This window comes from Mytilus californianus, unplaced genomic scaffold, assembly GCF_021869535.1.
Source record: "Mytilus californianus isolate M0D057914Y unplaced genomic scaffold, xbMytCali1.0.p SCAF_4, whole genome shotgun sequence".
Classification (NCBI taxonomy): Eukaryota; Metazoa; Mollusca; class Bivalvia; order Mytilida; family Mytilidae; genus Mytilus; species Mytilus californianus.
This window is the reverse complement of record NW_026262690.1, coordinates 52,209,193-52,281,281: the sequence shown is the minus strand read 5'-3', so window position 1 is coordinate 52,281,281 and position 72,089 is coordinate 52,209,193. Positions and strand designations below refer to the sequence as shown.

Here is a 72,089-nt window from a genome sequence, read left to right as displayed (position 1 = left end):
AAAAATCAGGGTACGAAAATTCTATAAAAATCACCCCTAGAAAAAAGATGTGTAGGCCTTATCTGCTTATTTTAAAATATTTTTGTTTACAGTTTCTCTGTAACGATTATTATTTGTTTTCAAGGAATATCCAATATGATTAATTAAAACTTTTTATGTATTATTGACTGTACTATAAGCCCTACTGTAATCAATCCGACAAAAATAAGTTGGACTGTTTATAGTTGTTCTGCTTAGACTCTTTTGGTTTTGATGCCCCGAAACTTATCTCACACGCTATTTACTGTTCTGTGTATGTCCGTTTCATTTGATACTCCTACATATTATTGAGTATCTAAAACATAAAATGCCAAACAGTCTTAGGTCGGAAATAATTAGAGGACACCATACTAAAAAAATGTTGGAAAAGTGAATCACAATTAAATTTTTTTTTCAACAATACACAAAAGATATAAATCAATAAAACCAAATTTTTGGGCAATATGAACGCCCATCAAAACTTGTAGAGATACGAATAAGGATATCCTTGCTTAGTACAAGTAATTGGTCACAGCTGGTTACTGCGTCGATGTTCTCTTGGAAGCTTGGAACAATTGTTATAAAGAATGCTACAATATTTGTTCCTCTAGGAACCAAGACTGTAGTTTTTCTTCCAGTGTAATACTATTCTGCTTGAAACAAAACGCATGAAGGAATTTTCATTGATACTTTATTCCAGAAACAGTTGAGTGCACTGAAATCGATAACATAATTACGTTTATTTTCTATGTCTGCAAGAGAATCACGCCTTCAAACTTCGAACGGATCAAGATTTTTGTATGTTTTGCGATTCTAAAAAAAAAAAGCTTCTTCTCATTTTCCAAACATGGTGCGATTAGAGCATTCGGATTAAATCAGATTTCGATTTTTTTCAAGGAATTAGTTTCAATTTGTTGTTGCTTTTTAACTACAGTTATCTGTGTTTTTAGTTTTAAAGATCGGATGTACAACAAGTATTCAATGAGTTTGTTAAGGTAAACTCGAGATTTGGTATACACCAAGTATACAGGGAGTTTGTTCAGGTAAACTCGATTCTAAACGATCGGATGTACACCTTTGTTCAGGTAAACTCGAGGCTTAAAGATCGGATGTATATCAAGTATACAGTGAATTTGTTATACGCGAGTCTAAAAGATTTTAGAGTTAAAATTATCTATCGCACAAACTCGATTCTTCGGTTCGTGATAACTCCAGTATTTGAAAAATTATCATATCCTTGTAAACTTTTATCGTACATTTCAGTTTACATACTTCCTTCATGTTCTATTCATTTGAGGTTCCGGGTTTTGTCCTCTACCATTATTTAAAGTGTTATCTTTATACTTGAGGCCGTGTCTACCTTTTTAAACCTTTTTTGGGTGGATTCAATTTGTTAGATCCTACCACTGAACCAGCACAGAAAAAATGCATATAAACATAAAATCACATCTAAACTGGAGATACAGAAACTAATTAATGTTCATCAAGTTAATTTTCAAAAGACATACGTACAGAACAAATTGTGTGTTCCCATATGAAACTGTATGAATAAAAGGTGAAGTAACATATAAGCAAATTATACAGCAACCCGACGACGCACATTACCAACAAAAATATAGAGGTCAGCATCAACAGTCTTTAGGAATATACAGGTGTAGTGTCTATATACTACGACACGCAATAGAACCCCGCCACCCGATTTTTCAAAAGTGTGATAAATCAAACAAAAACCATCCAAGATCTGCCATAAATAACTTATTCTCCAAAACAACTAAAACATATGCATATATTCAAAGGCGACAATAATATACTCAGTGGTGACGCAAATGCAGATATACAAAACTATTCTTAAAAAGGATATACATTATGTTGTTTTTCTAGAAATATTTCCTACTTTGTTTGAGTAGGCCACCTACGTGATTATTCTTAATCATATAAGCTTTATCAATACAGAATTGGTATTTGACATTGTATACAGATAACGTCGGTCATTTCTATATGAGGTGTCATTCTTTGTCGATGGTATTACATGAAAAGACAATCAATCATCTCAAGAGACCTGGTTATTGTAACAACACGCAAGCATTGTAAAGATCAACTTCAATTAATTGAAATTAATAACATTAGTGCCCAAGTTAACTGCAGGCAGGTGTAATTTATACCATTGAATTACCTTAGATGCAACAGTTAAGTATATAATGTAAAACAGATGGTCAAAGCATTCACAGACTTTTCTCGCTTTTATTTATCTATAACAATTAATGAAAGAAACAATGTTGAAAAAATTACATGTAGGGAATACGTCAATGATACAATATCCCAATGACAAAAATAAAAATAAGACAACTATAGGGCAACATACAGAAGCCAGTAAGGGACATCATTTGCGCCCTAACCGGATTCAAAAGCAACATGCAATCTGTTTTAAATGAACGAAATGATGCAACTATCAACAAGACTCTGTATCCAATGTTATCATCTCATATTATACGTTGCTCGATCTTTGAAGGGTTGAATAAAAAATAAGGAGATTTGGTTTGATTGCCAATGATGCAACTATCCACCATAAACCAACATGATGTAGATGTTAGATATGTTCACGTAGACGTGAAGTTACCGTGTTTTTTTTATAACATATATTAAAGTGAATGTTAGCAAATGATATGAATTAAGCATCAGTTGTAAACATATTGAATAAAGTATGACAAAATTGGTCGATTATTGTTTGCTTTAAGCGGCCTCCGCAGATATGGTAGGAAAATATAAAGTGTTTTGTAGTGACTACAATCATACAACAAGCATTATTATAGATTAAGTGTTCGATTTTATAAACAAATCAACAGTCTGGTTTTGGTAAACGTCTGTAAGACTACTCTAGAAATGTGTCATACCTGCACACATGTAAGTTAGTTCAGAGAGGGCATACTTCATGAACGCGTGATAATTGGCTCTAACTTTTGTACCCTTCCTGTTTCTTGTTAGCAATATTTAGTAATGTAGCATTCCGACACAAGACTTAGTGTAAACAGCATCAGTGATAGAATTGTGCGTGTACGCGTGTTAACCAGAAAATAGTAAGTGTAAACCAGCACAGTGATAGTAAATTTCATGTCCACGTGTTACCAACACTAGTTAAGATATTGTTCCGTCGCACGTGTTAACAAGCACCAGTTATGGCATTGTTAATGCATGCGTGCTATTAAGCTCTAGTAATGGTTTTGTTCCTGTACGCGGGTAAACCAGCACCAGTAATGATATTGTTTATACATGCGTGTTAATCAGCACCAATAACAGTATTCTTCCCGCACGGGTGTTAACCAGTGATCATGATATTGTTCATGCACGCGTGTTAACCAGCACAAATAACCGTATTCTTCCCGCACGAGTGTTAACCAGTTACAATGATATTACTCCTGCACGCGTGTAAATCAGTAATCATGATATTGTTCCTGTACGCGTGTTAACCAGATATCTTGATATTGTTCCTGCACGCGTGTTAACCTGCACAAATAATCGTATCCTTCCTGCACGCATGTTAACCAGTAAACAAACAAATAAATCTAACAGAGACGCCAACAAAAAAGTATGTAGTACATACAGCAAACCAGTGCTAGTAATAATATTGTTCCTGTTCGAGTGTTAAGCAACATCAGTAAGGGTATTGTTCGTACCCGCGTGTTACCCAGCTTTAGTGATGTAACATTCCTGCACACAGGCTAGCAAGCTTTAGTAATTGTATTGCTTCTGTATGTGTGGTAACCATCACCAGCAATAGTATTGTTCCTGTTCGCGTGTTAACCAGCACCAGTAATGGTATTGGTCATGTTCGCATGTTAAGCAGCATCAATAATGGTATTGTTCGTGGACGCGTGTTAGCCAGCTCTAATAATGTATCATGCCTGCACGCAGGCTAGCAAGGTCTTGTAATGATATTTTTACTGCATGCGTGTTAACCAGCATCAGTTATGGTATTGTTTGTGAACGCGTGTAAGCCAGTTCTAGTAATACTATTGTTGCTGCTAACACTAGTAAATGTATTTCCCTATTCGCACCAGTAATTGTATTGTTCGTGCACGCGTGTTAGCCATCTCTATTTCTGTATCTTTCTTGACCGCTAATTAGCCAGCTCTAGTAATAATCTATTTCCTGCACACTTGTTATCCAGTTTTAGCAATGGTATATATCCATCGCCGTGATCTATTGTTATTTGTGCACACTCCCTTAGCCAGAGGCACGTATTTGCAAATTTCATATTCTGCGACTGTATTCATGTTGATGAAAGAAATGGTGAGATATACGTGCTGTAGTATAAATCGGTTTTGTACTTGAAGTATTCGTGTCGTGAATAGATAAATATTCTTTTCAGTCACAATAGCTTTCATTTTACGTTAAGTTTATTGAACATGTCTACATTATTTGCACATATTCTGGTTATGGCTCTGATTTTATTCTGCCTGTGTTTGCAATAACGAGGAAAACAAAAAGAAAGTATAGTAGTGATAATGATAAATATGCGACTATGAAAATTTCCTTAATTTTATTATACTAAATTCGTCAATTCACGAAGGTTTTGCGGTAATCGTCGCACTTAATCAATGGCCTGTCAATGTGACGTTTCATTTGTCTGTTGGGGTACTATATTGAAAGCCCAACCAACTATTAATTATTGAAAAACATGATATATTATAAACCACACATTTTTCATGGCAGTGAGAAAAGTAGCTACAAAGTGTTTTAACATCTTGAAATCGGTGTTTTTGTGAATAAATTTAACTTTTTTTTTACTTGTTAATTATTATACTGGGTATTGAATTTGTGCGTATCACATACCAAGTTTTTGAAAATGTTTTAAATTAAGAAATATATCTCCCTCATGCAAATGCCCGGCTTTGGCTATACATTTGTTCTTTTTGGTTTATAAGCTCCTAATGTTTTTGGATAAAATTTGGATTTTCGAATATTTTGGCCTCGACCAACACTGAAGAGACATTTATCGTTGAAATGCGCTTTGGTACAGAAAAATTGGTACCGTTGATGTTATTAATAGCACTGGGTCGATCCATTTACTGGTGAATTTTTAGTCCCCGAAGGTATCACCAGCGCATTATTCAGTACTTCGGTACTGGCATGAAAATACGGATATTGTGTTATTAAGATTTGATGTTTCAAAATTTGGAAATTATTTTAAATCAAGGAATAGATTTTCCTCATGCAAAGCTCTGATTCCTTGCCCAGCTTTAGCTTTACTTTTGTGTCATTTTTGGTTTTTAAGCTCCTCATTTTTTAAATAAGTTTTCTGAAGAGACATTTAATTTCGAAATACACATCTGGTGCAGAAAAATTGGAACCGTTAATATTATTGCAAAGTTCATTTTTTGGGCCGTATTAAGCCCTTCATGATCCTACTCCTTTTATATAGGTTTAGTTTAGTGTGGGCATGTGAAATGACAGGCGCATATTTATGGAACATATTGATAATATTGATTGCAAAGCCTAGTTTGCAAAATTGACTTGAAAATTAAATTACGTTTTATATTTATATTGACATTGGAAATACTATTACGGTTTTGAGAACTCTTAGTTTAGCAATATTCATAATGTTGGCTTTCGGTTTAAACTATGTACCATTGTGATTTGAAACAGGAGAATATTTTGCCTAAATCAAATAGTGTACTGTTTAGTCTTGATATTGCACGTGTCGACAAATGACTAGAAAAATATATTAGAGTTGGACTTCAACATATAATTAGATTAAATCTAATAGTAAATTAAATATCATTTGACCTGAACCAACGTGGAATTAACAAAGAATTGTTCCAGGTAATGCACCAAGTAATAAATTTAGATTGAAGCTGGCGTGCAGTCTTGGCTCTTGTATACACAATTAAAAGTTTTACCGGAAAAGGAGCATATTGAAAGAAAACTTAATGGTTTAATCAGTGTTACTTGGTTTGACATGAATTGACCTATCGAAATTTCAATAATTAATAAAAGTTTCATAATATTCTATTATCTATTGCGTTAAAATGTTGTAGTCACTTGTATAAATTATATATACTTTTACCGAATGTATTTTACTTTAACCGTTCTTAAGAGACAGAATAAAAGGTCTGGTTTTGACGGATTTTAAATATTGAAATATCATGTCTAATGCTGATTTTTTTTAAACCAGTTTTATGTTGTTTTTTTTCAAGTTAAAACCGATCCTATTCAGATTTATAGGTTAGTCGTAGAAGTTCTATCGTATCGTTCATTTTAGCGAAGACCATGATACTTCTTTGACTTCTATCAAATGCTTTCTATGCAGCGACATTGTGTCAGTTTGTGTGTATTTCTCAAAATCAACGCATCAAACTTCATATAAAACAAGATTACAGAAACTAACAAAAATTGGTTATATTCTGATGCGAATAACATAGATAGAAACAAGTTCGGTCGTAAAACTTTAAAAAATAATAGCAACACACGTTTAAAAAATGACGGGATCAGTAGCCGAGATAGGATAACGAAACTTGTGGTTGGTAAGTCAAGCAGGCCAAAAATCACTTTATTTAATTGTTTTACTCTGAAGGAACTACTAACCACTTTCTCGTAAACAGTATTATATAATACAAATATAACACGCTAATGTTTCAACCATTATGCAATCATCAACTATTTTATTCGAGTTTTGTGGCTCCTAATGTACTGGTTAACGTTAATACAAATAAGAAAACAGAATATCTATGGGTTTTTCAAGTTTTTTTTACTAAATAGTAATCATTTACGCGTAGCAGATCTGTAATAAGTTTTATTAATCAAATGACGAAAGTTATTTATTACAGAGTTGGCATTACTAAAATCCATGGAGGACAAACATTTTGTTTTGAAAATAATGAATAACAATTTAATTGGTAAAACGTTTATTATTTTCTGAATTTAATGAATACAAATAGGATCTCTAAATATCAAATGTTAGGATTAAACATACACAGGGTAATCAATCATATTCTTTGAATCGAGAGGACAAAAATGCAAGCCTGCAGAACTATTTTTAATGAGCTGTGAGGTACAGATTGCATTAAAAGAATTAATTATTGTACAAAAGGCGGAGCAAATACCATGGGGCAACTAAACATCATAAATTAAAGAAAAACAGACAACACAATGACAAAGAATATATGAACCATTTCCCATTACTGGTTTCACGAAAGTGATTGATTAAATGATTGATTGTACATATACAATATGTTGGTTCTGCATGGTGGTACCTAAGGGATGAAAGGATTGAAATTTAGACTTGTCACTGGAAGAAAGTGGCATGTTGGAAAGAGGCAGACATTTGCCTTGTAACAGGCCACTACATAACCCTCAAAAAGTTGTTGCAATGGGTTTTTAACGTACAGAGAGCGTGACACGAGGAAGCAAATTCAACGTCCCCGTCTGACCGGACGTGGCTGCGAAATTACACTTTCTGTACAGCTAAGCGAGGGTTTTACTGGTGGAAGGAAGAAGACAAAAGTGACCATGTTTCTATATCGAAGTCCCCCTTTCGGTGTAACGATAATGGAAATTATTTCCTATTACAAAGAGGATGTGTAATAAGAGCAACTATTTTATTACCATTGAAATTGTCAAAAGTAAAACGTTGTAATTCTTTTAAGACCATTTACCTCACTGATAATACTGATACGATGTCCTTTTATCGCTTTGTGTTATGTTTTATGAAGAATACTAAATAATCAAAATCGAAAGAACATGACAACACCACGTGACGTTTTGTGCACTATGTAGAATGTTAATTTACGAGGTTGTTCGATGCAACACGAATTCAGGTTTTGTTTTCTAAATATTTTTTATTAGATTTGAAGGAATTCATGCATCGCTTAATTTATTTTTTTGATTTGAACATGTTGGAACCCTATATTTTCGAAAGTTTTGTCTTCATATGATAACATCTCAAGTAAACAAAGGCTGTCATGTTGACTGTTGTTTGTACTTTTGTCTTTTTTACCTTCGACCATGATGTCCGTCTTTGTCATTCAGCAGTTTCAATGATATTCAAAATGAGTATAGATAATTATTAGTTCTTTATCTAAATTATTGTTTCATTGGAGAAAATAAGATTTATAATCTATATTTTTATGAAAATACAAAGGGGGCATTCGAAAACCATAAGTCAAAGAAAGACGGAAACATGGCCAAAGAAAAAAAAAGCAAACAAAAGAACGGACACAATTTCAACAAAACAATACACAGACGATTGAGTAATAGGAAACCATCTTAACAACCAGAGAGACATAATGACACCCACCAACAGAGACGCCAACAAAATAGTTTTTTTAGTTGAAAGTTCATACAGTAAACCAGTACCAGCAATATTATTGTTCCTGTTCGCGTGTTAAGCAGCATCAGTAATGGTATTATCCGTGCACGCGTGTTATCCATTTCTGTGTCTTTCTTGAGCCCTTATTTGCCAGCTCTAGTTATTATATATTTTCTGCACACTTGTTATCCAGTTTTAGCAATGGTATCAATCGCCGTGATCTATTGTTATTTGTGCACACTCTCTTGGTTAGAAGCACGTATTTGCAAATTTCTTATTCTGCGACTGTATTCATGTTGATGAAAGAAATGGCGAGATATACGTGCTGTATTATAAATCATTTTTGTACTGTAAGAATTCGTGACGTGAATAGATAAACATTGTTACCAGTCACAATAGCATTCACTTTACGTAAAGTTTATCGTACATGTCTACATTATTTGCACATAGTTTGGTTATGGCTCTGATATTATTCTGTCTGTATTTGCAATAATGGGACAAAAAAAGAAAGTATATTATTGATAATAATAAATATGCGACTATAAAAGTTTCCTCGATTCTTTAATATTAAATTCAGTACTCTAACGATGGGTCGTGGTAATAGAAAATTGTTATTATGAACAACGATGCGTAAGATTTGAACAGCGTGTTAAAAAGGCTTGGCTCTTGACAGAAATCACCGCACATACTCAAAGACTATGTTGTTTACTAAAAATCTTGTCACTCATACTAAACAAAACTTTACGACAAAAGAGATGATTTCAGTTTCCCAATTGCGAACTTTTCCATTTCTACGTAGCAACATTCTAGCAGCGCCTGCATACGGAATACATATCTACCAATTGATACGATATTCCTGGGCTTGTGTTTCCTATCATGATTTCCTTGATAGAGGGTTGCTGCTCACAAAGAAGCTATTAAACCAAGAGTTCCAAGTGGTGAAGTTGAAATCGACCCTTCATAAATTTTACGGACGCCATCACGAGTTGGTTGATCGTTATAGATTATCTGTTTCACAGATGACGACGGATATGTTCCAATTGTCGTATCAACAATTTCGCCCCCTTTCCCCAGAATGTGACCTACCGAATTAGACATATCATCGGGTTTGTATTAACATGAGCAACACAACGGGTTCCACACGTGGAGCAGTTTGTGCTTACCCTTTCGGAGCACCTGAGATCATCCCCAGTTTTTGGTGGGTCTTGTGTTGCTCAGTCTTTGGTTTTCAATGTTGTTTTGTGTACTGTTGTTTGTCTGTTTGTCTTTTTCTTTTTCAGCCCTGGCGTTGTCAGTTTGTTTTCGACTTATGAGTTTAAATATCCCTTTAGTATCCTTCGCCTCTCTTTTCTCATACTTGCTATGATATCAGGCTTGTAATTTAGTATGACAGACGAGCGTTTCGATAGCACAGAACGCATCAGTGGCACTCGGAAAACAGTTGTATAGCAAAACCAAATAGGAAGCTAAAAAAAAAACAATAAAACCTATATAAGAATCGATCGTGCAAAATCTTGCTAGACTGCCTATGTCTAAGAGTAATAAAAACCTTAGTGTTTCGAATAAAATGACATTTTATCAACAATAATTTCACATAAAATGGCCGAATCAATGATATCCCTTGTTACATCGACCCAGTGGTTGTAAACCCTCAGCATGAAAGATATCTCGTTAAAAATTCTAGTGTTGACGAGATTATTAACAAATGTAACAGATTTAATTTATAAATGTTAAACGTTATTTGACGTTAGTTGGCGTTTGTGTAATCCATTGCAGGCTTTCAATTTTGTACGCCGAGCGAGTTAAGTCGACATAAGACTCATATGTGGCGCTCGAATCACTACAATTGGAAAGCCAAATCAATTGTGGGTTAGGAAATGATATTTTACATGCAGACCATTGTATAGGTTTAGTCTAGTGTTTGCATAAGAAATGACAGGCGTATATTTATGGAACATATTGCTAATATTAATTGATAAAATATTGTTCGCAAAGTTGAATTTGAAAAAAAATAATTACGTTTTAAATCGCCATCGGAAGAAATATAACGGTTTTGATTACACTTTGTTCAGCAATATTCATAATGTGGGCTTCAGGTTTAGACTAGGCACAGTTGGGATTTGAAACAGAAAAAATCATTTGCCTAAATTTAAAGTGTATTATTTCGTTTTGGTAATGGTATGATCGACAGAAATTTAGAACAAATAATTCAGAATTGAACTTCAATGCATGATTGGATTAAATCTAGCAGTTAAAATATTTGAAAAGAAATAAAATGTCATTTGACTTGAACAAATAAGGAATTAAAAAGATTTTTTTTCTAGTTTCTGGTTTTGATGATTACTTTTAGATTCAAGATGGAGAGCATGCTTGACTCTTGCATATTCAGTTAATAGTATAACCGCTGAAGGAGCATGTTGGCAGAAAACTCAGTGGCTTGAAGAGTTTCACTTTGTTTGCAAGAATTAACGTATCGAAATTTCAATTTATTGATAACAGATTTTATAATATTCATTATGTATTGAGTTAAAATGGTGTAGTCACTTGTAAAAATTATTGATATTTTAACCAAATGTATTTTACTGTTTCCTTTTCTTTTACAGACAGACTGAAAGGTTTGGTTTAAACGGATTTCAAATTTTGAAATATCATGCCTAATGATGATTTGTTTTATTATTACAGATTGATGTTTTTGTTGAGCTTAGAAACAGATCCTATTTAGATTATATAAGATAGTCGTAGATATGGCAACGAAATTCTATTAAAATATTTTATTTTAGAAATACATGTATGAATACAAAATACTATTCACTACAGGGATTGGAAAACAAGTGGATAACCACTCATACAAATTTCTTTCCCATTTCAAAGTAATGTTTTGCAAATAGAGTAATTTACCAAAGAGTTTAAAAGTCTTGGTGGAAACCAGACGATATGAGCATAGCGTCTGAGTAATACAGTATCTACTAAAATTACAAAACAACACAATACTATGCACAACAAACGAGCATACTGGTTTCTTAAAACTTAGTTTACAAATATTTTCGACTTCAAAATAAAGTCTTGTAAAAACAAAAAGTTACAATTTTCAGTATACGACATATTATGATTCAGTTACCAAATAGCAAGCTATTTATATGCTGGTTTCTAACAAGGTTAGCAAATAGTTAATTACGCAGATTTGTGTATAATGAACATGTAAGCAAGAAAAGATTCGAATTTTATGCAACGACAAAAAAGATCTTGTATCTAGATTCTGTTTGAATAAATGGTCTTTCTGATAAATACTTTCAGTGGGAAGTCGCGAATGTAAAATTTGACAAATCCTACTACCTTTTTAATAATATGATGAAACCAAAAAATTGTTTTCGTAAATGTTTTTATATGACTGAAAAACTTGTTGTATTTGATATTTTACGGGAGATCATTCCAGAGTTTTATGGTAGATGGGCTAAAGCTATGCAAGTGAAAATCGTTCGTGTTGGGACAGGTTCAATTACTATAGAAGTGCATATCTTGAAATCTATCGGGAATTGATCTGAAAGATAGGCAGGAGTCTCATGATAAATCATTATGTGAAACAATTAAAGTTTATGTTGTTTTTTAAAATTGAATTATAATGTATTGGTAATTTTAAAATTTGGTAGTTGGAGACAGAAAGTACAGGTATCTTATCCCAGCCTAGTTAAACATTAGTATTTTATATAGGTTTATGATGTTTTAACGACGTGTCTATAATGTCCACATTCTCTTTGAATTAAAATTATACTAGTTAGCTTTTGTCTAAATCAAAATTCAACTGAACTAGAAAACAATCGGTTTTTCTGCAACCGCATAAATAGTATCGTAGGCAAACATTTTAATGTTTCAGTGAAATGTTACAAACTGTGACACATTGTATCTTGACAGAATAATATCATGTTTTAGTTCTTGAATCCTGCTCTTTGGTCCTCATTGAAATAGCTTAGAATTACAATAGAATCAGCGATTTCTGTACCTGCCGCCTGATCAAAATAATGTTCAAATAAATCAAACATACGTACAGGAGAATCAGACGGACAATTAACTTTGTTCAGGGCATTGTGTTTTTTGTTTTTGTTTTTACTTCTATCCAAACGCTTTCTACGGAGCAAATCACATGGAAAACATGTCGACGAGTAGCATGGGTGTATTTTTTTAAGCCTAAACGGCCACTATCCCTTCTTGTCTACCTATACGATCACATGTGAACGGGGTTTGGACATTATCCAGTGTAATCAATCTACTTTTGTATTTTAGATATCTTGGTGTTTGTTTCTATTATGTTGCATTTCATGATAGCCTTTAACTCTTTGTGTTTATTTTTGAAAAAAAAAATCATAGTTCAATGTTTATTCATAGCACATTTGATATTTGCAAAACACTGTATCGTTCATTTTTTGCCAAGAACATAAAATTGTACATTTTTTTCAAAATCAATACATCACAAAATGAAAACAGCACTTTATCAATTATATGCGTTCGAAGCGCATTTCTGTATAAAAACTTTATTAAAACAAGATCGCGAAATTACTGAATCTAACAAAAGTCTAACAAGGTCGGTCGTAAAAGTTTAAAACAAATAGCATGTAGAAATTTTCGAACACACGTTTAAAAAAACGAGATCAGGAGCCGAGATAAGATAACGAAATTTGTGGTTGGTAAGTCAAGCAGGCCAACAATAATTTTATTTAATTGTTGTACTCTGAAAGAACTATTAATCACTTTCTTGTAAACAGTATTATATAATACAAATATAACACGCAGATGTTTAACTCATTATGCAATCATCAAATATTTTAGAACAATAGTCTTAGAACTAATGTACTGGTTTAACGCTAATACAATTAAGAAAACAGAATATCTATGGGTTCTTTAGTTCTATGGTCGGGTTGTTGTCTCTTTGACACATTCCCCATTTCCATTCTCAATTTTATTGTTTTTCAAGGTTTTTTTTTTAAATAATTATTCACGCGTAGCAGATCTAAAAATCAGTTTTATCAATCAAATGACAAAAGTAATTTAACACAAAACTGCCATTACTTAAAAATCCTCGGAGGACAAACATTTTGTTTTGCAAATAATGAATATCAATTTAATTGGTAAAACGTTTATTATTGTAAGAATTTTATGAATACAAATAGGAAACATACACAGGGTAATCAATCATATTCTTTGTATCGAGATGACAAATATTCAAGCCTGCAGAACTATTTTCAATGAATTGTGAGGTACAGATTGCATGAAAGAAATTAATTAGGATACAAAAGGGGAGCAAATACAAAGGGCAATTAAACATCACAAGTTAAAGAAAAACAGATAACACAGTGACCAAAGAAAAGAAGGACAGGAAAAAAAACAAGTCCACAAAACACAAAATAGAAAACTCAAATTGAGCAATACTTACCACATCAAAAAGCATGGGTGAATTTAGGTGCTCCGTAAGGGTAAGCTGTCCCTGAACATCTAGTGACAGCCGTCCTGTTATCCTGTTAAAATGTGTTAATGGGTCATTATGATAAACATGAAAATTCTTCATTAATAAATGCTTATTTTTATAATTTAGCTGGCGTTCGTATATCATTGAAGGCCTTCGAATATAAAAGTATTTCTTAGATAGTTGTGTATGCATGGTGGCACTTCGTTCCCTATTACTGGTTTCACGATAGTGAATGATTTATTGATTTTATATATACAATATGTAGGATTTGCAGTGTGGTACCTCAAAGATGAAAGGATGGAAATTTAGACTGCCACTGGAAGAAAATGGTATGTTGGATAAGGGGTAGAAATTTTGCCTTATGACATGCCACTACATTACCCTCAAAGAGTTATTGCAATATGTTTTTAACGTACAGAGAGCGTGACACGAGGAAGCGGATTAAACGTCACCATCTGACCAAAGCTGGCTGCGAATTTCCACTTCCTGTACATCAAAGCGAGGGTTTTACTGGTGGAAGGAAGAAGACAAAGGTGACCATATTTCTATATCAAAGTCCCCCTTTCGGTGTAAAGATAATGAAAATTGTTTCATATAACAAGGAAGATGTGCAATAAGAGCAACTATTTTATTACCATTGAAATTGTCAAAAGTAAAACGCCGAATTCTTTTAGAACTATCTACCTCACTGATACTCTTATAAGATGCACTGTTTTGCTTTATGTTGTGTTTCATATAGAAATACTAAATAATCAAATTCGAAAAAACATGACAAAACCACGTGACGTTTTATGCGCTATGTAGAAAATTAATTTACGAGGTTGTTCGATGCAACACGAATTCAGGTTTTTTTTAATTTTTTTTTTTTAGATTTGATGTAATTTATGCATCGCGTAATTTATTTTTGATTTTACCATGTTGGAACCCTATATTTTCGAAAGTTTTGTCTACATATGATAAAATATCAAATAAACAAAGGCTGTCATGTTTTGACTGTTGTTTGTACTTTTGTCTTTCTTACCTTCGACCATGATGTCCGTCTTTGTCATTCAATAGGTTCAATGATATTCAAATGAGTATAGGTTAGTTATTTATTTAAATTATTGTTTCATTGGAGAAAATAAGATAAATACTCTATATTTTTATCAAAATAACAAGGGGCCATTCAAAAACCATAAGTCCAAGAAAGACAGAAACATGACCAAAAAAAAAAACAAATAAAAGGACGGATCACAATTTCAACAAAATAATACACAGATGATTGAGCAATAGGAAACCAATCTAAAAACCGGAGAGATAAAATGACACCCGCCAGAACTATAATTGAAAATGGAAGTAAAGTTTGTCATGCTTATTTATTCTCAAACGAATTATTTAATTTTAAGCCAACTATCCACCAGAAGTTCTGTGGAAATCATCAGTACTTGTCGTAAAGAGTCAATCATGCTTACTTTTGTTTCATATTAGTTTGTCTTTTTGTTAATTTTTATTATTTGTAAAACCTAAGCTTTCTCAAATTTAACCGACATCAGCTTTGCCCATTGCCTAAAGTGAGAAAAGGAAAAATAACAGCAACATTAAGGGAAAAGAGTGAGAAAAAAACCATTACAGAGCAGCGGAAACAGGCTATGTTAAATTTTAACCGATTAAGTTAGAAACTCTCTGTTCCAACAAAAGTATACAACTTGTAAAATGTAGTAACAAAAGAATGAAAACAAATAGGAAATGAACGCTATATTCATACATATATGTCTTTACAATCCTTATTAAATGACAAAACAAATAAGTTCTAAAAGTACAAAGTGATCATTAAAACATATAATATTTCTTACTAAATCACACAACCGCATACTAGCTCCATTTGGTATCATTGTCGTATTTCGGAGTAACAAATAATTATCTCAGAAATCTTTATTCGAAAACTTTATGGTCGCCGAGAGAAACATAGATGTTCCATTTCAGTTTGGCCTTACGAAAATGACGCAATTGTTTTCATCTATTGACAAGTTCATTATAGGTTAGCCTCGACAAATTTATGCTTAGCATACCAATAACAGAAACGGAGAGTCTTTCATGCTTACAGATATTGGCTTTATTGAAAAACTAGCTTTAAGTGCTTGTATTGTAGCGACGATGCTCTGTTATTAGTGAGAATTCCAATACAAAGATGTAATGAAGGAACATTATTGGATTTATATTGTAAGTACATGACGGATTAATAGTGAAATGGACATTAGTAAGTTGAACCTTTTATTTTCCTGATATGGATAATTTAATCATATATTGATAATGACATATTTAACAAATTTTGAGTTACCTCAAAATCTTACGTCGTGTATATCTTTACGTAAATTTTGATATATATCATAAGTAAATGGTGGATGCTAGGAAAATAAACATTAGTAAGTTGAACTTTTTTATAAATTTCCTTAATAAAGATAACCTGCCTGATTTTTTTTATCAATATTAAACATATTTCAAATCTATTTTAAATTCTTGCGTCTTTGATTTTGAGATGAAAATTAATTCTATTATTTACATTTTATTATAAACTGGACTGAAATATTGCCTTAAATTTTTCTCTACTGAATCGCCATATTTCACAATTTTACTTCGGTTTTGCGTATTTCTTAATAACGTTACTGTATGTTTTTATTTATATGTACAGCAGCCGATATTAAAGTGTAAGAGTGTATAATTTCTATATCGTGCGATTTTTTTTTTGAAATAAGCAATTTCGAGCAGGTTCAAGTTCAAAGTTTTATTTGAAGTTAAACAGACAAACATAAGGATTTTTTATATGATAGTTCAATATTGTTTTTATTAATTGTGTTTGCTATGAATGATACGAGACGTGAAGATACCTTATGTTTTACGTGAAGATTGAATTAAACATTTATTCAAAAGGTACATAAAACAAGATGTCATGGAAATCGGTGCACGAAAAACATTTAAGTTTGTGATAGCAGTTGTATATCAAGTTACAAAAGCACATACATCCAAAAGCACATATTGAGGCGAATGAGGGAATGATAAGATGTCTTGGTGTAAACAGACAACTGAGACGTCGTTGTCGACGATTGCGATTGTTGTTGATATACGTTTCAATCAGTAACTTCACATGCAAACGTCAATTTTTTACATTTCATCTGTTAGATTTGGTCTTCCTTTACATTCAAAATTGACAAACTTCAATCTTGTATCAACATTGAGTCACGGGATTTTTGTCAATGTTATTTCTATTTATTTCAATTCTATCATTTTGATTGTTCATTATTCATCAATGCAGTAAATATTTTTACAAATAAAATCCGGTGAATATAAAAAACACTTATCGAGTAAGAAGGGGGAAATCATTATTATACATCATATGTTATAACTTCTTTGTTTCGACGAACAACGCTCTTGATTTTTTGATTAGACAATAAAGTCGATTTTTCATAATATTCTGTCTTTTTCGTTCTAAGGGATATTTTACCGTACACTTCAAATAAATTTCAATATTTCAATAATGTTTTCATAAATAAGTCGTTTGTTGTCAATGAGGTCATGAATTTGAAGTTTGCTTCGAAAATTCAATATTTTCTCATTTAAATTTGTTTTTGTTAACAAGATATAGCGCAATCTGTTCCGTAGAACACAACTTATTTTTTTGTTTATTTTGGATGTGTAAGGTGTTGAACTTTGTCTAAGAGACTTACACTGATAGAAACTTTTAAAGACTTAATCAAGCGATGCGCTAGTCGGCACCGTGGAAAGATCGTCCATTAGGTGAGGAATTATGTCAGTAATTTTATTATTGTTCATCAACCCAGATGTATTTTTTCTATCAATTTTCCTCAGTAACTGTGAGCTTATGTTTTTATATACTACTTTGAAGTTTAGAAGACATTAGAGGTTATTTACTGTTTTTGTATTATGTTTAATGTAAGACAATTTCTATGTATCTTTAAATTGTGAATTGCTTATGTATCTGACGCTTTCATGCTACGAAAACACAAATTATACCTGTAATTACTACAGTAACTGTAACAGTGTGCCATGTCATCGTCTTCACACATTTTTGATTTGTATTAAATCTTTTTCAATGATATTAGAAATGTGAATCAAAATGCTTACAGTATATGGATGATATATAGCCATGTCACATTGTGTATTGTATAATTTCACCATTTTTTGCATTAAGAAAAATGACATATTTGATACTTATATTTGAATTTTAACGAAATGTAAAACCGGTTTTTGCCAGGAATCGTGAACTCGGTTTGTACAAGTAAAGAAACAATCAAATACAATAGTTTGTAATAATTTTCTAATTTTTTAATTTGTCAAGTTTTTTTTAATACCGTATCTTGAATGTATGCTTAGCTATTTAAATGAAAATAAAACAAAGAACCTTTTTACAAAATAAGCTGTATTCCTAAGTGACAAGACCAAATACAACTAAGTATTTCATACTTATATAGACATAAAATACAAACATATTGTGAGAATAAAAAATAAATTGTGGTCTTAATTTATATATAGAGACTCTAAAAACAGTCAAAGTCAATGGAAATATTACAATGTATATTCCGATCGAATAAATCAAATACAACATGCACTTTCCAACAGAAAAGTTACCTAGGACTTATTGAATCAAAGCTCCCACTAGTACATAAATTACACAATCTACATTGGTACTTGTTACGATCAATTTGAGCCTACATATTCGTCAAAAATGCAAATAGAAAATAGTCGTATAATTGGGAGATTTGCTTTTTTTTATCCATTTCAATCCTTATGTGTTTCCTTGTTTTGTGTTTGTTTCTGTAAATAGATAAGTTGGTATGATTATAATTTCATCGACTTGTTATTTTTCATCAAAGAGGAAAGATTCAGATGCAAAACTTATTAAAAGGTTATTAGTTCTAAATAACCCTAGTGCTAAACAATGTCACATCCCTCATCTCTTCCAAGTGTTGTAATTTAACTTATGGTACACATGTTTCTAAATAGTCAGTTAATATAATATCCTTACTGTTATTGCCAACCTAAAAATGAATTCAAATTTCCTAAGTTCAGCAATTGTCAACAGTCTCCAAATTTGGTTTTAACGAGAAAAAAGCAGCTGTAGCGTATATGACGGATCCGTCTGTAGTATTGCATAATTTTCAACAATGAAATCGGTATCAAGAAAAGTACTGTTAAAATTGACAATTCCTCAACAGCCCTATAAAGAAGTGACTGACATTCCAATTATACACGATTAACATTTTTTTCAACAAGAACACAAACCTTTTCGTTTGAGTTTAGTTTTAAATAGCAACTACTGTCACAGATATAATACAATTACCGGACAGCTGTTTCTAACAAATCCAAATAAATAGTAAATTCGGATATTCATTGCAAATTAAGAAAGATATTATGAGAGCATTTACATATGATTTAATATGCTATTTTTTTCACTTGAATACTATAACGTAAACTCGTTAACAACCGTATCAAAAGAAAAGAAAAAAGGCTACTGGCAAAAGTAATTGAATATTCTTTGCACTAGAAATATACAAAGCTGTTACATAATATATTTAAACGAATTTATTTTTAAAAGGCTTTCTGTTAATTTTATGAAAAAAAAGCTTCTTTTGGAAAATGAAATTGTAGTTTTTTTTAAACAAAAATTCGAAGAATAGAAATCTCATAATACACAGTCGTTTTAATAAGTTAGTTGGTTTACAGTTTTGTTTGTTCCTATAATTACATTTTATGTATGTTTCATTAGAACCCGTAATTTTGGTTTGGTGACAACACTCCAATATCATATTTTATTTCGTTATAGAATACAACATCTGTGACTGCACGTGCTATATATAGACAACAGTAGTGTACCGCTGTTCAAAAGTCATAAATCGATTAGGAGAAAACAAATCCGGGTAACAAACTAAAACCCAGGGAAACACTGAACTGCAACCAAAACAAACGCCAACATACATAGAAACGTGCGAATGTTAAAATAATGCACTGAAAAACAAACGAAAAACTTGATTCAGCTCTTAATTCACGGTTGTAGCATAAAATGTAATTAGAAAAAATTGAATGCTTCTTTTTATAATTTTATAGGACTGTAAAAGAGTTGATCGTGCGCACATTTTTAATATGAAGTATCTCCGCGCTTCATACAAAATGTGCTTCGGTCAACGCTTTTACACCCCAATAAAATTATTAAAATAAGCACATTCAATTCTTAAATACATACATACATACATAATCGTTGTTCTAACAAACCATAAGTTACAATGGTACAGAAATATGCATACAAACAGATATGAAAACAAACCTATATGTATTAACACCAGACACATACACATACACACATGCATACAAAACTTATCAGTTAGCACCCACACTCGCATAAAAGAGAGGCGAAAGATACCAAAGTGATATTCAAGTCGAAAACAAGACACACATAAATGTACGATATAAACGAGAATAGATAGTTATCTAAATGACAAGTGAACAAACATTTATTTATTTTTCGTGTCAATATACATTGTTTTTCTAATTTTAAGTGACCTGTACATCTTATAATTTCTTTGAATTACTCAATATTTGGTCTTTGTCTCGTATTTACAACCATTAATCAAAGTCAGTCTTAAACCATAAATAAATAAATTTTGGTGACCTTTTTTAAGAGACTTATGAAACAGACGGAATGAATATAATTTCTTGATCTTTTCTGGCTAAGAGAAAACCTTCGTATTTAAAGGGATATCGTAAAATATTTGAGTAATTGGTTTCCGTGATATTGATTGAAACCGATGAGTTGATTATGTGACATGCAGTGACACACTATAGATTGTTATAAACTAATACATAACACAAATAGTCATAATAGGCAAATTCTTTATTTGTACAAACCGAGTTTACGATTCCTTGCAATCTTTTGGCTTATTCATATAGTTATTAATCTATTATAAGTTTATGCAAATAAATCATAAACATTTCTCTCTTTCATGTCACATAATAATCATTTATAATTCTTTGTAAGCATTGCCTTCAAAGGCATAATATGAAGCGGTTCGCAATAACGTACAATGTATACCTTCTTATTTATTAGAAATTGACGCAAAAAATACTTGAGGAGAAGTAATAATAACAAAATCGATGCATTCTTAAACAGGAAATGACTGCCCAGCAGATCTGAAAATCAACATTTTAACTTCCAGTTCTGCAAAGCGAAAAAAAAAAGGCAAGAAATTCTTTCTTTTTTTTTGTCTTTGGCATCATTAATATGTTTCTTGACAATATATAGTGCAAACTTTTTAATTTGAACGCCATAAGAGTTGGTTAGCCTTGTAAAAGATAAAAGGCGCTGACCAATAGTGTTATCTTCTAGAAAAGATGACCGAGAATGATCAGCTTATGAGTGTTCAGAAAATAGGAACACGTAGACCATGAACATAATTCCAAATATGGAATAGGTATTTTTAACGTAATTACAAGTCTAATAACATGCAAAAGTTTATAAAAATGTGAATCACACTATCGTTCTAAAATTTCGGTTATTGGGGACTCCTGCACATTCCATAATTACTTTCCTTTAAGCGATTGTCCAACTCTTTAACACATTCCCCATTTCCATTCTCACTTTTATCACATACCCTGTCAAGCAACCATTTCACTCCAGTCAAACATGATTTGCTCTTTTTGCGTAAAGAAAACGTGAAGTTATGTTGGCGTTGCAGTTTCTTTTCAAGTTTGAACTAACACAAAACTAAAGAGCTTTTTACAATACCAGCTGTATTCCTTAAAGATAAATACATTTCATACTTAGATCCAAATAAAACACATTTTTTATGAGAATAAAAAATAAGATGTGCTCTTAATTCCAAAACATTTGCAAAACATAGGGACAATAAAATCATTTAAAGTGAATGGTAATTTTCTAATATATTTTCCGATAGAATAAATCAAATACTGTACATGCACTCTCTAAGAGAAAACGGTGGGATTAACCAGGACTAATTGCACCAAATCTTTTACTTTTCCATTAATCAAACCATCTACATTAGAATTTGACATCAACAGGCCTGCATGTTCGTAAAATACGAATTGAAATAAAAAATAGTCTTGCAAATAGGGGAATATACATATGTATCCATTTCAATCCTTATGTCTCTGTCTGGCGTTTTTGTTTCCTTTTGTTCTTATATAAGTTGGTATAAATTTGCAATTGCTCAACTTGTTCATTTTCCACAAAGAGGATTCAGATGCAAATCTGAAAAAAAATTATCACTTCTAAATAAAGTTAGTTTAAAACAGTGTCACATTACTCATCTTTTCAAGATTTTTAAATAAATGTATGCATATCCTTGTTCTTAAAAGAGTCACCAATAATACTATACTTATTCTTATTGCCCATCTAAAAATGTATTCGAATATTTAAAGCTCAGCACTTATCTAGTCTCCAAATAGTGTTCCTACTAACATGTACCAAAATAGAAATATATCTGATAGATCCGTCAGTTGTATTGCATAATTTCCCACTAGGAAATCGGTATAAAAAAGTACTGTTAAATTGATAATGTCTCCACAGGCCTATGCAGTGACTGACATTCCAATTATACTCGATAAACTCTTTTTTCGACAAGCACATTAACGTTTTTCTTTCTTTTAAGGTTGGTTTCGTATAGCAACAACGACTATAACAGACAAAATGAAATTAGCGTACAGCTGTTTCTGACCGATGCAAATATATAGATATAAGATCGAACTTCGAATTCGGTGCAAATTAAGGAATAATTTATGAGAGCAGTTACATTTGATATATGCTTCGGACGCATGAAATTCATAATGTGTTGTTTTTCAATTTTTACAGCACTGGTTCGATACCTCTGCTGGTGGACTATCAGTCCCCGAGTGTATCATCAGCTCAGTAGTCATTTCTGTGGTTCTGACATGATTTATAACGAACCTTTCTAGAATTGTCCGTTTATAAATTTTTAAAGTATTAAGAAACTAAGGTTTCATCTCCCTCAGGCAAAGTTGACCTTAGATGGATTTGGCTCCTTATTTAGGTCCTTTTTGGTCATATAGCTATTCAACTGTTTCGGTTCTTATGCATTTTTGGCTTTCAAATATTCGGATTTGCGCGTTCCTGTGGGAGGTAGATCCTGAAAAGCGCTTCGGACGCATGAAATTCAAAACGTGTTGTTTTTTTTAATTTTTACAGCACTGGGTCGATACCACTGCTGGTGGACTATCACTCCCCGATTGTATCATCAGCTCAGTAGTCATTTCTGTGGTTCTGACATGATTTATTTCGAACCTTTCTAGAATTGTCCGTTTATAAAAGGAAAATATTAAGAAAGGTAGTATTTACCGATTCTGAATGAAAAGTTTTAATACACCAAATCACATAACAACTGTTATGACAGAGTTTAATTACCAAAGGGAACGCATGAAAAATTGAAAAAAATCCTAATAGACATCGCTCTCAAAGACTACTGCCCGAAGTCATTAAATACTATTTGCACCAGACAAATACAAATACAAAGCTGTTAAGTCATATATTAAACTAATTAATTTTTCAAGTTTTAAAAGACTCGGTTGATTTTTTGAAAAAAAAAGTTTGTTTTTGGGAGTAAATATGTAGGTTGTTTAAGACGGGCACAGATTCTTAAATCTTTAAGCCTATTTAAATAAAAGGTGTGTGCTATGTATATTTAGTCAAAGTCAGTGAAAACAGTCCATTTTTAGAGACCTTGTTAAAGAAACTTATGAAATTAACGGACTAAATTCTTATGTTGTACTGTTACACCACTGTCCTAGGTTAGGGGTAGGGTTTGGCACCAACAAACATGTTTAACCCTGCTACATTCTGTATGTGCCTGGTCCAAGTCAGGAGCGTGTAATTCAGTGATTGTCGTTTGTTGCTGTATATCATATATGTTTTTCGTTTATTGTTTTGTTCATAAATCAGACAATTAGTTTTCTCGTTTGAATTGTATACAAATTTGTCATTTCGGGACCTTTTATAGCTTACTATGAGGTATGAGTTATTTTCATTGTTGAATATCGTACGGTGACCTGTAGTTGTTAAATTCTATGTCATTTGGTCTCTGGTGGAGATTTGTCTCATTGGCAATCATACCACATCTCCTCATTTTAATATAAATATAATTTCTTGATCTTTCTAACTAATAGAAAGCCTTTTTGTTCAAAGGAATATCATGATATATTTGATTAATTGGTTTCCGTAGTATTGATTGAAACTGGTGAGTTGATTATGTGACACGCAGTGACACGCTATAGATTGTAATCAACTGATACTTTATATTAATACAAAAAAGAAATCATAATAGGCCAAAACCTTCTTGCATTTTCCTATATCTGTCAATCTATTATAAATTTTTACATGCGAATGAAAGATTGTTCTCTCTAATGTCTTTTTCACTGAATAATCAAATATACTTCTTTGTAAAACAGAGGTGGAAGATACCGAAGATGGTGCCGATATAGAACATAATGGTTAAATGAATTATTCGTCTTATATCTTGAATATCATAAGAAAGGGAAAACTTGACAAGGCTAAATGCTCAGGATGACAATACTTTATAACTTCGCATTCCACTAAAATAATCAGATGTATCCTTATAGGGTTTTCCCCTTTAAACGAGGATGTTTTAACTAATTTTCGTCTTTTGTTTATTATCTTGAAAACTATAGAAAGGTAGAAACTGTAGAAAACAAAAATAATCCGTTATACAAGATCTACAAAAATGTCAATGTAACAAACAATTTGATTACTCCTTTAAAGGTTTTTCCCTTACACTCTAATAACGATTGTTTTGCCAATTATCTAAAAAATTATAATTCAAAAGTAAAAACTGTAAACAGCAAAAATGATCCGACCTAAAAGATCTACAAAAATGCCAATATGACCATCACCACTGGATGACTCATTACAGGGGTGCTGCCCTTCAATTACAATTTTTGACTTATTTTTAAATTAAAGCATATTGTTCGAAAACTATTAAAATCATTTGATAATGGACTTTTCGTTTTGAATTTTCCTGGGAATTCGGTATTTTTGTTATTTTATCTTTTATAAATAGATAGAAAAAATAAAAAATGACCAACATTACAAAAGAGAGGCGAAAGATACCTGAGGGACATTCAAACTCATAAGTCGAAAATAAACTGACAACGCCATGGCTAAAAAAGAAAAATACCAACAGACAAACAATAGTACATAAAACACAACATAGAAAATTAAAGACTGAGCAACACGAACCCCACCAAAAACTGGGGTGGGGGGATCTCAGGTGCTCCGGAAGAGTAAGCAGATCTTGCTCCACATGTGGCACCCTTCGTGTTGCTCATGTTAGTACAAACCCGATAATAAGTCTAATTCGGTATGTCACATTCGGGAAAAGGGGACGGGATTGTAGTTACGACATAAGGAACATATCCGCTATCATCTTGAAACGGATATTCCATAACGGTCAACCAACTCGTGATGGCGTCCGTAAAACTTACGAAGGGATAATTTCAACTTCACCACTTGGAACTCTTGGTTTAATAGCTACCATGTGAGCAGCAATCCTCTATCAGAGAAATCATGATAGAAAATACAATCCCTGGAATATCGTATCAACTGGGAGATATATACTTTGTATGCAGGCGCTGCTGAAATGTTGCTACATAGAAATGGAAAGTTCACAATTGGGAAGCTGAAATCATCTTTTTTGTCGTAAAGTTTTGTTTTCAACCGATCATTAATGTCAATTTCTAGATGTAGGTTAAGGTATGAGGCAGACTTAACTGTATCTGTTGTATCCTTTTTTCTCAAGTTCGAAGGGATAGATGCGTTCAACATTATCATCAAATTTTGAATTATTTAGTGCTACATAATTGCCAATATGATTGAATCATTATTGTCCCTAAATGAAGATTTGTTTTACTAATTTTAGAGTTTCGCCTATTATCCAGAAAACTATAATATACAAACAGAAACTGTAAACAGCAAAAATGATCAACAACAGAAGATCTTCAAAACACTATATATGACCAAAACCACTGGATAGCTCCTTATGGTTATGGTCCTTACATGACAATTTTAAGTTTCTGAATATCTCGAAAACTATTTTAGAGAGGCCGAAACTGTAAACATCAAAAGCTATGAGCATTCCAAGATATATTGTTTTGACAGGTGGTCGATTCAGGGTCTCAATAGCCTCTTGTTTAGAAAACTTTTTTTATTGTGTACTATAATACTTCCAGAAACCATCAGAAATAAAACTGATCTGTCAATATATCGATTGTGTTCTTTTCCCGATTGTGATATTTTGGCTGCGCGTGGGTTGACAAGACGGGTGACACAAGCATAGCAGGAGACGCTAACCCTGTCGACGCATCAAATTTTTTCTCCGTTTGGAGTTTGTCCTATTCCTCAATTTTTTTTTTTTATCTTGATTAGTCTATTTTTATACTAAATTAATTTACGACAAAATTTACGACATTTGAACATAGGTAAACTTCTGTTGCTTATAATTTATCAAAATATTATCTTCTTAACTTCATACACACATCTAGAATATACTGAAATTGTCAATGTTGATAAAAAATCATCAAATGAACTGCTCTCCAAATCTTTCTAAAAACTTTAGTTATATTTATAGTGTCATTGTTAAACCATTGGATCTAGAATTTTAGGTGAGTGATGTCAATTCTAAATCATAGAATTAGAAACGACTATGATCTTTTTTTTCTGCACCGAAAAGAGTAATATGATTATAGATATGAAATAATATCTAACAAACGAATTTTACAACACTTTGAAAATTTGATCAACAGAATGTTAAATTCTGACTTTGGTAAAAATTGACCCAGGAAAGAGCTGTTAATAAAAACACATCTTAAAAAGTAATAATTTTCTTTTTTTTTATATTTCGAATAACGAATTATTACATTTCAAAATATTTAACATATTCGAGTCAAAAGGAAATAAGCATAAGCCTTGAATGTACGTGTGTTTTTAAATTCAATATATTGAATAACTTAATCGTATGCTAAATTCTAAAACTATTTTGTTCTTGTTAACAGAATTTAATAGAATGTGTATGATAAAATATGAAGTATCTATCTAGTGTATTATTTACAGTGTTTATTGGTGTAGGAACTGCATTCATATTACAATTTAAGAGCGTTCAGGATTGGCAAACACCATATTTATTCATCAGGATATCTTAAAACCTTAAGTTGAGATATCATTCAAAAATTGAATTCAATTGAATCCCCAACTTTATTTTTCTAAAATTTGCTTTAAAAAAATTTAAAAATTAATTTTAAATCGAGGAAAGTATCTTCCTCGTGCATAGCTCTGATTTCTAGTCCGAGTTTAGCTTAACCTTAGGATCTATTTGGTTCTTGTCAACGTTTCTATTAGGTTTTGTATTTTGAAATATTTTGGCCACTAGAATTACTGAAGAGACACTGATTGTCGAAACGTGCATCTGGTTCAATACATATGATACGTTTAATGTTATTATTAAGAGAATGTATCACAAAAATATACCTTGATGGCAACATTAAAATATAATGTGTGCAAAGTTCTTTCTGTTTGCTTTCAAAGCATATTCTCACAGGAATTCATACCTTTAGTACTTTGTCTTTTCTACCTTCAGTTATCTAACATAATGGACTAGTTCAATCAAGAGAAAATTTTTAAATTGTAATTATCAAACATTCCAATAGAAAGCATGTTCTATAATTAAGACTCCACATTTAAGCATTAGTCTAATTAAACAACGAAAATGTATTACCATGTAAAATACTAATCATGCATTCCCCCAAAAATTCATTTCAATTACAATGTTAGCTGCAAGGTAGATTAAAAATTAAAACCCATTAAACAAGCATCGATGGTAAACTGCGAAACTAGTTTATCAAACGTATCATGAAAAGCCTTTGTGTTTCTAACAAACTGGGAAATAGAAACCTCAGTCCGGATTCACTCAGAAAACGAAATCAACCCTCAAAACCGATAAAATAACAGATGCAAACATGTTAAATAGAAAAAACGGCATAAGAGTTATATCAACCATATAATTTAACACTGAACAATATTAAATAATTCATGAAATGTGAAATATGTTTTGACGTCATTCTTAACTACAAATTTACTCAATTTATGAAAATCAAACTTATCAAAGCTAAAAGAGCAATGATATAAAACATACTATTTTCTAGCTCATACTTTGGTCTAAAAAGAAAATCCCGGTATGCATTTAAACAAATGATATGATCTCCGTGTGCACAACACTTGTTTCTGAAATAAAACTTCAACAGTTTAAAGAGGGTGTTTTTGATGATTTTTAACCTGGTATTGACCCACTTTCATGTTGTTGGTTTTTTTGACAATCATATATAATGAAAATAACACTTGCTGAATTTTATGCATAACTTGTTTACATTCAAACATTTTTCCGGGCGTCTTTGCGAAAAACTATGTGTAATGAAAGGAATGGTCTATATAATAAAAAAAAGCTAAGGATATTTCGAGTCAAATTAAGGTCTGATATGTAAATATCAAGAGCAAGACGCCAAAATGTTATACTAGTAGCTTATTTCGAAGAAAGATGGTTAAAGTTAATATCACTGCGCTTAACTACTTAGAATAAAATTACTGTAAATCATGTACATCTTCAAATAAAATTTTATAAAAATTTCCATTGAAATCCAAATCAGTTTTGAGAGGTTCAACTTTCAAAGAATGCAATTTTTGTACTACGGAGATTACAAACTGACATTTATAATGCGTGGACTTGTCGAAACTGAATAATACATGATACGTTTTTGTGGAATCGTCTTTTATAACAGACTTGAGTAATATGAATCCCACTTAAATCATGGGTTAAACTCTATTGCTCGGGAAGAGTTAGAATACTGTGCTCTTCTAGTGACACATCATGTTGGTCATTTTAAGAAAACATCAGTGACATAGATATGCAAGAACAATCAAGCAAATCACGATGGCGTCCGTAAATATTTTGAAGAGATGACTTCAAGTAATAAAATCGTGACAGGAAGAGCATGCACCTGGATATCGTATAAACTGAGATATATTCATATATACTCCACATACAGGTGCTATTGTAATGTTGTAATATAGAAATGAAAACATAATTTGGAAAATTTAAATTGTCCTTCGTGTCGTAAAGATTAGTTCTCAACCGACCCTCGTTGTCAGTTTCTGTACATTGACGAAAAGTGTTTAAAGATGAATCAGACTTAAATGTTTCTTTGGTATCCATTTTGTCATGTAAAATGGGATAGATTCAATCAACATAGTCACAAAATAATGAATTATTTAGTGAAAAGATATTGTCTATATAGCGAAACGTGAAGTTAATGGATAATGAAAAATTCTTTTCATTTTTCATTTTTCTTGGGGGGAAAACCCCGTTACGAACACATATTATACGAATAAAGCAACACGTAGGTTAGAAGAGGAGACCAACTGGTTACAAAAAGATATCGAATATATTTTATTTCATTGAAACATAAGCTATTGTCTAAATTAAGTCTTACTATGACCAGTTCTTATTGGGCAATACTCATTTCCTTTGGAACATCATTTATAAAAGTATAAAAGTATCAACGAAAATACCGAGCTCCAAGGTAAATTCAAAAAAGGGGAAGTTCATAAAACCTGACAAAATCAAACGCTCGACTATATCAACAAAAGGAACAAATAGAAAACTGTCATACTCCTAACTTGGTACAGACATTTTCCGAAGAAAAGGGTGGGTTGAATCTGGTTTTATAGCTAGCTAAACCCCCACTTGTATGACAGTTGTTTATAGTTCCGTTATATTGACAAAACTGGATAAGCAACCCAAACAGACATGATTGGTTAACGTGACAATAATTGGGATCAAGCAGCCCAAACTATATAAACATATATCTCACAACTGACAAAAACAATTCCAAACAAACATACAAATTAATCCCACAATAATATCATATATAAAAATAGTTCTACTTACTGTTGTAAGCAAAGTCCATTTATAATATATAGTGAGATTTCAATCACCCAGAGCCTGGACAAATTAACAATATATTAAAAAAGAACTAACACAAATCTAACGCCAACACCAATTTCTTTAAGAAGAAAAAAAACCAGTTAAGATTTTACAAATGACGAAGAATGTCAATTTATCTAAATTCAGACAGGCACATAAACATGTGTTGACATGCACAAGTTTTTGGTATCCAATATCCCCCTCATCTACATTGGTGTGATTAGTGTATATATATTTTTTATTAACCGCTATATTACATTCATCGGCAAATAAATTATAGATAATCAGGATGATGACATGCCGATAAGATATGAAGCTGTGTAAAAGACAAAGTAGTTCTTTTGGACATTAAACTCCTGGCTCACAAGTTGGTCATCCCCCAAAAGACATGTCACCATTCACGGAAATACTATTTTCTAAGCCAATCTGATCTCAGACTTTGAATTTACTCTTCAATATTATGTATTTGGCGGAAAGGAGCAAATGCTAATGTAAGGTCTTTTGTTTTGGACAGTACCAAAGAATACTCACAATTACTTAAACTCTATATCAAAGTCCAAAATCTACCTGTATTGAATACTTGTCCCATTTCTGTCTTATATCGACCGATTTAATTTCGAATATACTTCATAGAGTAACGTCTTGAAAAACGCCGAAACAGCCAAACAGAAATATTTTACAGACAATTTTATGCTTATTTCCATAATAAGAGATATATCCAAAACATTTGGTGTGAAATACAAATAGTATCATCTTTATATAGATTTAATCCCTATATCTTTGTTTTTGATTGATTGATTGATTGATTGATTGATTGTTGTTTGCTTAAAGTCGTGTGGCACATACTTCATTCAGGACGAAAGAAAATTAACAATGAGCCCAACTGATAGGATTTTATACTTATTTCTTTGATAAGAAATATATCCATAAAAACTGGGTGTGAAATACTTCTTAAGGTAGATAGAGTGTCTTCCTCCATCTTGGATTTTGAAATACCAGAAACCAATCGGTCTAGATCTATAATAAAATTTGCAAATTTTGAGAGTAGTAGGTAATTCATGTGTAAGAATTTTCATTTCAATATAGAAAATGACATATTTTATCATATTTATGGTTGTATTTTACAAAAAAAAACAGAATACTTTTGTTTGATTCAATATTTTCCAACTTTGCCACATAAGGGGAGGCAACTCAAATGTAAGGGCAGATAATGCACATAAAGTTACTTTTACAATAGAATTGGTTAGGAATTTACCTATTTTATTATGTAGCAAGAAAACGGGTCCGGTGACCCCATTTTTCTTTTTCTTATCTGAAAGCATACTATTAGAGCTATCTTCTCATATTTTATCTCAAAATTCTATGGTGTAGTTTTCATTTTATGGCAGAAAATTGGGTTTTCCATGCATAATCTATACAAAATCTGTCAATTTTGCACAACCTGTAGCGTGAAAATAAGGCCCGTGGCCCATTCATTTTATTATTTTTTTTAAAAAGCATGATATAAACTACATTTTGGCAAATTATTAAAAAATTCTATGGATTATAATTTAAACACCCCATCTACCTTAATATCAATTTTTTACAAATAGATTCATACTTTAAGATATTTTTTGATTGACTGATTATTGTTTGCTTAAAGTCGTGTGGCATACTCAGGACGAGATATTTTTTTTAATAAACCAAACACGTAGGCTATGCAAAGTAGATGTACGCTGTGAAATATGAACTAACACGGGAAAATGAGGAATTTCTTTATATTTATTACTGTTATTAACTTCTATGTCATTTGGTCTCTGGTGGTGAGTTGTCACATTGTCAATCATCCCACATCTGTTTATTTCTATATTTACTGCAGGGTTTGTTGCTCGTGCTGTGTTGATGCATTAGAATATGTTCCAGTGCCTGTGGTGTATGCCTTTATATTTTACAGTTAGGGTTTTTTTGCTTGTGCGAGAGCTGTCTACATATTCCATTATGTTATTGTTCTATTTATTCATATTTATTACCGTTGTTAACTTCTATGTCAATTAGTCTCTGCTGGAGAGTTGTCTTAACGGCAATCTTCCCACATCTTCTTATTTTGATATTGATAGACAGGAGCAGAAATTTTGCCTTGCCAGCTTTGGACCCATTAAAAGAGTTCTTTTACATCCACATTCCTACCGGACGTAGCTACGATCCCGCTCAGCTAAATGGACAGCCGTTGTAGTGGTGTCGTAACCCTTACAATTTATTATATCAATATATTTCTAGTACTGTTTATAATTGATCTTGAAATAATATATTTTACTAAACACATAAAGGTATACAAATGACCGTACTTGATATTGAACGAACGGCAATTTTAAATAACTGTTCCCATATGGTAGTTTAGTGGGTAGGACCAAATTGACTTCAATGAGCCGTATGGTTGGGGATATTGAAGCTTAAAAGCTCGACCAAAAACTTTATGTTTTGCTTTCAATTTAGTGATGATTTTTAATCACCTATGTATACTGTTGGTATTTTTAACCTAAAAGAGAGGCAGAAGATACCAAAAAGATATATTCAAACTCATAAGTTAAAAAAAGTGAACGCCTTGAACATTAATTAAAAAAAATTACCAAGTCAATTTCATATTAGTCCTCAATTCTTTACTCATATCCACGGTACGATAACTTCATGTCTGAATATTTCAACAACAGTATTGCGTATTTTTTTAGCATGTAACCGAATTATATATAAGTAATGCTTTCAAAGAGCAAAAAACTGATTTTGGTAGATTGGCAAATTTTTAGTAATTATCGCAAAAATGAATAAGAGGGACATATAAATGAAAATTAAATTGAAGGTAAAGGTTTATTGTGTCTTTTTTAAAATAAAATCTATTCATGTAAAATTTTGCATATTTTCAAGACTCTTTAATATTCAAAATCCAGTATGTTTTATATACTTATATACATATATACTTACGGATTTCGACCGTGTGAGTAAAATAGAGGCGGAACGTACCAATGTGACACTCAAAACTCATAAGTCGAAGAGAAGATAAAAGATAAACGACGACGAAACGACAACAAATCCAAAACACACAACATAGACAACTAAAGACTGAGCAACACGAACCCCATCGATGTCCTCTGAAAGGGTATGCAATTCCTGCTCAACTAGCGACACACGTCAGTAAACTTATTTCAGAGGAATTTGGCCTTCCCTCTTTTTGTACTCGTCTAAGCAGATTTCTTGAAAACATAGAAGAATTCAATTATTGAGAGGTTTAGCTAGCTTTCAAACCAGATTTAATCCGCCATTGTCTACACAAAGAAATGCCTATAACAAGTCAGGAATATGTCAGTTGTTTTCCATTCTTTTTATGTGTTTGAGCTTTTGAATTTTCCATTTGATAAGGATTTTCCGTTTTGAATTTTCCTTGGAGTTCGATATTTTTGTTATTTTACTTTTTACTGAACATTTCAGTGCCATTCTATAAAAAGATAAAAACTAGGACTTACATTATCGGTAAATAGAAACTTTGATTATACTAGAAACAGGAATAGAGCTTGGCGAAATCTCAAGTTTCTTCTGGTTAGCTTACTTTGTAAAAATAATGTTTATATTTCATACAATGTACGAATATTGTAATTTTATATTAGGCCTGATATTTGGCACTTTTAATAAATGTTTGTTTCAGTGCTCTTCAACTTCCTTATTGATTTGGACTGCAAAGTGTTTTGAGACGTCAGTTCCAATCCCGATTTTGGACGAGTGCTGTCTTATAATTCTCACATAAAATGAATAACTTATTTTCAAAGAAAGCGGCATGCAAGTGATTATAGCCACGAACATGTACGTGATTATTTAATATCATACTTTTTAAATCTGAAAGCGATGCCTATCAAGATAATCTAAAAACAAATGATCATTTATTGGTGGCAGTTTGAATTTATATCAATTATGATGAATTTATTCCAACCTTTTCATAATGCATACAATGTTTTGTTTCTTATTTTTGAACGTGTATTTTATACTTTATTTTGTTTTAGAAATCTACGTTTTACTTACTGAGTTTGTTTTTATTTTTTTACAGTAATGGACCTGACATGGAAGTGAAAAATATCATGTCAAGAATGATAAATGTTAGCTTGTTCATATGTCTGTCTATTTTCGTGTCTAGTGTTTCGTTATTGAACGACACGGACGTTTACTTGTATCAGCTGTTAAATATTACAGATACAAATAGATCTGAACGAGGAGTATTGTCACAAGTAGGAAATTTGTCTACTGTATCTGATCGCAATGTGTCAAATGGAAAAATTTTTTACGCCTCGAAAACAACAGAGAATATATTCAAAGCAGATGACTCAGACACAGAAAGAAATAGAGATTACGTGAAAGAACCATTGAATGATTTAGACAAATTTGATATGTTTAATTATAAGAATAAATCAACTAATGATTTAGGAAGAACAAATACAGAAACCCCAGTACACATTATGGCATCATTGTCATTATCTGATTCTGAATCAAGAACCGAAACGACAATCCAGACGAGGAGAAATAATCAATTGAATTATACAGTTCCTCCAGGAACAGATACACGAAATAATCGGTCTAACGAACATTTTAGAGTGAATCAGACAGATATGATGACTACAATAAAGAATTTTCTAAAATCAAATTTCACTTCTGTTCGGACTTCTACAGAACGCACTGTAGAGAAACAAAAGTCATCTGAATTTACAACATTATCGGAAGAACAATATCAAAATGTAACAAAAGTAATTACATTGAATAAAGAAGATACGACGCTAAATCATGGTCAGATGGGAACTACCATTCATGAAGAAAGTCCATCAACAGCAACAATTAAGTACTCTGAACATCAATCTCCAAATCGAGCACAGCATCGCCATCCAATGCACCACTTAAGCTTAGGTTTGTAAATGTATTGCAATCTTGCTATTGAATTATTTAGAATCTATTTTTATCGCAGATCATTTGAATTTCAATACGCTTAATCCCTTGAAATGATTTGTTAATTCACTTGTATTCAAACCAACATTAAGGATGAAACACTAGTAGCACGATTTCAGTCTGAAACGGTCATTTTGGTCTGATCATATCTTAATCGACTGGATTTACCGCTAGAGAAAAACGTCAAGACTTTTAAGAACTTTAAGACGCCGTTCCGATCGATAGTCTGATCAGGTAAATCAGTCCGTTAAGGCATGTCAAGATAAACAAGATGTGTGTGACAAATGTGTGTGTGTGTGAAATTTAAGGTAAAGTAGTGATTTAGTCCAAATTAAAAGGATAAAACACTTGTATGATTGATGCTTTCAAACTAAATTGTAGACCCCAACCCGCAACATAGAATGGTTCACATTTTGAGTTAGAGCTGTTAGACTGCTCTATAATTTCGGTACGTCTAAACACTGCTAAGGAGTCCTTAATGCACTAAGGACGTATACTATGCCACTAAGGACTAGAAGGGGTGCTGTTACATGTATTATGTTTACATATTAAGTTAGAGATTGATATTTTGATAATTTGATATAATTTGTCTCAAAAGTAGTACACTGCACTGTGAGCATCTTTTTTGAGATAGAGCACGCGCGATTTTATCATTTAAAAGAAATGCTATACGAAATAACTAGGATCAGTTCATTTGTATTCGCTACACAAAAGGAGAAAAGATTGGTACGCCTCTCTTTTTTTCCAGTTACCAAAGTGCGTAAAATAAAAGTTATATTTTCCGACAATGCACATATATATTGTATATGTTATTCCAACACTTACATTTTTCTTATTCTTTTAATTGTGTGGCTATTTAATGACCATTTTTATTTAAAGCATGAATTTTTATCCTTCATTCTTAAGTACGTTTGAATTTCTACATAGATCACACTTAATTGATAAAAGTTTTGTGTTAAACGTCAATGACAAAGCAATCAATCCACAAAAAAAATAGACATCTAGAGGACACAAAGAGATCTTTCGTCTGGCAGCACGTATAAACCACAGTTATCGTAAATCATATAAAAGTACAAAATAAATCGAAATATAAAAAAAAAACATTAATTTTTTTTAGACAAAACAGAGAAAAGAACTGATAGGTCCGGGCGATCCATGCGTCTATATATAGCTAGCTCCCGTTATGTTTCGATTTATTCAAAATTCATGTTAATTAAATTTAAGTTACTTTTAAATATTATACCACATGAAACCTACACTGGTGGGTTCCATGTCATAAACCCACAGTTCGTCCTGAACATGCATGAAATATTTGCCACTGGACTTTAAGCAACCAACAATCAATCACAATTCACAACTTATAGTATATATAGTTGTGAAATACAAAATGTATGTATAGTGATACAATTTTGCCAAATAAATAGAATACAAATACACACCACTTTATATAACTGACGCAATTTAAAGGAATACACTCTAAACTATATAAGTAGAGAAGCGAAAAGTTTCTTTTGAATACTAAACAAACTTCCGAACTGTACATGTTTTTTTAATGGTTTGCCATGCAGCGCTCAAATATTTTGCATTATCTTTTGGTATAGTGTTTAGAAATATATAATATTGTAAGAACCTTAAACTACACATACTAAGCTATAATAGATTCAGATTCATTATTTTATTGAATATAAAACATAGTATATATTAAAACTGACGGTCAAACATCAACCACTTAAATACTAATACGTATACATAAATTCATTAATTCTTTATTAACTTTTAGCCCTACGGCACATTTTTATTAAGAATCATGAGTGTAATTGTAAAATAGACTTTCTTACGTTATGGATCATTGATTTTGTTACCTGTTGACCCGGTTGATTACTAGCCCGTGCCATTGAACTCAATCATTTTAACTAAAACGGAAAATTTTAAATTTACGCCATACACTAAGTACTATATATATATATATAATATATGGGTTAGAAAATAAATATAAGGATACATTGTTTGAATGAAAATCTTTATACGGTGGTACTTTATTTATAGTTTAACACTGTCTCGACACAGACTGAATGCAGTATCATGATCGGCTTCATGTACTATGGCGACCTTGGTGGTGTTTAGACGCACCACTATATAAAATAAATTATTGTTTAATAATATAAAATTATATTGTACAGTACAAAGCTATGGTAATAAAAGCTTTTCCAAGTTTAATAGAGTAACTCGCACGAAAATAAAAAAAAAAACAGCTCCAACGGTAATAGTAAACTAGGACATATCAACAGAAAACGAATAAAACCAACTGACATAAAACAAAAATACGCATGTGTTAATTTGCCTCCGCTTCATTTCTGTGGATTGTATCATTGGCAATTATACCACATCTTATTTTTTTAGGTTACGTTTAAGATTTTCCGTTACCAATTTTCAAATACGAAAAACATTTTCACACAGGGTTCACAACATTTTTAGGTTAAATGTATGGCAAACATTTTTGTAAGTATACAATTAATATACGTCCTTGCATTTAATAAGTATATAAATAAATAAACTAACAATTATTAAAAAATAAGCAAAATATATAGACGAATAATTTATTAGTTCCTCAACAAAACAACAACAGAAATAAAGAATCAACAGAGGATTTAATCTTTAATTACTTTTTATTTATTCGAGAGATATACTTTAAATTCTAATAAATCTATATATTAATCTAAAATGCATTATCAAGCAGAAGGGGCGTAACTCGTAGTATCATACCGGCATACTGAACGGATCTAAACATGGTCTGACAATTTTGAACGTTAATTTTGAGATTTTGTCTGTTTTGGTCTGACACCGTCGTAACGGATCTTAACAGCTTGCTAGAAGATTCAGTCTTGTTTATCTTAACATGCCTTAACGGACTGATTTACCTAATGAGACTATCGATCGGAACGGCGTCTTAAAGTTCTCAAAAGTCTTGACGTTTTTCTCTAGCGGTAAATCCAGTCGATTAAGATATGATCAGACCAAAATGACCGTTTCAGACTGAAATCGTGCTACTAGTGAAACGGTCTATTCGTGTGATGCATGAAGAATTCATACAGAAGTGAAATTAATTTTAATTTTACGATTTAATTAAACCCTTCTTAGAAACGATCTAAGACAATGTTGGCGGAAGCTGTATATTTTTAATGAGTTTTGAAAGCAGTATATCTATATATATATATAATAAGCAAGTCTAAAAGGGTACAACATCACCAAAAAATAAAATCATGAACAAATTTTAAATATTTAACTAATATCTTTCATCAGTAAGATGTCAAATGGTTCTTATCTTGACATGTGGCGTGTCACACTGTAATAGTAATCTTGATCGTTATACAAATTATCACGAATCAATACGCCGGTAATTTTTTTCAATATTGATGTTTGGGAGGAGGAATAAATTCCTTAAAAACTGTAAGAGTCCTGTACTGAAGCCTTAGTTACTGGAAACAAGTGATGGTAGGGACTCATTCTATGTTTTATCATTAATGCTCTCTGTGGAAACTGTCCTTAACTTCCTTATCCAAAAACTTTCCCGAGCAAGTCTGTCGGCCCTTGACCAACCCTCGTTGTGGTCTATGATAGTGATGGTAAGGTTTTTGAGATCAGCTTGGGCGTGTCCAGGTGATCTCAAATGACGATTTACGGGGAGGTCGGGCTTGCAGGTGTAGTCACTTCGATGACCATTCATGCGTTTGTTGAATGGCTGTTCTGTCTCGCCAACATATATATATATATGGTGTCACGATATCTCAGTAGCATGAGTTTGAATCCCGGCGAGGGAAGAACAAAAAATTTGCGAAAGCAAATTTACAAGTCTAACATTGTTGGGCTGATGTTAAGACGAGTTGTATATACAGAATGTACACAGCTATGTATCACCATCACTACTGGTAATCCGATGGATAAATCTGTTGTAGAGTTGTCACTGGTTCAGACGTACTTATTAATATCATTATTTCTGTGACTGTATCTTGCATTAATTTGTAGGATCCTTTACAATAGATATTTCAGCTGATCTGTAACAATTCCATCTTCATGCCTTATATATCATGTACTGTATTACGACGCTAGATTAAAACTGACAAGGAAAGGTAACAACAGGCCACCGAAAGCTTTATTATTGTGAAGCCTAGGTGGTCGAGTGGTCTAGCGCGTCGGATACAGTGCAGGCAATTTGGTGTCACGATATCTCAGTAGCATGAGTTCGAATCCCGGCGAAGGAAGAACAAAAATTGCTTTCGCAAATTTACAGGTCTAACATTGTTGGGCTGATGTTTAGACGTGTATTATATATATATATATATATATATATATATTAAAAAGTTTTAAATTTTGTCCACGCTGTGCATAAAATAGGGAAAAAAATAAGGCTGAAAATGACGTTCAGGGCTAAATAATAATGTCGCTGATGGACGTTACCCCTGACGACGTCGCCAGCAACCATATCCTTGAAGATCTGTTAAACAGTGAAACCGGTAGGATACTATGGAGAACATTTTTGAACAATTTGTTGTTGTAATAGACAAAATGTGAATATTCATATTGAATATAAATATTCAGCCTTATTTTTTTTCACATATATATATATATATATATATATATATATAAAAGTTTAAATTGAAAACAACGTTCAAACCTATGATTGCGTTGGATAAAAACCGCAATTTTTATACGTGTGCATGCAAAACAAATTTCCTGGTAGAGGGGTCTAAATACAGCACAAACAACATTTTCCAAAAGACCAAAAAGGTGAAAAAGTATATTTCAACAAAACGCATTTCGAACAACGGATGTTCTTAAACCCTGCTGACTGCCATTGGCGATTGCCAAATAAACGGATCACCAGATGTAACAAAATGGATCTTAACTATTAATCTAATACCAAACAAAAAACAATAAACTTGCGGAAAAGATGGTATACCGCAAACAAAAGGTGCAAAAATTAGTACACCATATCCGGATTTTCGACAATTAATGTCTCTTCAGTGATGTTAGGAATCGAAACGGTATTTGGAAGACCATATAATTTACCTCATTTTAGGAAAGACTCTTGAATTTTGAAAAGTCGAAATAGGATGAACGGATCATATAAACCCGAAGACAAATATAATAAAAGCCCAAACGAAAAAATATAAACAAGTCTAAATTGAAAACAACGTTCAAACCTATGATTGCGTTGGATAAAAACCGCAATTTTTATACGTGTGCATGCAAAAACAAATTTCCTGGTAGAGGGGTCTAAATACAGCACAAACAACATTTTCCCAAAGACCAAAAAAGTGAAAAAGTATATTTCAACAAAATGCATTTGACTAGCAGGTCGAACAACGGATGTTCTTAAACCCTGCTGACTGCCATTGGCGATTGCCAAATAAACGGATCACCAGATGTAACAAAATGGATCTTAACTATTAATCTAATACCAAACAGAAAACAATAAACTTGCGGAAAAGATGGAATACCGCAAACAAAAGGTGCAAAAATTAGTACACCATATCCGGATTTTCGACAATTAATGTCTCTTCAGTGATGTTAGGAATCGAAACGGTATCTGGAAGACCATATAATTTACCTAAATTTAGGATAGACTCTTGAATTTTGAAGAGTCGAAATAGGATGAACGGATCATATAAACCCGAAGGCAAATAAAAAAAGCACAAACGAAAAAATATAAACAAGTCTAAATTGAAAACAACGTTCAAACCTTTGATTGCGTTGGATAAAAACCGCAATTTTTATACGTGTGCATGCAAAACAAATTTCCTGGTAGAGGGGTCTAAATACAGCACAAACAACATTTTCCAAAAGACCAAAAAAGTGAAAAAGTATATTTCAACAAAACGCATTTGACTAGCAGGTCGAACAACGGATGTTCTTAAACTCTGCTGACTGCCATTGGCGATTGCCAAATAAACGGATCACCAGATGTAACAAAATGGATCTTAACTATTAATCTAATACCAAACAGAAAACAATAAACTTGCGGAAAAGATGGTATGCCGCAAACAAAAGTGCTATATATATATATAAAGTACAGGTTCCAGCCCCGCTCGGGGAGGAAGTAAAGACACAGATCTACTCTAACATCGTTAGGTTGATATTCTAGGCAGCTTATATATATATATATATATATATATGTGGTCGTGGGGTCTAGAGCGCTGGACATGAGGCTAAGCGATTGGTGCTGTAGTGTATCAAAGGTGTGAGTTCGAATCCCGTTGAGGGACAAAAATTTGTCAGCACAAAAGTCTAATTCTAACACTGTTGGGTGTAATTTTCAGACTTATATATATATATATATATAAGTGCCTAAGAATGTAACTTTAACACACTAATGAGTGTTATAAAATTAGTTGTTATATTTTATATTATTCACGCAATATTTCGCTTAACAAATTAGCTTCATCAGGCGCGATGTCAGGACATGTCACCCTACCCGGACTGATAAATATTTATATTTATCTTTAAAAAAAAGCTCATTAAACATATCAGGCTTATGATTTTGTACACCAGACTCGTGTTTCTTATAAATAAGACACCCCCAAAACAATTCAAAAAACGATTTATTTAGTGGACAACCATTTGATAATCGCATGGGGTTTGGGGGGGGGGGGGGGGCAAGAATATGCGCGGGAATATCTTTTATCTTATTTTAGGCAAAGTTATTTATCTCCTTTTATTACCATATTACCAGGCCAGACTATTCATTTTCGAATTCTGCACTAACCCATAATTTCAAATCGTACATTCCGTAACCTTTGTAGTAAGAACTTCACAGAGTATCTCTTAATTTTCTTTGATAAAGAATCAGTTGGAAATTATTTTACCTAAAAGCTCGCTTTGACGTCACGAAATTGAAGATTAAATGTTTCTATTTACCAATGAAAAAGTGTTTACGATTGTACTGATTTTGGAAAGACATTTTATATTCTATTTATGCAAAAAAATTCAGGTACCGTTTTTTTTTAATCTCATCATCAAACAAATGAAATTTCCACTTAGTCCGGATTTTACTGTCAATTGATGCTTGCTTGTCGAGAAAAGCAGGAAACGTGTCTAATTGCCAACGAAACTTGATTATGTCTGTAAATTTGGAAGACATTCCTCGTTTTATTAATATAAATCCAATCAAAGTTCATTTGACACGAAAAACGACAACATGCACTGTACAATGTAGAAGTCTAAAAAATTTGATACTTATCATGAATATGAATCTTTTATCGAACAAACTTGGGTACTGCTTGTTGCGAAGACATTTTTTAACACCACAAAACAATGAAAAATAACAGACTTTTATGACAAATGAGAGTTTTTTTTTCTACAGATGAATAGTTAGTAGTTATCTAATCATTACAGTTGGAAGGCCATGGCAATAACGAAGTTAAAGAGAATTAAAAATCAAAATCGAGCTACAGAAATGTATATGATAATATAACGTAGACGATGATGATTTGCCGTTTAACGTCCTATGGCAAATTAAATGCATATTCAGGACGAGAACATGATAATGAAATATGACTATAAACCCTGTTTTGTACTAGACCGACACGCTGAGATGGATTTTTTACGTGCCAGTTCACAAGATAACAATCCACAGGAGGACATGTCACCCTACCCGGACTGATAATTCTGACTCCGAGCCGACCAGTCTTGCTCTTAATCCTAAATACCGCATGCTTAGTTTGTTTTTAAAGATTTCTCAACGTTTTATCATTATAGTTAACTAACAGAAATTGACCGGCTACTGGGATAGTGATTCCCTCGAGGGAGAAACATTGATTTTGATCCTATGGTTGTTAAAATGTCTTAAAAATACTAGAATAATAAATTTGTGCGCAATGCGCGTGTTTTACCGACATATGATTCGTATGTGGCGTTCGAATGAAAAACGGTTGAAGTGTCAAGTCAGTCACATCTAAGGTTGATGAGCATTGCAAACCAAAAAATCTAAAACGTTTTGCCAATTGTTTGCTAAGGCCGTCTATGCCCGTGGTGGATACACCTTAGTGTTTCGTGTGGCGGGTGTCTGTTTCAGTAAGGAAATCTTCATTATTCTCAAAACCAATTGCTGTAGTATATGTTAATGGCTGTGAATGAGACAAATCAAAGCAACAGACAAAGCCTGAGAGGTTTCCTAAAGAATCGAGACCGGGTGCGTCGACATCCGAATTCACATTTAGTCAAAATGCCACAATCGGAAAAAAACATAATCGGTTAAATCACAGATCATACAACGATAATGTAAACAAACCGGTGATTACATTTGCGCGCATTCATTTTTCAGGTAAACACAGGTAAATTTAGGTAAACTTATGTTGGTATGTGCTAAATATTTGAAGCCTACTGCTTTTAGAAAATGAATTCGGCCAGCTTCTCCATTCATATATTTTCGGAATTGCTCCATCAGATACTCTGTTTTCTCTTTTTCTCTTTTATGTACAACTGCTCGTGTGAATTTTAAAATAGTGTCAATAAAGACAAAAATACATGGATGTGCTGAATAAAATTGCTTATTGTAGTGAGTTTGGCATGATTCCGGGCCATATGTAGATATTCAATATAAAAAATATATAAATATAAATTATACATATGTTCAACATTAATAACTATCGACATATTTTTATGAAGTATCTTTATATTTACCTGTGTTACCTGTAAAATGAATGCGCTCAAATGTTATAATAAGCTGTGCGCAAATGTAAAATAAAATCAATCTCCAAATGCGCGCAAATGTAATGCATAAAAACTTGTATTACTCTATATAATCTTTTTTTGTTTTGTTTTTTTGTTAAGAATGTTGCATGTTTCGTGAGGAAATGTATATGTCCCCTGGGAACCTATTTGATAATTAAATATCCTTTATCATCTCTTATTGTATGAGTTTACCGTCTATGAACTGCACTGGATTGTTGACTTTTGTGGGCTGAGGATACCCCGAGTGGGGACCTATTTGGAAAAAAAATCCTTTATCATCTCTTATTGTATGAATTTAACATTTATGAACAGCACTGGATGGTTGGCTATTGTGGGCTGAGGATACCCGATAGACATTTTTTTTCTACTCCCAATAGCAGTGACGTTCATATTTTCATACCACGCATTTTAACAAATAAAATAAAAAATAAAAAAATGTTCATTTACCTGTTAAAATTGAGTTGATAAAAACTGTGTTATTTTCTTTTGAATTGTTTCAAATTTTGTCATGTCGGGTTTTTTAAGCGTACTATACGGTATGAATTTTGCTCACTGTTGAAGGCGCACGCGGTAAGGTGACGATCGTAGGATGATATATAACTGCATAAATCCACGTTATTTGGACTCTGTTGGATAGTTGTCTCAGTGACAATCATACCACATCTTTACCTTTACTTATAAGCAGTGTTCCGTATTTACGCAACTCACTGGTTATGAATGGGTTAAAATGTCAGCTAGTGACTGGTCATTGATTAGTCTGTTACTTGATATAGAACAATCCAAGGTAGATATTTTTTATTTCAATATATTTTTACGGGGAAAAAACGAGACCAAGTTTTGTTTTTTTGGTGACCAACAACTCCGACATAATTTTTGTCATTCATTATTACATTTCACGAACAAGTAATGCTAGACAAGGTAATTTAACGATTTATCTCTTATAATAAATCAGTTATTCTCATCTGTCTACAGGATATTCATTTTGCGTGTCTCCACAATATTATAGAAAATGATATGATATCCAATGCATATTAAATGGTCAGAACTTCTTTTATGGGATTTGATTTATCTGTGGCAAAATCTATTAAATTAACACTCGATTCATTGCTAGTCTTTTCGTATTAAGACAACTAGTGTCATATTGTATCTTTTATAATGGAACAACAAGACATAAATCGCTGTTTGGTACTGACAAATAAGTACAATAAAGAATCGAAATGTTTCTAGTCAAATTAAAAAGACCTATCTATAGGGAATTGTACAATGGTTAACGTAATTGCATTTATGTATTCATTTCTATTTAAGTTGAAGGATATGCCAAACCGTCCGTTTTCACTTTTGATCTTATTTACCATGCAATAAATATCGGTTATACTTACATTCTGGTTATCCCAGATTGACATTTAGCTATAGGAAAATTGGTATTTTTCTGAAGACTACCACGCAAAATCCACTCTTTTAATTCCGGTAATCTCCATATTTCGTTTAGCTGCTCGAACTTGATTGTTTATGGCTTGCAATATGTATTCAGTATGGCAATGCTGATATTTCTTAAACTACTTTGCGATTATGTTAAAACGGAGGTAAAATTTTCCCTTTTGTGTGTTAATTAGAAAAAAAATGTTAATAGCTAAAGTTCGAAGAATAGTGCGTCTAAATATTAAATTAAAACATTTTACTAACCATTTTACATGTATCCATAAAATCCAAATGGTATTTAACCCGATACAATACTGTTGAAGACAATTATGATACAAACTTTGAAGATTTACATGTTTGGTAAACCCTTACATTTGTGCCTAAAATGCATTGATTTACTTCTGATAGAATTTTAGTTTTGGTATAGAAGGTTCTCCTTATAAAAAGTAAGGCGATGTGGTATAATTGGCAATGAGACAACTATCCACCAGAGTTGAATTGAAGTATATGTAAGCAATTATAGGCAATCGTACGGCCTTCGACAATGAGAAAAACCCATACCGTGTAGTCGGCTATAAAAGGGTCCGACATGAAAAATGTGAAGCGATTCAAACGATAAAACTAACAGCCTAATTTATAACAAACCAATTTACGAAAAACACATATGACAGACATAAGCCAATGATAACCACTGCACTATATGCTCCCGACTTGGGACAAGTTCATAGAAATATGGCTTGGTTAAACATGTATGCGAGCGCTTTCTCGATAAAGTTCAAATTCAGTAAAATATAAATACAATAGAAACAACACTGTAAAAACCTCCCATTTCCGAATCGCACCTCAGGACCCACATGCACCAGGAATGCCCGAAGTCAAAAACCCGATAGCGGGATACATAAATACCGAGTCACCTTAAAAGTCATACGACCAAAAAAAAAATAAAAAAATAACAGCACGAAGACAAATAAAGGGAAAACTGTAATAGCACGAAGACAAAAAATGGAAAAGTGAAAAGTAAATAAAAGGTACAATACAACGAGGCACAAAAACAACAAACATCTAAACAATAGATGCAAAGCACAAAAATAAAGAGTACTCGCAGTTCTAAGCCAATTTTAACTAATAAATAGATCATGTTTTCCCAGAATATTCATTCTCTCAGTTTGACTGGGCTATAGAATATAGTCAACCCTTAGACAGTGACTGTGCATGATGTATAACTATGAAGCCACGTCCGGTTGATATGGGGTTATTAAAGCTGTAATACCACCAAACTTAGTAGTACGTCACATCGGGTTTCATGGTTAAATTCGACTCCTTATGGTATCTTTAGCCACTTTATATAAGACAGTTCTGTTTTTGCTGTATTAGCTTTTTGCTACCCTTTTTCAACATCGCTGTCGAGATGTTGTAGATTATTTTACATGTAATAATAACACATATTCAAGTTTTTTCGTTGAATATTTTTTAAATCGAATAAATACTGAATTATATGGGTTCTCAATAATTTCTTTGCAATTTGTTCCCGACATCTAACTATTTTGTCATCGATTTTTAAAAGACAGGTTTTTTTTTCAAATAAGTCTGCGCTTTGAAATTATGAAATAATTTTTTCATTCAATTTAAACAATCGTTTGCGAAATAACAGTCATACATCTATGACAGAACTGCATATAAGAAATCCTCTTTTAGATTAAAATGCCAGTCTCTTATGAAAACACTCGTGTTATTAATCTAAACATCAACATGGTCCTTTGAACTCGTTGATTAAAATCGTGACGACAATTTATAAAAAAATGCAAGATATTGAAAAGACAAAACTTCATTATAGAAACCTTTGCAGTACACAGTTTGGTACAAAATGTGTACTTCAAAGAAAGATATTTACCTTTCAGTATTATAAAATTTTCGAGAAAAATGCGTTTAAACTTATAAAATCAGTTGATTCAGAAATTATTTAAAGAATTCTTGGTAATTAAGTTTGAAATTTCATTTTCACACCTCTTTTTTATCCCGATAAACTGAAGCCTTGATAAACATTTCAAATGTACCCCCAGATATGAAGGTTAATTCCATCTAAATAATACTGGTTTTTCAGAAATTACCAATTTATGACAAACGGAACGACTCGTTGTGATGTTTACCGTAAAACTTGTATTGTCGATTTCAGTCGTTTTTCCTCCCATCTCTGAGCAGTTGGTGTGTAGGGAGCACATACATGTTAATAGTGTGAATATACACAAGCGTATATAACTATCTGAGAGATGTGAAGGCCGTACGACGGAGCAGAAAGTTTGTTACTGCTGAGAAATGGGTAGTTGATAATTGGAAAGTTGAACACATTACGTTTGTCATTGATTCTAGTTTGAAGTCGTCCACTATATCAATATCGAAGAAACTACCAAGATATGAAGCAGTATTATTTCGGTAGTATCCTCAACATCAAGTGCATTGGGGTTATGAGATGCAAGCACTAATGAAATATGGATTATTGAGTGACAGAACATCATCTAAAGGTGAAATTAAACAACTTTGCAAGATGCGTTTTCTTTTTTGTCTTTGAGAAGGTTCTTTATGAATTCTGCTTCATACTAATACAAATACAAATACAAATAATTTTATTAATCAATCACAGTGTCCGTATTAGGGCAGAATAGTTAATAATATGATAAAATACGCCCGCGAGCAGTTTTTCTAAAGTGCCAATGAACTTGTCGACTCTATATCGAAAACCGATTCAAAGGCTTATTGGTCTCTTATTAAAAAACTTTTAAAGAGAACAAATAGTAGTTATAATATTCCATACACCAGAGAAGCAAAAACATCAAGTATTGTCCATTAAGAGTTCAGTCCTATGATTAAGTGCATTAAATAGGAATTCACACAAATTGCGCAAATCTTTTACATTTTCAGTGCTGAGAAGTTGAACTAATTTGAACGACGATGTAATAATAATAAGGTTTAATAAATTGTCTCCTTAAATCTCTATTGCATTCACGTTGTAATACAAAATGGAATCCATCTTCAATGGTATTCAAAGTACAAAGAGCACATTTTCTGTCTAACCTTTTTACTCCATAATAACACTTCAACAAACAAATTATGTGAAGACAATCTAAGACGAGTTAGATACACTCTAAAATTCATATGTTTAGTGAGATAATTCTGTAAATCTACATTAATGACAATATATTTATATAAATAACACTTAAATGAAATGTTCATTTGATCATTTAAAGTCTGCTTTGCTAGATCATATATTCTTGTTTTCACAATCAATAATATATTACTATCAATAATCAAATTGTCTTCGTTATACCAAATCTCATTTAAACCTACGTTAAATAATAATTGTTGAAGTTGATAAATCCAACTGCTTTTATTATTACAAAAAATATACAGTTGTTCCCTATAGCAGTTTTTAAGAATACAGTTGCTTGTGGATAATAATTTTAACCAGTACTTCACTATTTTATACATTCTAAAATAAACCATATATGTTGAAGGCCGTACGGTGACCTATAGTTGTTACTTTATGTGTCATTTGGTCTCTTGTGGAGAGTTGTCTCATTGGCAATCATACCACATCTTCTTCTTTACATTTTTTGTACACTGTTTGACACCTAAAATATTTTTGCAAAAATCAAGTTGTATTTTTTCAATATTTTGAGCTTTATGGAAGACCCATATATATATATATATATATATATATATATATATATATATATATATATATATACATTTATTTTTAAAAAGAACTGCATTATATATATATATATATATATATATATATATATATATATATATATATATAATATAACATTTTCCAAAAGACCAAAAAAGTGAAACGTATATTTTAACAAATCGCATTTGACTAACAGGTCGAACAACTGATGTTCTTAAACCCTGCTGACTGCCATTGACGATTGCCAAATAAATTGATCACGAGATGTAACATGGATCTTAATTATTAATTTAATACCAAACAGAAAACAATAAACTTGCGGAGAAGATAGTATACCGGAAACATGAGGTGCAAAAATTTGTATACCATATCCGGATTTCGACAGTTAATGTCTCTTCAGTGATGTTAGGGATCGAAACGGTATTTGGAAGGCCATATAATTTACCTCAATCTGTCGAAATCCGGATATGGTGTACACATTTTTGCACCTTATGTTTGCGGTATACTATCTTCTTCGCAAGTTTATTGTTTTCTGTTTGGTATTAAATTAATAATTAAGATCCATGTTACATCTCGTGATCAATTTATTTGGCAATCGTCAATGGCAGTCAGCAGGGTTTAAGAGCATCAATTGTTCGACCTGTTAGTCAAATGCGATTTGTTAAAATATACTTTTCACTTTTTTGGCCTTTTGGAAAATGTTGTTTGTGCTGTATTTAGACCCCTCTTCCAAGACATTTGTTTTACATGCACACGTATAAAAATTGCGGTTTTTATCCAACGCAATCATAGGTTTGAACGTTGTTTTTAATTTAGACTTGTATATATACTGGTGAATAAAAACAAGCTATATGGATTGCACTTGGAACACAAAAAAATTATAAAATAATAAAAATAATAATAAAGGGGGACAATTATTCATTAGTGCATCTCTTTCTTTGGACATTTGTTTTAAAAATTTATGAATTATATAAATTATGTGTGTGTCTTCATTGCTTAAAAGCCAAACTAATATGTTTTCATCAGAAAGTGTACTGAAATTCTTATTATTATTCAATTGATCAAAATATAGTTTGCCTACTGTTGTTAAGCATGGGCATTGATTTAAAAAATGTATTTCATCTTCAACAGAACTTTTACAGCATGAATGAGTACAAAAACAAATCGGCCAGTAGTTGTGCATAATTTGTACTCATTAGAAAAATTAATATTCTACTGAAATATCAACCCATCAAACTCAACAAATATGTTGTCCGTTGAAACGTCCAGCATTTTAATGATACCTTTGGTTTATTTGTTGCGCTATTCAGTGTGCTTCTTCACAAAGCATTTTTTTCGTTAATCCCAATACTGTCCATGACGTTACTATATAAAATCCTCCCCTGAAAATAATCGCAGATATCGAGTGTAGGACGATGTGTTGTCTTGTATAAAGATTTTATAGGAACTGAATGTTTGTCTGTACTGATTTTTATTGAACGCGTTTCTGTGAAACGTAAATGTATTCCAATGAACGCGATTAAACGTGATAGAGTTGAGTGCTTAAAACGATTTTAAATCTGCTACAGGTTCTTGTGTTTTGTAAGCAATTGTCTTTTAATATACGGAGTGTCTATTGTTCCGGCTAGCCGGAAGGATAGGTAAAAATCTCTATTGTTCAGGCCATCCGTTTGTGCATGGGCAAATGTTCAATATTAGCAACAATATCATGTGGCGCGGAAAGTGTCCGGGTTGAGGCGTCGGATTGCAAACGCGCGTATGTAATGGACGTTTTGAGAATTGGAGATCGTATTTTATATTTAAAGATCTAAAGAAAATTAGAGAGAATGTGATTGCCTTTAAAAAATTTCTATAGGACAGACTACAGATCAATAGCGTGTGCACGTAAACTGAGAGGAATAAAGCGTGAAATCAAACTGAAATTGCTGATTTACCCCCATTACCTTTATCTGTATCAATGGAGACAAAACGCATGAAAACGATTCACAGGAAACGACTAAATAAAATATACTTGGCTGCATGTTTTGTAAGTTCTACTACAACGGAGATCTGTGAACATGCACTGTTATGACTTGGCTTGGAATAGTATACCAGACTCGGGGTATAAACCCCCTTTTTATTTTATTATGTTTTACTTATTTTCTCAATAAAAAAATATTATGCTTTTGCTTTTATAAACACAATAATACTTTAAGGGCAGTTTACACGTGCCTTCCCTTTACTTATTTTCTATGTGTTAAAAATCATCGAACATTTTAAATAAAAAATGGTGCAAAATCAATTGACGACTGCATTGGAATTAAACACGAAGAAAAGCATTGATTAATTCATAATTTTCTTTAGGAATCATAGATATCCATTGAAGCCATAAATCACTGCATGGCACGACTCCTAACCTTGCAGGAAATTCATAGGTAGAACATAAAAAGAGGAGAGGCATTTTTGGCCCTAATTCCCTTATAGGCAATAAAACAGTCAGAATATGCTGTATATTATGAAGTAAATTCATTTGCATTTTGATTTGTTTAAGTGAATGGAAACGTATGTGCACAATTTTTTGCCAAGTGACTTTAATTCAAAAGTGTCTTTGCTGCATGTCGATATTATTGCTATATTCTTCTTTTAATCTCTTTCCAAGCAGTTTTTGTATACGTAAAATTGGCGTGTTCTAAAGAACAACCAGTAGAAAAATAAGTTGAAGTTGGTACATGATGAGTTTATTCCTATGGTAATTCTGTTTTTATTTAATTTTTTTTTTTATTAACATATTCGAGAACGTTTTATCTTGAGATTATAATTAGTGACGTCCGCATGGAGTTCCAATTCTAGGGATTTTTTTTGCAATTCCCTTTCCACTGGATGCTACAACAACTTAACCAAAAACATATCCTTCATTCATTGTCATGTATAGCCGGACATATAGCATGATATCAGTGAATAGCTATTCTTCCGGATGGCCGGGAGAATAGACATTTTTAGCTATTTTTTCGGCTAGCCGGAAGAATAGCCACTGCCTTTAATATATCTTAATGTTATTTCACCGTTAATGAATTTGGTGTCGATGCCTGATCTTTTAAAGTCTCTATAATTAAAATTGTATTATACATTTTTAAGGTATGTATTTAAAAAATGTGACATGAAAATTATTCATCTATTATCTACTTTTAAAATAATATTAAAAAGGTTCGGTTCAAATCACCATTAAACAACGTAGCAACAACCAAACTTCCCTCTTTTTCTAGAATTTAAGCGATTACCTGTTATCGTGAACACTTATGTCTACTTGTCCACGTTAGTATAGCAAGGTTTACAAGGGAAACAGTTGTTTACTCGTCAGTTTGATGGCATTCGGTTTTTACAATCATCAGGGTATCGTAGTCATCCATGACAGAAAATATGAGTGTTATTGCATATCAAGACAATCCACTGGAGGAACCATATCACATTAGTTCTTATCGTTAAGCCGAATGATTGTAATTAAGGATTGTACTTTTGTAGTTGTATTGTGCAGATTTGACATTTGTTATCGTATCCAGCATGTATTTCATCATCTTAGCATCGCAGTAATTAGTTTTAGAGATTTTAAAACAAACTTCTCTTCAACTGATAACTTTTACATCAAATGAAAATTACACCTTCTGGTTTGGAAAGATAACTTGTAAGTCGGAAATTGATTTGTTTGCTTCATTTCACTGACAGTATAATTCCATCACGACTCTAAGTAATATGTTGGCAACAGGGCGGAAATTGATATAAAGACAATGATACAATCCATAGAAAAACCATTTTGTTATCAGTTTTTAATTCAATTTGAGTGATACCAATGGCAATAGGGAATTTTGCGAATCCAAAGACATTGTATGGTGTCTCTAAGACATTCATCACATCTTGAATTCATATTTCATTTCTTTGAGTTATTTTTTTCCTTTTAAAATTTTCAAAAGTGATCTTGGTTTTCCTTAATTAATTTTGAAAGATGAACCATTATGTCATACATTACATGGACTTGGTTAGCATGTCGCTAATGTTTCCGTGTGTTGTTCCTAATGAGATCACATACTATGTTGGAGTCGCTGATTAATTATCACAGTATGTCTCTTTTATACAGAACTTTTCGAAATGCATTTTCATATTATACTAAATGATTTAATAGTAGAAAAAGTAATTTTGCAGACAATACAATTTTCAAATGAAAAAAAACGACGAAAGACAGTAACACAAACAACAGTTCACAACACAGTAAACTATACATGCTATATGAGTTAATCCATTTTCAACTGATTTGTATAGTTTGTTTTTATGTTGTACTGCTACACCACTGTCCCAGGTTAGGGGGAGATTTAGTGCCAGCAAACATATTTAACCCCGACACTTTAATTCTGTATGTGTCTGTCTCAAGTCAGGAGTCTGTAATTCAGTGGTTGTCGTTTGTTGCTGTATAGCCTTCTATGCGATATGGGTTTTGCTTATTGTTGAAGACTGTACAGTGACCTATGGTTGTTAACTTCTACGTCATTTGGTCTATGGCGAAGTGTTGTTTTATTGGCAATCATACCACCTCTTCTTATTTTTATATATACGTCACAGTCACTGACAGCGAGAAATAGTTTTACATTTAGCATATTAATATCAACCGGTTCAAATTAAGAAAAGAAAACACTCAGTCGAAATTAAGTGAAGTGGATTTTTTTTGTTTAGCGTCATTTAGTAAAACAATTCTCTTAAAATTTAAGTTTCTACTGAAACAATTTTTTTCCATTTATTCAATCAAATGCTGATATTTATATGTCATTTCAGTACCTATAGAGGATGGACCATTTGGAAGTCTTATATGGAAGGTGAGTGTTTGTCTGGCAACCAAAGATTGAATCGTTGTTTCCAATATGCGACATACGTGTAAATGATTATTGAAAAACATGTTAATTACAAATTTACAGTTTGACATTCTGTCATAGATTATTATGCAATGTATGATACAGACTCAAGAGAGTACAACACGTTGCAATGTATGATACAGACCCAAGAGAGTATAACACAATTGCAATGTATGATAGACTCAAGAGAGTACAACACGTTGCAATGTATGATACAGACCCAAGAGAGTATAACACAATTGCAATGTATGATACAGACCCAAGAGAGTATAACACAATTGCAATGTATGATAGACTCAAGAGAGTACAACACGTTGCAATGTATGATACAAACCCAAGAGAGTATAACACAATTGCAATGTATGATAGACTCAAGAGAGTACAACACGTTGCAATGTATGATACAGACCCAAGAGAGTATAACACAATTGCAATGTATGATACAGACCCAAGAGAGTATAACACAATTGCAATGTATGATAGACCCAAGAGAGTACAACACGTTGCAATGTATGATACAGACCCAAGAGAGTATAACACAATTGCAATGTATGATAGACTCAAGAGAGTACAATACGTTGCAATGTATGATACAGACCCAAGAGAGTATAACACAATTGCAATGTATGATAGACTCAAGAGAGTACAACACGTTTTTGTCTGTTAATCCTCGTCATATTGGAAACAAAGGATTTTTAAGTGCAATTAAATAAGAAAACTGAAGCATAAAAACAAAACAGTGCCTTAACAGAACATCGGAAATCGTTATAATTTATAAACTGAAAAGTATTACTATAATCATATCATTTGAGTCATGACAATATTCAAGCACGAGGAGTGGATACGTAATAAGGGACTGACAGCCTAACGTATGGAACGCCATAGCTGCCTTATGATAACGATAATCATATCATTAAGGGTTGAGATATAACATAAAGCAAATGTTCTATACCATTACGAAATTTGACTATACTACTCTGTCAATTTGCTATATCACTTAGATAAATTTATATACTATAAAGACGTTTTGATATAACATGGAGTTACCTGTTCATACTATTTTGTCATTTTACTTTGTCATGAAGATATTCTTTTATACAATGAAGACATCTTGATATAACATGGAGCCACCTTTTCATATTGATTTGTCATTTTACTATACTATTCTGTCATATAACTATCTTACGAATATGAAGTCGTATACTATATAATACAAAGACATCTAGATATAATATGGAGCCACCTTTTCATACTGTCTTATCACCTCACTGTGCTATTCTGATAGATTGCTATATCATAATGATACATCTTTATACTATAAAGAAGTACAGTTACTGATTTAACAGTAATGCTGACCGAAAAATATAAAAAAGGCGCAAGTTTTTTAACAATTAAAATTGTCAACCTGTCGACCTGTCGACTTGTCAACCATTACAATTATAATTTTCCATTCATCAAATTGTCAACTTGTCAACCTGTCAACTTGTCAACCATAATAATTATAAAAAGAGACGTATTAATTAACTATTTTTATAACTATAATACGAGTTTTTATTTGCGTAGGAATACATATTAAAAGCCGAAACTAAATATCCGTATACTCCAGTTGAGCCTTTTTGTTTACGTAGAATTTAGTAAAATCGAGGTGAATATGGCATGTGAAAAATTGCCTCCCCCCTTTTTATATGATAAAAAGTCCATATAACTCTGGAAGGAAAAAATTTTACTAAAAGTTCTTGATCTTGATATCTATATCTTTAACGGGAAGCTTAATACCAAAATTTACGATAAAAGAGATCCTTTGCATCGGAAATGAACACATTTATTCTTAAACCAGTTGTTGGCATGATACACGTTATGTTCTTCTCGTATATTTCATGATGGTATGATACTAAACCCCTAACGGGAGGGATTGTGCTTGATTTTCATATGATGAAGATATAATCTTTCAATCAGTTTGATTTGGGTCTGGAGCTGCCATGTCAGTAACTGCTAGTAGTCTTTCCATTTTCAATTTTATTTTTGTTAATTTATGTTGATCATTGTCATTTTGCTTAGTTTCTTCTGTTACTTATTTAAACATCAGATTCAGGCTTCTTTTAAACTGAGTTTTACTGTGCGTATTGTTGTGTTTTTGTTTATTCTTCATTGGCTGGAGGTATAGGGGGAGGGTTGAAACATGTTTAATCCCGCCGCATTTTTGCGCCTGTCCAAAGTCTGGAATCTCTGTCAGTCTTGTATGTTGTTTTTTTTAATTTTTGGTTTATTTATATGTTTCGAAGTTTAATGAGACGTCCATTTTCTCCGAACTAGTTTACATTGCCACTTAAAGCCCGCCTCCGGGTGCGGGATTTTTCTCGCTGTGTTGAAGACCCATTGGTGGCCTTGAGCTGTTTGCTCTTTGGTCGAGTTGTTGTCTCTTTGACACATTCCCCGTTTCCATTCTCAATTTCAATATCATTTTTTTCGAAAAAGAATGATAAACATTACTGTTCAGGAAAAGATTTGATAAATTCTAGTTGTGGAATACAAGTGTATGTCAATTAGACAGCACCACAACGGCGCAAATAAACAAAAGGCTTGTAGAGGACAACAAACAGTCTTCAACAATAAACAACATGTGAAGTACTGAATCGTCCAGAGTATAAAAGGTCATGAATAAATTAAACAAAAACGATTAAAGATATGCTATTTTCACTATCTTCTCCAAATAACAAACAATTTAATGATATGACCTAAAACAACCACAAATGAGGTTCTTCACTTTGGACAGTCATTTTTTATACTTTTGTAGTTATTTTGAATTCTGTACTGAAATTTGGTGAAATCCTGTTAAGATACAAATATGGTTTTACTTTTAATGTAATTGATCAATTAAAAAAAGATTCAGGATTGCAGAGTTTGCTACACTTTTTTTAGTATGTAGAGACATTAACCTGTTTAATTTTATTTCATCATATGAGCAGTTTATTTTTTGTTCCTTTCTTAAAAAAACAACCATGGAATCATACCTTGGATTTCGTAATATAATGCTTTGAGTTGAGATATTGACATGTGTTGTTTGTTGTCTAATATGTTGTAGCTTTGTTTGCCTTTTTAATTATGTTTACATTTAAACATATGTTTTTTTTATAGGATAAAAAGTATCTTATTAGTGTTTTGATACCGATAGTAATAGGAATTGTAGGAGCTGCTTGTATCATCGGAATGACCTATACTGCCAGATACTGTCAGAAATATGAAGCCAAAATAAGAGATATACGATCGACAATGATTCAACAGGTATATAATAAAGATTATAATGTAAATGCAGTATTATTCTGTATGTGCCTGTTCAAGGTCAAAAGACTGTAATATAGTGGTTTGTCGTTGGTTACTGTCTATCAAATTTGTTTATGGTTTTTGTTTTGTACATTAATGAGACCTTGAGGTTTCTCGTTTGAATCATGTAATATTTTGTCGTGATAGTTCCTTTTATAGCTTACTTTACGGTATGGGGTTTGCTTATTGTTAAAGGCTGTACGGTGACCTTTAGTTGATTACATCTACGACATTTGGTCTTGGTGGATAGTTGTCTCATTGGCCATCCAGTCGTAAAACCTCGGGTGCATCCGCTACTCTCCTTCTTAGGTGGGGGAACGGAGTCGGGCGAGTTTATACGAGTGATTGGCAATCATACCACACAAATCTTCTTATTTTTATATTAATCATTTCTGTCCTTAAAAATATAACATTTTTTCACAAAGGAGAATAAATACTAACAACTTCCGTTTTCATACATAATAGTCCTGTTTTTAGAAACACGACTTCTGCTTACTGTGTATTATTTTTTACTTATTTCAGTATTTCATTTTATTTGGTAATGGGTAAAAAAAATATGCCAAAATGTAACTGTAGCTAGTATTAACAAACTACTACTCGTCCATCCATAGTGATTAATTTGTTCTTCTTAGTTTCAAAGTTCATGCATTGACTGACCGTTACTTGAACAGTGATCTGCAAATAACCTGATGTTCTACTTTATTTTGACTAGCAATTTGGTATTAAAGGGAGCAGTGTTTAATTTTTAAGCACGACAATGATAGCGAAGAGAAACATAAAATGTCTTATTACGAACTTAATGTGTTGAGTTAATTATTCTGTAGCCTAACACATTCATGCAGATAGTGACTTCAAATAAAAATAATAATCATTATTTTATAGAAACTTGGTTTTAAAACACTTCAAAATGTAGCAGATAATTTTGTTTGTGAACTGAAAACCCATTTGAAAAGTACTTTATTCAATTAAAAAAGCTTTCCACGTCACTTGTCTGTAAATGCAAAGTTTACATTAGGAAATGATAAGGATGCATTATCTTTATAACTAGAAAGCCGTACCTAAACAAATACTTTATCGCATTAAATGTATATCTAATAAAACAAATATGTCTGGAAACAAATATGAAAAAAAAAAATAATGTTATATGAAGGATTGAAGCGGATCCAAAATATGAATAATTGTACTGATGGAAACATAGATGGATTCTTCAGTAATGCTGTTTATATTTACTCACTCCTAATCGATCGATTTTCTTACAGTATTATATTCAATTTGCTGTTTTATTGATGTGCAGACACTTGCATAGGCATTAGTTTAAGGTCATATGAAACGTGTTTCTGGTGTTTATAATGATAAGGAAAGTATTGAATCAATGCATGCATTTATACTAAACTAAGTCCTAAGGGCACTTTGTTCTTACATTTTTCGAATCTATAATGTATTATCGACAAACATATTTCATCCGCTGATTGTTTATCAAAAGCTTTGGCTGCTAATTTACTTTCGGGTTTTGTTGCCGAAGTTTACAGAATCGTGACCTTGAAAAACAATCAACACAAAATCATGGAGCACGCGAAAAATTAGTAAGATAATATGGCTAAAATGTCTATGGTATTTTTTTGTGACTTATGAGTTTGAATGTCCCTGTGGTATCTTTTGCCTCTATTCTAAAGATTTTGATAAAATAAAGGATCTACTTTTAAAAGGAAAACTTTGTTCATGTGCTTTTTTTTTAAACTTAGCCATTCAAGTATATAAAACATATTCATCTGTTTTGTTAAGTTTGAAGTATCATATGACTTAAATAAACATTCAAATACCAGAGCAAAATGTTGGAAAACAGACACATATTTTTAAATTTTTTCATGGTAATTATACCCAAGTGTAATTTAGAAAAAAAAAGATAGTGAACTGCGCCGTACATTATTATTTTGAGTGTTGTCAAGGTAAAAAAAAAACACTTTCAAAATTTCTTTATGAATTAAATCTATTTGACTTATAAATTTCCCAAATATTCGGTTTTTTTTTGCCATTCTAGATCTGTAATGCTTTTGTTGACAGATAGTTATACGTTATGAATTGTGACAAATATTACGGTTTGAATTTACTTCTATTTAGTAAATTTGGCTGATGGACTTATTATTCAACATTGCATGTTTGTCAGAAAAAGAGTAAACATTATTTGTTGGATAAAATGTCTTCTAAGCCAGTGAAACTTTTCCAAAAGTTTAATGATTCAATGTCGTCCTAAATACACATATTACTGGTATAATATCGTTTGAATAGCCCGAGCGTAATTCCCGGTTGTTTATACATAAACATGTCATTCTGTTTAATTTTGTAGTAGTGTTTTATATATTCTCGACAGCAGGAAAAGTAAAATAACAAAAAATACCGAACTCCAAGGAAAACAAGGTCCCTTATGAAATGGCAAAATCAAAAGCTCAAACGAATGGAAAACAACTGTCATATTCCTGACTTGGTACAGGCATTTCCTTATGTAGAAAATGAATTTTCATTATGGCTCATCATTTTTTTTTATGTCAAAGTAGAGTTATCTCTCTTACGCTTCGTATATGAAAGAAAGAGTAGAAAAGTAATAAAATTCACATAAGTAAACAGGCAAACTTTAAAAATTTCACAAAACATAATGTAAATATTATCAAAGATACAAAATATGCATATCATTAAACAGAAAACTACAGATTGAGTAACATGAAATCCCCGAAAACTAGGTGTTCAACTCGGGTAATTGAAAGGGTTGGCCGTTTCTGTTTTTCAAGAGACGCATGTAATTTGTTATTTGTTTAAAGGCCCGTTTATTGAAACCAAGATAATGGTTGTAACAATATATTATTTGAAAAGGTTACTGCAGTTTATATATCTTCTTGTCTTTTCAAACATGTTTAATTGAAAAAAGAGAACTGGCACCTATTACACCTTTGAATTATTTCTTGTTCGTCAATTGTTATAAGATATTTTCAGAAAAACTACTGAACATCAAAAAAAGGAATAGTTTTCTTTTTTTTTCTATACCAATCACTTAATTTCTAAAATACTGAGTTGAAGTTTGTTTCATTTTCAGACACCAGCAAGCAACGATCAGATCGTTTTGCTGACAGATTCTTCGGACGAATTATGACAATAGAAGACCCTGAAAGTTTCTCTTACCTATAAATATCAGAAATATTGTATCTGTAAATATATATTAACTTATAATATCTGTAAATGGTATTCGAGTTGCAAGATTGAAGGAACGATACAGTAGTGTTTACATCTGTGCAAATTGATGTTTCTAACGAAAAACAATCATAACATTGAATGATATGATAATCATAAACATGTTTATACGTCGTTTTTGAAATGTGTATTCGAAGCATCTGGCGTTAAATATATCAATTAGACATTGATTAGCAAAGAAGGAGTTCTTAAGAAATTAATTTCTGTTTGATAAGATTATATCATATAGAGTAGATAAATCATTACTGTAAGCAAAGACAATTTAACCTTGAAACGCAGCTTATTCTTATTTTTTCACACTCCTGAACATGCAGAGGTTGCAATTACATAAGGAATTTAGAACACCAAACTCAAAAAATTTGAAACCCACACGGATGTATAAATAGCAAGTCAAAGAGAAGCGAAATATACCGCAGGGACTTTAAAATGTACAAGTATAAATTTAAAAAAATAAAAATGTACAAGTACAGAAGCACTAGCCATTTGGCAGATGGTAAATTTTTGTATAAAGTTTCTCATAATCAATTCTGAAATAGAATAATGGGTTAACGTTGGAATAGCAAGAGTTCAAGTTTTCTTTACATGTCCAATTAATGTGTTGTTTGAAAGTTTTATCACTGAAAAACAATTTAAACGACTGTGACATCCAGCATTATTGAAAGACCATTTTATCTAATTTAATATGAAATTTTCATTTATTTAAAATAAATCCCATGCTGTTTGATAAGATTGTGTGGTAGTGTATTACTCATACAATCTGATTAAAATACAGAGGATTGTGCTATCATTGTAAGCGAAACCTGGACACACGAGTTGTTTCAATCACAATGTATATCATACTGAGTACAGATATCATTAATGTAAGCAGATACAAATTGGCATCAGAAACGTAGCTTATCCGTACTTTTTTTATACTCCTGAAGAAGTTAAAACCGCAAGACACATAAGCCTAATGGCAACATTTTAAAACAAGTTCCTTAACGGTTGTAAGCGCACAGATTAGAAGAATCTAAACATATGTATTTTAACATATTTATTGATGCAGATGAACGGTTTCGTATGTAATTAGTAGCCAGTACATCAATAAAAGTAAATACATTAAGAAGCAATGTTTTTAGCAAAGCTAACTTTGTTTGATATCTTAAGTCCACATGTATATTTGTGTGTATTTGTCAAGTTATCGGGGAAAAAATGAGTCTGTTGTCCTATAAATTAAAAAATGTCCATTATATTGTTTGTTTTTTCTATGTAGAATTATTCACTTGACCATTTCTCCCCTGAATTTTTACACAATTTGGTTAAATGTATTGTTTTACTCACAGATTTTAGGGAATTTTTCAGAAAGTCTAAAGTAAAAGTTCTCTCATTCTATATGCATTAAAACTAGACCTGACCAATTTGATAAATTCTGTTAATGCTCATGCTGATTAAAGTTTGCTCTCTGGTGTAATTTCCGCACATATCCATTCAAAACATTGAGCTCGGTATTTTCATTTAATAATTCGAGAAACAGATTTTTCGATTTTACACCGTGGTCCTCGCATTATAAAGTTTAAAGACAGCTGGTTCTTACTATGTCTCGACTGTTTTAAATTACCAGTGATTGTCACTGCACAGCAAGAAATAAGGTGAATTCTTTCAACTGATGATAGCTTTAACTGGGTCTAAAGAAAACAGTAACGATACTTACATCATGGTTGACGAATACTGATTTATTAAGACGAGTTTTGATTGAGATTTTTAGACGATGTTGTATGATTGTCAATGAGACAACAATTAAGACGAGACCGAAGGGCGAGGATATAAACAACTATAGGTCACCGTAAGGAATTCATCAATAAGTAAAACCCATACCATATACCGGGTAGTAAGCTACAAAAGTCTCCGGCATAATGAAATGTGAAACAATTTGAAGAGAAAAACAACGGCCTGATTTATGCTTTAATAATAAGCGTAAAACAAATATGACAAACAGCAACCAACGATAACTATTGAGTTACAAGCTCCAGACTGGAGACAGGTACATACAGAATGTAGCGAGGTTAAACTATTTTGTATGCGCTCAATCCTCTCTCTATATCCCGAACAGTGATGTAACAGCCCACAAAATTAAAAAACATAAAGATAAACTGTAAAATTCAAATAGATAGGGCTTGACTGATCAGATCGATGAAGAACAAAACAAACAACAAAAACACATGAAATACAAAACACTGATCTAATAGTACTCTCAGCTACTGAAAGCTAGTTCAAACCAAATTTCAACGCGTCTGGCGTAAATACAAAATTTCAATCCTGGTATCTATGATGAGTCTATTTTTAAATAATAAATAAACCCTCTACTTCCAGACTCAAATTTCAATCAGACCCAATCCATCAAATTTAGTGTAAAAACTTATCAAAGATGACAGGCTCGTTGTCTCTTTGGCACATTCCCTGTTTCCATTCTCAATTGTATTTTATTATATTTTAGTACATCAGACGCGCGTTTCGACGACTATAAACACGTCATAAACAGTATGAAAAAGGCATGAGATTGTGCAATATCAAAATATATGTATCGACAGAATGTAGGACCAGGAGTTTCATTACTGCATAACAATACATATTTAGTTATGTTTTAATATATTAATATATTATATAAATAAGTCTAAATTGAAAACAACGTTCAAACCTATGATTGCGTTAGATAAAAACCGCAATTTTTATACGTGTGCATGCAAAACAAATTTCGTGGTAGAGGGGTGTAAATATATAATACAAGCCCAAACGGATACTCTTATTCCAACTGAGTGTAGTTTAAGCTACAAAAATATTTTTTGTCATGTATCCGATTTCAACTGGATAGATGCACAAGCCTGATGAAGCTAGTTTGTCTAGCGAAATATTGCGTATATCTGTTTAAACTCTAATGCAACTTTTTTAATGTATCAATTAGCGTGTTTAAGTTATATTCCTAGACATTTATATAATTATAATTTAGTAACTGTATCAGTTTATTTTCACAAGCTGATCCACGCCTAAATAGATTGAATGTTGATTGTTGCTATTGTTAGACATTTGTTTTATATATATATAGATAGATAGATAGATAGATAGATAGATAGATAGATAGAAAAGCATAATATAGTTATATTGAATAGATGAGTAGATGATCATTCCTGTACACTAAAAAATACTTCGTGTATTGTGCTAGATGACCTTGTTTTTAATTCCTACGAGAAGGTAACACCTCCCGAAACGAAAGCTGATTTTTATCAGCTATAGTTAGAGGAGGGGATAAGGCGTTTGCGCAAAGTGTCTAGAAAATCAACCTAACAATGTTATATAAGTACGTCTAAACAAGTGACAACTCTACGACAGATCCATCCATTGGATGACCAGTGAATGTGATACACGGCTGAAAACACATATCATATTCATAATTACTCTAAATATCAGCACAACAATGTTAAATCTGCAAACTTGCGATATTTATATGTTAATACCGTCAAAAATACTATTACATGTAAACAACCTTAATTCTGTGTTAAATTGATAACTTTTATGCACGAGAGTAGCATAATGTTTACATGGATCGTATCTGAAATTTATGTACAATATCACTGTTAAAATTAAAAACCAATTGTTCAGAGAACAATTGAAGGTCTTTCTACCCGAAAAGATCTATTTTGATACAAAAATATTAAAATTCGATTGAAAATATTATTTCCAGCGTCAAATGATAGCTTATTGTACGCCGGTTTAAAAAATATATGGTTTCTAGACATTTTGTTTTAAATAAGGAAGATTATTTGTTACTTCCGGTTTGAAAAATGTCACTATTTGATAATTTACCTGACACTGTTTCCAAAAATATATGGTTCTATATACTTTTACATTACACAAGTACAAAATATAGCTACTTCCGGTTTACACAAGATCACTTCCTGTTGGCTTTTCCAAGGTCATATGGCTTGCAACCTAATGCATAAAGTCCCATGGCTTTATCATGTATACATATGAAGTAAAAGCAAAGGTCAAAATCTAGAACGTCAAATTTACCAATGACCTTGAGCTCAATTTGAAGGTCATAAATCAAGGACTTAAAATCATAAGACACTAGGTCTTTATTATATATGGTAAATGATTTATATCACCATACGGGTAATTTTAAATCTAAGAGGGGAGAAAACTCCAATTAATGTTAGCGTACCTTTTCAACCAAAGTGTATGTGTTACGACATGTCGCAACTAACAATTTAGTAAAAATATGTTGTCGATATCTTATATGGTTTTTGAAAAGAAGCGAAATTAAACCAAAATCTAAATTTAGAATATGACCTTGACCTAATTTTCTATTTTTTGGATCAAGGACCTCAAATCAAAAGACCTTAGGTCTCTGTTACTTATGGTTTGCCAGTTAGAAATGCATATCACTTAAATCAAATGCATAAGGGGGAATAACTCTCATATGGAGTCTCCAATAGCTTCGGTCAAAATAAAACGTAACATCCTGAGGAAATAATGTGCATTTTGGAAAAATAAATTTGTCGCTTTCTTTTACGGTTGCGAAGGAGATCTCATAACAAGAAAAACAGTTTTCGGGGAGATAACTCTTACACAGAAGAGTGTTCGGTTAAACAGGGTCAGTTTCAAAAGCGTATAGACTGTATGATATTATATACAAAAAAACTAAGCGACATCTTTTGAAACAAAAATTCAGCGCAAGAAAAAAATGTGGCGGAAGAAAAAAAAAAATAAAAAACCAATTGTTCAGAGAACAATTGAAGGTCTTTCCACCCATAAAGATCAATTTTGATATAGAACTATTAAAATATCATATCCAGCGTCAAATGAAAACTTATTGTACGCCGGTTTAAAAAATATATGGTTTCTATACATTTTTTTTCTAAATAAGGCAGATACATTGTTACATCCGGTTTGAAAAATGTCACTTCCGGTTTTTTTTTTATAGTTTACATGATACTGATTCCAAAAATATATGGTTTAATATACTTTTACATTAAATAAGTACAAAGAATAGCTACTTCCGGTTTACACAAGGCCACTTCCGGTTGGCTTTTCCATGGTCAAGTGGCTTGCAACGTAATGCAAAAAGTCCTTTGGCTTTATCATGTATACATACGAGGTAAAAGCAAAGGTCAAAATCTAGAACGTCAAATTTACCTATGACCTTTAGTTCAATTTCAAGGTCATAAACCGAGGGCTTCAAATAAAAAGACCATAGGTCTTAATTTTATATGGTTAATGAGTTTTATCACTTTACGCCTAATTTTTAACATAAGAGAGGAGAAAACTCCAATTTAATGTTAGCGTACCATTTCAACCAAAATTTATGTGTTACGACATGTTGCAACTTACAATTTATTAAATTTGTCTTGTCGATATCTTATATGGTTTTTGAAAAGAAGTGAAAATAAGCCAAAATCAAATTTAAAATATGACCTTGACCTCTGACCTTGACCTTATTTTCTTATTTTTGGACCAAGGACCTCAAATTAAAAGATCCTAGGTCTCTATCACTTATGGTTTACAAGACAGAAATGCATATCACTAATAACAAACACATAAGGGAAATAACTCTCATATGGAGTGTTCATATCGCTTCGGTCAAAATAGGACAAATCATGCGAAGGATATAACGAGCAATTTTATAAAATAGATTTGTCGCTTTCTTTTACGGTTACAGAGGAGATGCAGTCACAAGGAAAACAGTATTCGGGGAGATAACTCCTACAAAGAAAAGTCTTCAGTTACGCAGGGTGAATTTCAAAGGCGCGCAAACTGTTCGATATCATATATCAAACATCTAAGCGACATCTTGCGTAACAAAATTAAAAAAAAAATAATAATCAGAACAAATACAATAGGTCTTTCCATCGAAAAGTGTAAAGACCTAATAATAATCAGAACAAAACCAATAGGTCTTTCCGAGAAAAAATGGAAAGACCTGATTAGGATGTAATATCTAGTTTTTAATTTAATACGTTTTCTACAGGTACAGTTCGAAATTAAAAGGATTTAGTAAAGATTTTACGTAAGTTGTGGTAACGAAAACCTTGACCTAATAATTTACCAGTTATACATAGATTACGTTCACTGTAATCTAAAACGTCTGCTATATACACAGGCATAGCGAATGATGTGGGAAATAAAATAGGGGTAAAAACTTTTTTTTTCTTTGGTCGTAATTATTTGTATAGAAATTCCGTGTAAAACTGCAATATCAAAATCTAGAAGAGGGAAATTCATATACGATTTGTTTAAATATGAAAGTAAGAAGACGTGGATTGCCAATGATACATGTCTACACCTGAAACCAAATGATGAAGAAGTGAACAACTATAGGTCACCGAACGGCCTTCAACAATGAATCAAACCCATTCCGCATATAAGCAATCAAAGGATCCGAAATGACAAATGTAAATCAATTCAAACGATAAACGGACGGCACGATAATTCCCTTTGGTGACTGTCCACAATATAATGAGAGAGAGTTCTGGAATAATCAAAGCTAAAAAATCGTCATGGCAACATACGTGTTATATCATTTTATCTTTTAAATGGAATATAAAGTAAATATAATCTTTTGGCCGTAAATTGTGATTTATCACAATAATGTTAACATTTGTTAATGCAACATGTGCTCTGTATAAGGTAGTAGGTATATTTGTTTAGCTTCTTGACAGTGGCAATTCATTTTTCATATATAATATAACCGTTTTGAACTTTTCATCAACAGCAACTTGCAATCTCTTTGTATGTTTTTGATATTAACAAACAAAGAGAAAAGTTTTTTGAACAAGTTATTTTCGTGGGATGTGTATGAACCTCGACTGGCCAGATAAATACGAATTAAAAAAATAATCTTAATCGAAGCAAATCATTTTTTCTTCTTCAAAAAAATAAGATATTTCAAAGTAAATACTAAAATCGTGAATAAAACATTGTCTTAAAATTTGACACATAAGTTTTACAATACATGAATATGAATATAGGCTCCGTGTTGAAGGCCGTACTTTGACCTATAACTATTAACTTTTTATACATTGCGACTTAGATGGAGAGTTGTCTCATTGGCACTCATACTACTTATTTATATGAATATTGTGTTGTAATAAGTACTAGATGCACTTATATTTTCAAATGATAGTTAGTATCTCTTTTGTCAATTGTGTTATATAATTTAACAAATTTTATCTGTTCTTTACAGCTAACAAGCATTTTTATATGATTTTCTTGTACGATGATTATGTACCGAAAGTTCTAGTAACATATTACGATTGATCTTAATCTACTGCATCAAATATCTAAAGTAACAATTAAAGTATGCTTTGGTAGAGAAAATTACTGGATAAGGGAACTAGGAACTGCAATGCCATATGGTTGCAATGATAATGTCAAAGGAGTAGGAAATTTGTCAAGTCCAGCCTGCAGTGATGTTAATGTAATGAATTTATTCAATACTACCTTACGAAACCAACGTAGTTATGGGCAAAAATGTTACCATCGGCCTAATGTAAAAAAGTCTTCCTAATCTAGATCGCCCTCTGGAAGCTTTGATGACCTTTTTTTCATCTTCATCATCCGCTTGGGTTACATTACATTAGAACTATTCTTTTTTCACTACCTGTTAATTTTCTAAAATTTTTTGAGAGATTATGCACTTGACAAAGGATGCATAAATACATTTTCTCCAATATACAGACTTGTCAGTATAATTTGTGATGTAGCTCTTTTCCGTCTTTTTAAACCAGTAGGATCGGGACCTTTACACGAGACAAGAGGAAATTCCTTCCTGTTTCTTTACCAATAGAGGAATTGATGCAATCAACATCAGCAACGTTCTACATCACAAGGAGGTAACATCTAAAATTCCTATTTATTTTCAAAATCAGTCTGTTGTATCCTACAGTTACACCAAAACCATTGCACCCAAAATATTTAACTATAAACAAGCATTAATGGACCTTGATTTAGACCAATACCTAAAAAACTGACATGCGAATGTTCCCAATCGCCTTACAATTACAGCCCTTCTGGCCATGTTATTTCTGGGGATCTAAACATAATTCAACATGAAAATCTCCGAAAGGTGATTTCTCATGGTCCTAAGTTTAGAGAACCGCAACACACCAATTGGAACCATAACTTCAAAATAATTATGGATTCCATTGAGGACTACGCCAGAGCATGGGCTAAACGAGAAGAAGTTGAACTGGACACTTTGTCAGAATGGGTCAAAACAATCAGGTCTCTGATAAAACGTCGCATTCATAAGTTGAAAAACTGTGTGAATGATCGACTAAAGTCCGATTTCAGAGACAAAGAGGCTCTGAAATGTCTATCATCTCTTCATGATAAGTATGTTGTTGTTCCTGCGGACAAAGCTTCAAATAGAATTGTCTTTGTATGTAAATCGTATTACTACGAGTGTTTTGTAATAGAATTAGGAATAAATGAGCACTCAGGTAATCCCACATACAAAAACATATCATTTGACAAGAATGAGATTTTGGCGAATCATAAAGTCCTTCATGGCTTCAATTAACATTACATTGAACAACAAATCGGAGGACTTACCTTGTTTTTATTGGTTACCTAAACTTCACAAAATTCCGTACAAACAACGGTACATTGCCGGCCCATCTGCATGTTCCACTAAAGAATTGTCCATTCGATTGACTAAAACTCTGTCCGCAGTGAAAGAGGGTCTTCAGAAATATTGTGAAACTGTTTACTCGCGTAGTGGTATTAACCATATGTGGATTTTTAAAAACTCTAAAGAACTTCTGTATAATTTTAAATCTCGGTCTTTTTCTGAAATTAAATCTATCAAAACTTTTGATTTTTCAACCTTGTATACCACCATTCCCAATGTGAAATTGAAAAACCGTCTAAAAGAAATAATCCACAATGCTTTTCAACATAAAAATGGTAGCATACGTTATAAATTTATCAAACTTTGGGATACCGTAAGGCATATTTTGTTAATAGTGAACAAAAGGGTAAAACATGCTACACAGAGGAACAAGTGATCAGTATGATGGAGTTTCTTATTGACAACATATTTGTTGAATTTGGAGGTAGACTTCTTCAACAAATTGTCGGCATTCCTATGGGAACGAACTGTGCGCCTCTCCTTGCCGACCTCTTTTTATTTTCATATGAATCGGAGTTCCTTCAGACACTTGTCAAAAACAAGAAGATCAAAGAAGCCAGGTTATTTAATTTCACTTTCAGATATATTGATGATGTTCTTTCCATTAACAATCCGAACTTTTTTTATTGGGTTCCATTAATATCCCCCGGTCTAGAAATTAAAGAAACAACAGACACGGCTTCCTCCGCATATTGGATATACATTCCCCAACTTATTCGGTATTCAAGAGCTTGCAGCTCCTACTCAGACTTTGTAAAACGTCACCAGTATCTGAGCAGAAAGGTGATGAAACAGGGGTATGTCAAAGAACGTCTCTTCCTTTTTCTAAAAAAGTTCATCGGAAGGTACCAAGACCTTGTTGATAAATATTCCGTTTCAACTTCACAAATAATACACGATGGTCTTGAAGTATAGATTCTGCGTACTTACGTTGTTTATAATCTTAATAACGTGATATAGTATTCTTTTATTTGTCTTTATTAATATTACTTTTACTGTTAAGTCTGTTTTTTTTTTGTGATATCCATTTGACGTGACTCTGTACTTATGTATCCCGTCATACTTTGAAAGGCAAAATAATTTTGATTTATTAATATTACTTTTACTGTTAAATCTGTTTTTGTGATATCCATTTGACATGACTCTGTACTTATGTATCCCGTCATACTTTGAACATTATATCTACCTATGTGACGTCAAACGCGCGATTCTACGCCAGTACTTAAAACCTTCCATCCTTTAAGGGTGGGTTTTACATAGATAAATAAAATCGTATAATAAAGAAGCAAAATGAGGATGTTAAATTTGATGTATGCCTTTGTGTGCTTCTTTGTTACATTTGTTTGTTTTATAGTGATTTAGATGATGACACAATGTTGACTGCTGTACCCTATTTTTGACATTTTTACCTATTGTGTCTGTTTGGTTTGTTCACGCATCGTTGTCAATATAATGGAATTTGATGCGACTGTCATACAAGTGAGAGGTTTAGCTAGCTATAAAACCAGTTCAATCCACCATTTTCTACATAAGTCAGGAATATGACAGTTGTTATCCATTCGTTTGATGTGTTTGCGCTTTTGATTTTGCCATTTGATTAGGGACTTTCTTTTTTGAATTTTCCTCGGAGTTCAGTATTTTTGTGATTTTACATTCTGGTATATACGGTTTACCATGAATTGAAATGTATACAGTTTAGATATGCTAGCAGACATTTCTATATGCAAGATTAAAATGCGGAAAATGATTTTTTTAATATTACCCTGTTTTGAATCAAAAATTTTGTCATTCATATAGTTCTTGTAAATAAAGTTTAACATTTGCATAAAATAATGAAATTTTTGAAATAAATCACTTGATGGAATGAAATGTTTGCATTTTGTCTGTGAATATTTTAACCTAAAAACCATTCCCGATGAAAAATTTGCAATGCTGATTTCATGGAAAGAAAACGTAGACAAGAACCGTAAAAGTTAAGTGGATTTTATCAAATTATTTCAGATATTAAGAAAAAACAAATATGTATCTGCGATACAGAAATGAAATTACTGATAATAAAAGTTACCTTTGATCTAAAACTTTAAATAATATCCCTTCATATTTATAAAACAAAAACTGGGCTATATACCATTAGACAGCAACTCAACAACGCTTAGAAATACATCGATTAAAACGGTCTTCAACAATTTAATGGGGTCTAGCATCGTTTCATAAAGAACAGGAAATAATTTGACAAACTATTAAAAATCTGTCTTTAGCACCAAAATAACAAAATGTTAAAATCAGAACACAACCACTAACGAGGTTCCCGACTTCGGACCGACACATGAACAAATCCTGTAGTTGAATAAGTTTTTAAAAGTTAATACCCTATATGATGGTTATAGAAATAAACATCAAGGAAAAAAAGCGAATAGACAAACAACAAATTGTCCGCAAATACTAAAAATAAAAATAAATATTAAGTAACACAAAACAAAGCAAAAACTTAAATTGACCTTGAAGGGTCAGCCGTTCTACCTCCTGTAGTGATACCTGCCCTGTTACTTTACTCTCTTTCTGTGAAACACGGGTTTAATGACAAGGATACAAACGACTGTTATCGGTAGAAACAACACAGAAATTGAAACAATAAAGACAAACCATACAACAATGAAAATCAAAGGAGAAAAAGCAAGACCGGTTTAAAACAAAACCAGAGGCAAATAAATGTCATAAACTATCTTCCTAACTCTACGAAATATAGTAGTCATCTATAAATTGGACATACTTTGAATAAAGGCAACAAATTTGGAAAACCAGATCAAACATTCAAAATATATGTAAAATTTGAAGAAACTTTACGAAAAAAACAATATATGACTTCTATTATGATTAACTTACAAATAAGGCATCGAAATGGGATGAAATTGCGACATCCAGTAATTGTTGGTCCGCGTTCCAGATATACTGCGACCTTGATGTTTTACAGAATGTATTGTACATTTGACTTATTGGCACGAAGAGAGCATAGCATTTTAATATTTTGTCAATAAAAAAAACATTTTAGAACACTGTTTTCAAATTGTTTATAGTCGTGAAGTCATTTGTAATATTATATAATTAAAATATAATTTGTTTTATATGTAATTCTATAATTTCGTGTAAGAAACATGATTCTGTTCTATTTTACTCTTTTCAGTACTCAGAATATTCTACATGACGCCACTTTTAACAACATATATTATATACTTTGAACAGTAATACCTTTTCATTCAGGATACTGTGAGCAAACTGCTCATAAACTATTACATAACGTTGTTGTGATATTGTAATTTGATTTATTAAAATTTTAATTTAAAAGATTCC

The 72,089-nt window shown here is 32.0% G+C and overlaps 1 protein-coding gene across 2 annotated transcripts; it reads left to right on the top strand.

Annotated features, from left to right (window-relative positions):
• Positions 1 to 15,843: 15,843 nt before the first annotated feature.
• Positions 15,844 to 61,295, top strand: LOC127738220 (uncharacterized). Of its 2 annotated transcripts, none has more exons than XM_052249396.1 (5): positions 15,844 to 15,980; positions 33,918 to 34,765; positions 53,439 to 53,479; positions 56,651 to 56,797; positions 59,922 to 61,295. In XM_052249396.1, exons 2-5 carry the CDS (start codon positions 33,931 to 33,933, stop codon positions 59,976 to 59,978), a joined length of 1,080 nt encoding a protein of 359 aa, XP_052105356.1. In that variant the 5' UTR covers positions 15,844 to 15,980; positions 33,918 to 33,930; the 3' UTR covers positions 59,979 to 61,295. The 2 variants fall into 2 exon arrangements, with proteins under 2 accessions (XP_052105356.1, XP_052105355.1); XM_052249395.1 differs by having other exon boundaries at positions 15,844 to 16,017.
• The last annotated feature ends 10,794 nt before the right edge of the window (positions 61,296 to 72,089 follow it).

Coding starts and splice junctions, on each gene's coding strand:
- LOC127738220 (XM_052249396.1), top strand. CDS start 33,931: ATGGAAGTGAAAAATATCATGTCAAGAATGATAAATGTTAGCTTGTTC. Junction 53,480..56,650: donor TTGGAAGTCTTATATGGAAG/GTGAGTGTTTGT, acceptor TTTTTTTTATAG/GATAAAAAGTATCTTATTAG. Junction 56,798..59,921: donor GATCGACAATGATTCAACAG/GTATATAATAAA, acceptor TTTCATTTTCAG/ACACCAGCAAGCAACGATCA.